Source organism: Dermacentor andersoni, chromosome 9 (assembly GCF_023375885.2).
Source record: "Dermacentor andersoni chromosome 9, qqDerAnde1_hic_scaffold, whole genome shotgun sequence".
Lineage (NCBI taxonomy): Eukaryota > Metazoa > Arthropoda > Arachnida > Ixodida > Ixodidae > Dermacentor > Dermacentor andersoni.
In genome coordinates, this window is record NC_092822.1 from 45,899,024 (window position 1) to 45,971,112 (window position 72,089).

Below are 72,089 nucleotides of genomic sequence, written 5' to 3' on the forward strand. Positions count from 1 at the left end.
AGTTGGCCAATGGTTAATTGAAGAGCGGTACATGTCCAATGCATTCATGACGCAACTCGCTAGAGTGTTGGCGTGGAAGACGTTCACTGAAAAGCGGCACATATACTCATGTATTTGTGGAGCAGCCTGCGAACGCGTAAGGTTGCTTTCCTCGAGGAACACTTGCGACGTGGGCTCGAATCCGTCGATATGGGAGGAATTTAAACGATCTTTTTTCGTCATTGTAGAGTGGCACGTTGCCAATGGCACATACCTGGTTACTCCAAGCTGGCGTTCATTGAAGAGCGGCATACATTTACTGGCACATGCCCAGTGCTCCAAGTCGGCGTCAAAGAGTTTTTCGAACAGCTGTACCGGCCCACACAGTTCCGGAATCTACGGCGACCCATGTCGGTGTGAATGAGGTTGTTCGAAGAACGGCACGTAAGTACAGAATGCCACAATACTCAGTGACCCAATTTGGTCCGACGGTTAGTTTCGAATCCTGTTCCCTCAGCAAAGCAGCCCGATGCGCGGCCCATTTGACCAGGCACCAGGCAGTAACCAGCGACCCAGGTACAGGTACGCTGAAAAACGGTTAGATCCACACGTAGATGGATACATAGTTGGCCCCATGGAAAGCGCGTGAAGTACCGTAGGAACGCTGATGCATTAAAAAAAAAGTTGGCGCGCAACGTGCAGCACAGTCACCGCACCACCCAGAGAAGCACCCTCCCAGGAGCTCGTGGTACAGGCGATGAGGAGGCTCGTTAATATTAGAATATGAAGCGCATTGAGCATCTGGGCACATAATTATGTTAACACACCAAAAGATGCCCCATTCATAAAGCAATCAGGACTCGGCAAAAGACGAAGCAGGCGCGCGCGCTATCCAGTGCAAAGGAAGAAAATCTCTTTAGAGATTTAGAGAACCTCCAAACATGAACTCCGAGATCAGAATGAGCGCGCACGTGCCCGATCACGGAGGCCACGAAGGGCAGCAGCGCGGAATTCTGACAAAGACGAAGAGATGCACAAGGCAGAAAACACCGCAAAGCGACCTCAAATAATTTCCTATCTAAATCGTTAAATGCATTGGAACGAGGAGATCGTCTCGCTTACTTCACCTGAATTGATTGTGCAGATTTCGTTGGAGGGTTGTTACACTTAAAATAGAGTTTAGATTTCCGGTGAGCAAGGAGTAGGTGTTTGATTAAGGCCATCAGTTTATTTACTAAATTTGTAGCAATGCGAAATGTTTAGGAAAACTGCAGCATCAACTCTCTCAGAAGTAAAAAAGAAAGTTGGAACTCCCTAAGCTACAATTGATTTGTTATACACAGTGGCGTAGCAACAGGGTGTAGCAACAGGGCGTAGCCCGGGGGGCCGTGGGCCCCGGGTGCAAGGGACCAGTGGGGGGGGGGGGGGGGCATATACGTCTGAAGACACCCCTCTTTCCGCCGGCTACACCCGGGGGGGGGGGGGGGGCTGACAGAAGACCTATGGGCCCCGGGTGCCAGACCACCTAGCTACGCCACTGGTTATACACTACTCTGATGCATAACTATAATTAGTGAATAACACTTTTGGAGAAACCCCGGGAAATTTCGACAACTTCACGTAAGACGTGGATTTATATTAGCTATTTCACCGCTGGAGATGCTCTATATGTTGCAGTTTACAAGGCCTCAGTATCTGTTTTTACTGCATTCTTAATCATTGCGGGACAATATTTTTATGTTAGCAATCTTCGCTAGTTCTTCCAGACACACGTGTCCCTGAATCAAAACTGTGCGACCTGCATTCCACACAACTGATCATTTCCTTTCATAATGTGCCAAATTTTAACATTATCGCTTGAGCAACTATGTAATGCCTAATGTGAGCATCTCTGCATCCATCATTTGTTTTATATCCCGAGCACTTATGCTTCCAGTTCTTGTAAATTTCTGCGTACGATTGTGTATACAATTTTTAGTAGTAATTAATGGCTTTACGTGTGTTCCCCTTTATGTTGCACGTAATTTTGTTGCATTCCCCCCTCCCCTCACTCCAAGCTCCGAGGGGAGCCTTTCATGTGTAAATGAACAAATACACAAATAAAAAAATTAATAAATTCGAGATTGGTACCGACCTCGAACCCCGACTTATATGCAACTGCATCGCCGGTGTGGCGATTAAGGAGGGCAGGTGCTGCGTTCTTTCGTAGGATGCATTGAAAATAAATAAATAAAAAACACGGAAATGGATCGCGATCGTAAAGAACAATAGAACGTGTACTAGGTCACTATAAGGCACCGCCGTGTACCCATCTTTGAATTGGAGAGAAGGATATTCTGCATTGGTCCATTGCCGATGAAGATGCTACTTCATCATATTAACTTCAGTTTGGGTATTCCACAAACAAACACTTTCTCCCATGTATGGAGTCGCTGTTGGAACTATTGTATATTTAACTGTGGGTGCCAAATTTCGTGCTGGCATTGAAGAAAACAAAACACAAGCAGAAACATTATAGCTTTTGAGCTCCGTACGTGTTGGCTGCTGTGACGCGAAAGCAACGAGAAAATGGTTTAACCGTTCGGTTAGGGCAATCTTCCATATGAATCTGTAAAATAAACATAAAAACAGGGGTTTCGGATGTGTTATCTAAATTTGTATAATTTTCTGTCACCACCTTCGCTGTTTTCAGGTTCGTTCATATTATGACGATTTGAAAAAAAGAAAAAGAATGTAGGTTGAGGCGCGCTACTGTTACATTATTTAATGAGCTCAACTATAGCGTATTTCTTCGTACTCTTAAACAAATGTACACCCTTGGGGTCGTATCTTGCCACACAACAATAATCGTCATCTGTCTTGCCTGCGTTTCCTTTCTTGAGAACGCTCCACTCGTTACTTTCTTGTCGAGAATGCTCTATCACGCTGATAACGCGCATGCCGTTCGTGACTTGGAAGTAGCGGGCTCGCATCGTTGACGGAAATGTGGACAAGACCGATGACGATTATTGTTTTGTGGGAAATATACATCCCAAAGGGCGCAACTGTTTTACAGCCAAGCTGTATACCCCTACCCTCCAAGGAAATTTTCGTGTCTCTGTTAGCATGGTAAACAAAAAACTCCCCATACGTGGGCAGATCCCGGAGATAGTGCAGTGCCGGGCCTACCCGCGGCGGTGGTGAAGCAGGCGTTAAGCACTCCCCACACGTGGGTCGAACCCGAAGAGGGTGCAATGCCGGGCCCACCCATGGCGGAGGTGAAGCAGGCGTTAAGCACTCCTCACACGTGGATCAATCCCGAAGAGGGTGCAATACCGGGCCTACCCGCGGCGGTGGTGAAGCAGGCGTTAAGCATTCCCCACACGTAGGCCGATACCAAAGAGGGTGCAATGCCGGGCCCACCCGTGGCGGAGGTGAAGCAGGCGTTAAGCACTCCTCACACGTGGGTCGATCCCGAAGAGGGTGCAATGCCGGGCCCACCCGCGGCGGAGGTGAAGCAGGCGTTAAGCACTCCCCGCACGTAGGCCGATCCCGAAGAGGGTGCAATGCCGGGCCCACCCGTGGCGGAGGTGAAGTAGGCGTTAAGAACTCCGCACACGTGGGCCGATCCCGAAGAGGGTGCAATGCCGGGCCCACCCGTGGCGGAGGTGAAGCAGGCGTTAAGCGCTCCCCATACAAAGGCCGATTCTAAAGCTAGTGCAATGCCGGGCCTGCCCGCGGCGGTGGTGAAGCAGGTGTTAAGCACCTCCTACACGTGGGCCGATCCCGAAGATAGTGCAATGCCAGGCCGACCCGCGGCGGAGGTGAAGCAGGCGTTAAGCACTCCTCATACGTAGGCCGATCCCGACGATAGTGCAATGCCGGGCTAATATGTGGGCCGATACCAAATATAGTGCAATGCCGGGCCGACCCACGGCGGATGTGAAGCAGCCGTTAAAGGGACACTAAAGGTTACTATAAGGTCAAGTTAAAGTGATAAGGCAATGCTCGAGAATGTCTAAGGTGTCAATATAATCCCGAACAGGGCTTTAGTAACCGAGAAATTGAGGTAAAATGCATGACACGATTTGAGACCCCCCAGCGACATTCCGGTACATTCCGACAGTCGAGCTCAGCATCGCGAGCCAAAGTGTCGTTGTCAGGCTCATCCATTGCAACGAGCGTCAAAGTTGGCGTCATAAGATAAAGAACCAGCTTATCGTCGCGTGCTTTCCCTTCCGCTAGCCACCATCGTTCCGCTTTCGCGCTGCTGTCGGCTCTGTCTGCTCTGTTTGTGGTCGCGCGTTTGCGTTTTGCGCAGAAAAGCCGTAGCGCCGTCTACGGGCACCGTTTTACTCACCGACGGCGCAACGTCACTATGAGACCATGACGTCAGCACTCCTCGATCGGAGGGCCGGCGATTTGAGCTGCGCTAGAGGTACGCGGACGCTTCAGAACGCATTTTCTCTTAGAGTAATTCTCTTCTTCGCATGAAACAAGCGTTTCGGCGTTTCTGGGATGGTATTTCAACAGTCCACGTTGACTTAATATTAACCTTTAGTGTTCCTTTAAGACTCCCCATAAGTGGGCCGATGCCGAAGATAGTGTAATGAGGACCAATCCGCGGCGGAAGTGCAGTTCGCCATTAAGGGGCCTAGATACACAGCTTCGCTGATCATCCTTCTTCACAGAGTGGAAGGACACTGAGTTTTCATATTCTAATACTGAAGCTCAGACAAGAAGCCTATCTTGCATAACGTTTTCCCTGATTATTAAGCCCCGAAACCCGGCATTAGCCTATAAAAATACCACTGTAAGAAGTGTCAGAAAAAAGCAACAAGTCCCACATTCTAGAAAACCCCTCTGCAAAACGGGGATGGTGCACCGTTGTGCTTATGTTGGAGCAGACAGGTTTAGCCTTGTACTTGGAGCCGGCAATGGCTCCTCCTGTAGTACCTATCTGAGGGCTGTTACGTTTCGCCTACAACGCGCGGTAATGCCGGCGCGGATGCAACGCACGCCGGGGCTTTGTTCAAAGCGGCGGACATTTTGGCCCGTTCGACGCCGCCGCAACGCCTACCCGCCAAGCGTGTCCAGGCGTGTTTCAGTGCCACGTGTCTTCGTGTGTGCGTGTGTGTGTGTGTGCCCTCGCTTGTCAAAGCGCGGCAGCCGGGGAGCGGAGTTCCCCGAATGAGGAGCCTGGAGGTCTCTCGGCTCAACCGTGCGCGCCGTCGTGTGGGCGGGTTGGCGATGCGTCACTGCACTCGGTTCAGCAGGTCTCTCGGCTCGACCGTGCGCGCCGTCGTGGGCTCATGCTCCGCCGTCCCGTGACCTTCATCCCGTGACCTTCATCCCGTGACCTTCCCTTTTGGACCGCGACGCCGAGAGTATAAGAGCAGCTGCCCCCGGACGCCAGGAGAGAGGCTCCGATTTGTACTGTTGAGTTACGTGCTCTCCCGTCTCTCCACTTCGGTCGAACTGACCGGCTGCTCTTTTGCTATGTTAGAATAAACAAGTTGTTCTGTTACCAGTCTTCTCTTGCTTTGCCGGGACCTTCGGATGCTTCCAGTGCCCCAGGCCGCCAGGCCAACGCTACCCTTGGGGCTTGCGACCCATTGGCAATAACGGGCGTCAGCACCGAGACCCCAACAACTCGTGCCAGCGGTGCGATTGTAACATCTGGTTGCCAGCGGTGAGATCGCGACAACGGAGGCCAGCAGCGAAGAGATGCGGTTGACTGTATGCTGAGCAGCACAACGACCATCCGGGAGCAGCGCAACGAGCCCTGTGTGATGACTGGTTGCCTGCAGCGGAACGACTGCGCTGAAGTCTTGGCTGCGAGGTTTGGTGAGTGCGGGACTTTCTTCTTCTGAGTTTTGCCAGGCTTTTGTTAGTGTCAGAAACAGAGCTGGTAATTGTGGTTGTCGTTGCTGCCGGGTTAGTTTGCGGCAAGACAATAGTAGGCAGTAGAGAAAGCAGCATTCAGAGCAGCCATGGATTTGAAGTCGTTGCGCAAACCGAAATTGCTGGAGCTTGCAAGAGAGTTGGGTCTGGATGTCTCAGACAAACTCAGAAAACCAGAACTGCTAAGGGCTATTCTTGAGTTAGAAGCTGAGGATGACGAGCTGTCGGAATGCCTTGAGACCATTGAGGAGAGGGAGCTTGAACTTAAAGAACAGAAAGAGAAAGATGAGCGTGAACGAAAAGAACAGAAAGAAAAAGAAGAGCGCGAACACGCTTTGGAAATGAAGCGTCTCGAGGTAGAGATGGAACGCGCTCGTAATGGAAGTCAGGCACACGGTGCAGGAGAACGAGTATTGTTCAAAATGACTGACCTGATGCGGCCGTTTAAGCTTGGAGAGGACATTGGTTTGTTCCTGGTTAACTTTGAGCGAACGTGCGAGAAGCAGGGGTTCTCTCGGGAAACGTGGCCACAGCGCTTGCTCACTTTGTTACCCGGCGAGGCGGCCGACGTAGTCGCTCGCTTGGAGAGAGAGGAGGCAGAGGATTTCGACAAAGTGAAATCGAGTCTGCTAAAAAAGTACCGACTGTCAGCGGAGGCGTTCCGTCGGAAGTTTCGGGAAAATGAGAAAGGCAAGAGTGAGTCATATACAGAGTTTGCGTACAGGCTTATGTCAAACATGCAGGAGTGGCTCAAAGAAGAGAAAGCGTTTGGTGACCACGAGAAAGTTCTGCAGTGTTTCGGGCTAGAACAGTTTTATAGTCGGTTACCTGAGAACGTGCGGTACTGGGTCTTGGATAGGCCAGACGTTAGTACGGTGGCTAGAGCCGCTGAGTTAGCCGAGGAGTTTGTGACGCGTCGGGCTCGTGGAGCTAAGGACGGTCAAAAGGGTGAATTTGGCTCCAAGTTTGAGAGGCCGAAGTTCACACCCATGAGAGCAAAGGGGGATACACGTAGTGCGGATGCGAGTGAAAGCAGTCCGACCGAACGTAAGGAGACGGCGGCAACCGAAGCCGAACGCAGAAAGCGGTTCGAGACGAGGCAAGCGCGCGTTTGTTATACGTGCCAGAAGCCGGGTCACTTTTCGGCGCAGTGTCCAGAAACAAAAACACAAGTCGTGTTTTTGTCTATATGCAGCACTGACGAGAACATGAAGCTTCTCGAGCCTTACATGCGAGACCTCCTCGTGAACGGGAAAGAGTGCCGAGTGCTTCGCGATTCCGCAGCTACAATGGATGTAGTTCACCCCTCTTACGTAGAACCCGATATGTTCACGGGCGAGTGCGCATGGATCAAGCAAGCAGTGGAAGCTCATAGCGTGTGTCTGCCGGTAGCAAAAGTGCTTATTGAAGGACCTTTCGGAGCACTTGAGACGGAGGCCGCAGTGTCATCTATGCTGCCCCCCCAGTACCCGTACCTATTTTCGAACAGGTCCGATCACCTCCTGCGCGAGAAGGGGCTTTTGTTTGGTGAGGCTAGCGTTCAGGCCTTAACCAGATCGAAGGTTCGGGAGCTCGCTGCAAAGGCGGTAGTTGCGGGGCCGACGTTGTTGAATGATGAGAAAGGGTCAGAGGCGCAGCAAGCTGGTATTCAGAGCACGCCCGAACGGGATAAAATTGAGCCTGTAGCGTTAAAGGCACCAGATACTGGAGAGGAAAATCCCGACACGGGAAAGTTAGAAGAGCTGTCTCCAGATTTGCTCATCGCGCCTACGTCAGACGGACTTAACAGGTTGCTAAAAGTCAGCCGGTCGGCTTTGATAGCCGAGCAAAAGAAGGATGGCAGCCTAGAAAACATACGCTGCATTATCAAGGAAGGTATCGCCAAGAAAAATGCTCGCTTTGTGGAAAGAGGTGGGGTCCTGTACCGGAAGTATCTAGACCGCAGGGGAGTGGAGTTCGATCAGCTGATCGTGCCTCAATGCTATCGTCAGGATCTGTTGCGCTTGTCGCATGGGGGTTCGTGGTCCGGACACCTAGGAGTTAAGAAAACTAAGGACCGTCTCTTGCAGGAGTACTATTGGCCAGGGTGTTTTCGGGACGCAGACCACTTTGTGAAGACATGCGACACCTGTCAGCGGGTGGGCAAGCCAGGGGACAAATCGAGGGCGCCGTTGAAGTTGGTACCTATCATTACGGAGCCTTTTAGACGGCTCGTTATTGATACAGTGGGACCTCTGCCGGTAACAGCCACGGGGTACCGACACATTTTGACTGTGATCTGCCCAGCGACAAAGTTCCCTGAAGCAGTGCCGCTTAAAGAACTCAGCTCAGTTGAGATAGTCAATGCACTACTGTCCATATTTGCGCGAGTTGGTTTCCCTGCAGAAATCCAGTCAGATCAGGGCACAGTGTTTACTAGCGCTTTGACGACAGCCTTTCTCGAAAGGTGCGGGGTAAGGCTATTACACAGCTCAGTGCACCACCCCCAGTCGAATTCCGTTGAGAAGCTCCACTCCGTCATGAAGCGCGTGTTGAGAGCATTGTGTTTTGAACATCAAACTGACTGGGAGCTGTGTCTGCCGGGAGTGATGTTTGCATTAAGGACCGCGCCGCATGCGGCTACGGGGTTCTCGCCAGCTGAGCTGGTGTACGGTCGCTCGCTGCGATCTCCGCTTCGCATGCTTCGAGAATCATGGGAAGGCAGGGGCGACGACCCAGTCGTGGTAGAGTACGTGCTTAAGCTCCTCGAACGCTTAAGAAGGGCACAGGAGTTGTCAGGTGAAGCAATGGCAGAGGCCCAGCAGAGGGCCAAGGTTTATTATGATCGGACAGCCAGGGCCCGTCGTTTTGAGGTGGGCGATGAGGTCATGATATTGCGCACATCGCTAAAGAACAAACTCGACGTGCAGTGGGAGGGCCCAGCACGGATTGTTCAAAAACTGTCGGACGTTAACTACGTGGTGAGTCTGCCAGGAAAGCGGAAAGCACAGCAAGTTTACCACTGTAATCTGCTCAAACCCTATAAGCAACGGGAAGCAGTGGTGTGCATGATGGTAAACGTTCCCGAAGAGCTTCCGGTCGAGCTTCCGGGACTAGGCTCAGTGACGAACAGGAAAGACACCGATCAAGTCATTAGTGACTTAATAAGTAAAGCATCGCTGTCGCCTGAGCAGAAAACCGAACTACACCAGCTCTTACAAGAGTTTCAAGGTCTGTTCTCTGAGAGGCCTGGTAGGACTTCTGTCCTTACTCATGACATAGAACTTACCTCCCCAGAGCCAGTACGATCCAAGGTGTACCGGGTGTCACCCCGCCAGAGCGATATTATGGAGGCTGAGGTAAAGAAAATGCTACAGCTCGGTGTTATTGAAGCGGGTGAGAGTGATTATACCTCCCCTTTGATTTTAGTTGAGGTACCGGGCAAGGAACCTCGTCCTTGCGTCGACTACCGCAGGCTTAATTCCATCACTAAGGATCAAATTTATCCGATCCCTAACATCGAGGAGCGCCTTGAGAGAGTGAGTAGCGCTCAGTTTATTTCCACCCTAGATCTTGTCAGGGGTTATTGGCAGGTTCCACTTACAGAAGAGGCTAGTAGGTATGCGGCGTTCATTTCACCAATGGGGACATTCCGTCCTAAAGTTTTGAGTTTTGGTTTGAAGAACGCGCCATACTGCTTTTCAAGCCTCATGGATAAAGTGTTGCGGGGACAGCAAGAATTCGCTTTACCGTATCTAGACGACGTAGCGATATTCTCCGCATCCTGGCCTGAGCATATGGCGCACTTGCGGGCAGTGCTAACCCGCCTGCGCGATGCGGGCTTGACAGTCAAGGCTCCCAAGTGCCAGTTAGCACAGGCCGAGGTTGTCTACCTCGGACACGTGATTGGTCGGGGTCGTCGCCGCCCCTCTGAAATAAAGGTGGCCGCTGTGCGAGACTTCCCGCAACCGCGCACGAAGACCGATATTCGGTCGTTCTTAGGTGTCGCCGGCTACTATCAGAGGTACATCCCCAGGTACTCTGATATCGCGGCTCCCTTGACGGATGCTCTAAGAAAGACAGAGCCGCAAACAGTCGTCTGGGATGAGACGAAGGAAAGAGCTTTTAGCGCCCTAAAGAGCGCCCTAACAAGCCAGCCTGTGCTACGATCGCCCGACTACACAAAAGGGTTCGTTGTTCAGTGTGATGCTAGTGAGCGAGGCATGGGCGTTGTACTGTGCCAACGGGAAAATGGAGAAGTAGAACACCCCGTCCTGTATGCTAGTCGTAAGCTGACCAGTCGTGAGCAGGCGTATAGCGCCACCGAGAAAGAGTGTGCGTGTATCGTGTGGGCCGTTCAGAAATTGTCATGTTACCTAGCCGGCTCGAGGTTTATCATTGAAACGGATCACTGCCCTCTCCAATGGCTGCAGACCATCTCTCCCAAAAATGGCCGCCTCCTGCGCTGGAGCCTCGCTTTGCAACAATATTCCTTTGAGGTGCGTTACAAAAAGGGGAGTCTCAACGGTAACGCCGATGGCTTAAGTCGAAGCCCCTAACGTGGGAATCAGCCTCAAAATTGCTTGTTACTGATGTTTTTCTTCCTGAGGCAGGATTTTTAACCTATTGCTTTTGTGTAGTGTTTCAAAGTGATGATGTGCTTTTTAGTGCAATTTTTCCGATTTGTGGACGCGTTCTGAGTGCTGCTAAACTACTGTAAGGAACTAGGCAGCAGTATAAAAGGGGAAAGAGCCTGGCAGGGCTTAGTGAGGGTTGTGCCGTGCTTGCTGACTGAGCGGTTGACTTTCGGCGTAGTTCTAACGCTTGCCGGAAACGAGAACAAAAATGTCAACTCTCCCGAAGTCACTTTGCAGTGTCCTGTGTGCACCTGAACGTGAGAACGAGGCCTTCTCTGTGCACTGCGCTCAAGAAACGCCAAAGGACGCCCGACTTCAGTTATGAGCATCATCGAGCGACATCCCTCCGGACAGCGGATGCAGTCCCCTGACCATCGGGATCTCCTTCCCCCGGCGGGGCGGTCTGTTACGTTTCGCCTACAACGCGCGGTAATGCCGGCGCGGATGCAACGGACGCCGGGGCTTTGTTCAAAGCGGCGGACATTTTGGCCCGTTCGACGCCGCCGCAACGCCTACCCGCCAAGCGTGTCCAGGCGTGTTTCAGTGCCACGTGTCTTCGTGTGTGCGTGTGTGTGTGTGTGCCCTCGCTTGTCAAAGCGCGGCAGCCGGGGAGCGGAGTTCCCCGAATGAGGAGCCTGGAGGTCTCTCGGCTCAACCGTGCGCGCCGTCGTGTGGGCGGGTTGGCGATGCGTCACTGCACTCGGTTCAGCAGGTCTCTCGGCTCGACCGTGCGCGCCGTCGTGGGCTCATGCTCCGCCGTCCCGTGACCTTCATCCCGTGACCTTCCCTTTTGGACCGCGACGCCGAGAGTATAAGAGCAGCTGCCCCCGGACGCCAGGAGAGAGGCTCCGATTTGTACTGTTGAGTTACGTGCTCTCCCGTCTCTCCACTTCGGTCGAACTGACCGGCCGCTCTTTTGCTATGTTAGAATAAACAAGTTGTTCTGTTACCAGTCTTCTCTTGCTTTGCCGGGACCTTCGGATGCTTCCAGTGCCCCAGGCCGCCAGGCCAACGCTACCCTTGGGGCTTGCGACCCATTGGCAATAACGGGCGTCAGCACCGAGACCCCAACAACTCGTGCCAGCGGTGCGATTGTAACAGGGCGCACAATTTGTTACCACACATGTTATGCAAGAAAAGATCGTGTGCTAACGCCGACATGTGACATTTCTTTGTTCCGTCTTGTTCTTTTTTATCATTTGTTCAGCGCTCTTGTTGGTAATACAAAGACCAATCATGTTCTTACAATCAATCAAGCTTCAATCATGTTATCGTCCACACTAAAAAGCCGTAGGTACGACGTCGTCGAAGACCACACTTTTGAAGAATGGTTTGCTGGTACTCTCAAGACTATACGCGGCAAGTCCAACTCCAGCTCCTAGTGCACACACAGACACACGCACACACACACAGCACAGTGTCACAACTATCATGTGCACAGATTTAAAGATATATGCAAATGCAACGTACCGGAACAGAACCAAGGTAAAGTTGCTTGCCTCTTGAGTTACTCAGATTATTATTCGTATTCAGCGTAATTAGGTAATTATTCTTAATGAGTTAATTAAGTCATAACATATTACAATTAGATGAAAAGTGTAAATGAAAAAATAAGGAGCCCCATGGACAACTCCCAATACAGCTGAGTATTGGTGGATACGTGCTACATAAAAGTGTTTTTTCAGAGCGTGAAAGAAACTCGCAAAGTGGCTCTAGAGGCCAGTCGCGCGGCAATTTGGCTGTACTCGCGGGCTGACCGACAGGTACTATATTTCGCCCATTGCCTGTCTGTATAAAAGGCGAACAAGATTCTTGTACAACCCACACTTTCTGTGTGAACGACCTGACGCTGCACGGCCTGGTTAAGAAAAAAAAAATATCGAACAAAATTATCTGCTGCCACTGACTCACGCCAACGCAACCACCGCAGGTCTTCGACGCACGTATACGTGCCCCACTGAACAGACGTATGCACACTATTTACTCGCGCACACATGTGTCACAGGCAATGGATACACGTTTCCAGTTTCAAACAAGCGAACGACAGCTGCATCTCCTCTCTCAAGCTAAGTACCTCCCTCCCTTCTGCTTCCTGCTCTCGACCGACCAATCAGCGTCGAGCGTCGCGACCGCTGCGCCCCGCGCTTTGACGTCACGCCCCACTCTCCCGCGGCATCTCTGGTTGGCGACCCGGGTCGACCACGCCGTTGTCACGCCGTCTGGCCCCGTTCTCTCGGCGGTTCTCGCGGGGCGCTCATCAAGGGCGCTAGGGACTCGGGAAACCCGGCTAAGGTGTCACGCGAACAGCGCATCTAGAAAGCCATCGGCGAGCATGAAGTTTCACAGTTACTTTGTAGGAAATTGCGAAAACGATTTCACCGCTGTTTGTTCGTCGCGCGCTTTTGCGTTCGGAAGCCATCTTTCTTTTTTTTAATTCCCGCTGCGCGCGCAGCGCCAGCCATGCGGCGGCATCTGTTTGTGGCGAACGCAGTGCTGCAGCGTGAATGTGCTCGCGCATATGACACGTGTCGTGCAGCTGTGAGTTGTAGAACAATAAGACATCGAGGCCCCGTAGCCCTGAAAGCCGCTGGGCAGCAGGTGTCGACTTCCTTGGACGCCTCCTGCCCTTATTGGCAAGAATTTTTGATATTTGCTACATACGACGCAGTAGCGCCGATTGCCGCGTGAAATTATTCAGTGTTCGTTCTCGCGAGCTCTGTGTGTGTGCCCCTGCGAAGCTCGCCAGTTGGGAGTTCGCGGCGAGCGGGCTGTGCGTGTGGGTTTTTAGAGCGAGAACGAAAGACGACGACTCCGCATTCTATGTGCGCGCGGCAGCGTGTGATTGTGTTTCTGGTGATACGCCGTAGGTCCTCAAAGCTTACGAGGAGCTCATGTGTGGCATTTACCGCTATCTGAACTAGCCGCTGGAGCGATAAGGAAAAGGAGACGCCAGCGTTCTGGTTTTGTTTTCTGATTATGATGTCGGGTTCCGGAAGCCGCATCGACTGATTCTACGGGAAGGTGCCCCAGGACCAACGTCAAGGTACGAAGTGCATGTTGCGGTTACGTTGGAATTGGAAGTGCTTGGAGTAAAGGTGGTGTTACACAATGAAGACAGGTAGACCGAGAACGATGTGGTAGCATTCTTATTTCGAAGTACAACGTGTATTCCTTTGTTGACACGATGTCCACGAAACTATCTGTGCTGAGTAGACGGAACTAACGCTAGGGTGGAGTTGTTTTTCGCTTTCGTTGATTGTGCAGAGGATACACATCAGTTTATGTATACGCTTCGAACTCGCATTGGTATACGGTGTGCTGCAGACAGAGTTCGAGTTTGAAATGCAAGCTTGCGCAGTGGACTATTGACTAAATGTGCCTGTATAGAAACGTCATTTGCAGAACCTATGCCGGGCGCTAGTTAGATGCAGTGTTTAGAATTCGTTTATTATAGGTTTTCGTGAGAATTGAAACCGGCCAGTTTAGCCCATCGCCCCTTCGGGAGAAATAATCCCTAGAAGTTAGGGAATGCGTTGAGAAGCACCACGTCTTGCCTCAGCCATTACACGGTAAGGTTAACCAATAGCTTTACTCCACACAGCTGCCCGGCTGTCAACAACACCCTACTGGACTGAGAATCGATTTCAGCCCCACGGGAATTCTCTAATTAGCACCTCGAAGAGATTAGGTTCCGACTACTGCAGAAAGAACAGTGGGGTTCGTCGCTGTACGCACGAGCGTTATAGAAGTGAGCTAAGCGAACTCTAAAAGTAGACAACACGGCACATGACACGTTGCAAAGATCGAGCCAGCCATTGCTGACCTTTGTCTGAAGATATGCGTTCCTGGTTGGTGACAGAAAGCGCTTGAAATGCCAACACTCCGGCCTCGACTCCGAAGCGTGGCCGGGGCGTTAACCCGGTTCTTCTTAGACATTTTGTGCGTTTTTGTAACTATAGTTCTTTACAGTCACGGCTGCGTCGACCACGTGACGAGACGGTCGTGCGCCTTTCAGCTGATCTTTGAAACCAGGACAGCCCGCAGAGTCAGCGCCACCTCGTGTCCTATCCTTGTATTTATCTGCTGCGATGACTTCATTTAGGACCGACTACCGAAATGAGCACATTTTTCTACAACGCGATTCACACATTTCGTCAATTCTTGTAAATTGGACCAAATCTTGTATTGGGACCAAATCGAGGTCTCGGCACCGAATGTAGACCGACTCATCAGAAGCAAGCACAGTCAACCGGTAGAGAAAAGCTGGCATAATATAAACTTTGAGCGGTAAAGCAGCATAGCATTTGGTGTGCTACATTACGCTGGAGAAGCGACGATGAATACAAAAGCCAGATAAAAACAAAGAGGATTAAAGTAAATGGAGCCAGCATTAACAAAAAGGAAACCTTTATTCTGAAACTGTTCGTCGGAGCTGATGCCAGTTATTCCTGATGTTGGACATATTGTTAGCAAAAGTGACTGGCCTCCTTGACTAAAGGTGTGTCCAAGATCGCCACAGTATAAAATATGCGCTTATACACGATTATAATAGCGTTATAATTTCTCTCGTAATAATAATTAAAAAAAAAAATACGATTCGCATACGCTCATGGCGGCCGTGGCCTTACTCGAATATGTCAAATACGGCACTCAAGGGCTTTGCCATTTGCAGTGCTCTTGAAGCTGGGGTCGAAATGTACCTCGAAGAGCATTGAACGCTAATGCATTCAGGCCCTGCACCCTCAAAGGTCGGATGGCGATCTGAACGCAGGAGCATTTAGAGCACAGGAGAACTCATAAGCGGGAACGTTTGGATTGATCCAGCTGGTCAATCATTATGGCACAGATCAACTTCTCAAGACCGCATGTACACGTATGTGAGGGGTTCGGTTGTGTGTGTTAGTTCGAACAGAAAAGAATGACTGGCCGCTGCTGCGTCGCTCCGGGTGTCGGATCGAGGAGAAAAGGGATGCTGCTATGCCAAGAAGCTGTATTGACGTGGATAACAATCGCGTGTGTGGATAACAGTCGTAATGAAAGTGTTGTTGTGCCGCTAAACAAATGGCACTAAGATTTTTGTTCTTTCGCGACGTTTGATTCCATATTGTCTTGAGAACTGAGTTTTTTCTTTTGGTGATCAGAATTGCATCCAACGTTAGAACCACCATTACGAACCGAAGAACAAACTAAATATTGTGCCTATGAGCCGGTTACTCAAAGTGCCAAATACACAAGTTGTGCTGCTGATATCGTGCCCGAGAACCCCTCAAAACGCATATTGCGGAGTCAACCTCAGTCACGCGACACAATGTCAGCCAAAATAAATTGAACACAGCGCGATAAGAGGTCGCAAAAATGAGGTTGTGGCCAGCAGAGACGGGTTCACTCTTGTGTACAATGTTCGAGCGGCCCGCTTCGCAAAATGGGAGGCGCTGATCAGGCATCACCGAAGTAGGGGCATACATAATGAGCTGGGCCAGTTGGTTTTCGTTGAAATGGGTGGTTTCCTAGCTCAACAAGTTTAGACGCGAGTTACCAGCTTCTGTAATTTACGTTTTTAACTTATGTCTGAAGCTTGCTGTGATAGGGAACATGCACTTGAAACATCACCGCTCGTGAACAGCAACGTGCGCAGCATTACACGTCCGTGTTGCCCCGGGGCACGCAGCTTCGGGCCCGATATCGACCGGTAACCACCGACAGACACCACCGGTTACGGGGAGGCTGGCTGTTCCTGCGCTTTGCAAAGGGGTAAAAAGAAGCCGAATTCACTAGTTTTCTCATTCTTAAGTGTCTTTTGCCAGGTGCGGGGCACCTTCGCTATTGATACGTCAGGCATCGAGATTTGCCTCGTGTTATTCTTACGAACAATCCTAGTACAATAGCTTTTTCGTGAATACGGGCCTAGGCCTGCTTTTGCTGTGAGAAGGCGCTTTTTTGTTTTCTGCGCTTACCTTTGCCCTGTTTGACCTGTACAAAAAATTCCGCGTGTACAGAATCTCGCAATAAGACAACGCCTAAAGCGTTTGCAGCGGAGCTTGCTAGCACTCCAGCTGTCTTGCCTGCGTTGACCGACATGGCTCAACAGGGCCTAATGGCTCCCGTAGAAAGGGAAAATTGCCCACTCAAACTTTATGCGATGGTCACAAAATGGTGAAGTTGCCTTACAGCCATCTGCAGTAGCCCGACTCGGGCTTATACTTGAAAGCGTGAACATTAAATTAAAAAAAAAAAAAAAAACGTGGAATGAAAGCGCAAACGAAAATCACAGCTGCTGAACCTCGTTTCGACGACAGCTTGGTGATAATGTCCTGCCGGGAGAGCGGAAAACAGCCACTCAGAAGGTCGACAGAATGAGTCATGGACACATTACAATTAAACAGAAAAGGTCGTATGACTCTGTTACCAGTGTCGTAGCGTTCCAAGTTCACCTCTCGGGAAACGACGGAATAGAGCACTCCATAACAGCTGGTCCAGCTAAGGCTGCTTCTCTACATCGCGTTGGCCGTCACGCGTTTAAAGTTGCGAAAAAATTGCAGAAGGTCACCAAAAGGGCATGTTTTCCACGGCGGCATCGATAGCCGGCCAGAACGAAACAAAGAGCCTTCGAGCGCGTTTACGGGCGAAAATGCCCGTATGCAGTGCATTTGGTGCCCGTTGAAGAACCCCCGAAGCTCAAGATTATTCCGGAGCCCCTTACTACGGTGTGCCCTATAACCAGAACGTGATTTTCACACGTAAACCCCCCGAATTTAATTGATTTTAGCATAAATATCCCATGATACCAAAACCTGACTGGGAGCTTACTACTGCCTTTGAAAACAAAAGCGTACAATCGTTGCATTCTACTCGTGAATATAGGTGAGAGAAACTTAGAGTGCAATAAAGAACCTCGATAACACGTTAAGGACTGCACAAAGAGCGATGGAAAAAAAATGTTAGGTGCAACGTTAAGACACACGAAGAGAACGGCGTTGATCAGAGAGCAAACGCAAATAGCCGATATTCTAGTTGACATTACCAGAAAAGAGATGCAGATGCTCAGGCAATGTGATGCGTAGGTCAGATAAGCTACGGACCATTAAAGTTACAGACTGGGTGCCAAGGAAAGGCAAGCACAGTCATGGACGGCAGAAAGCAAGGTGGTACGTGATGAAATTAGGGAACTTGCAAGTGCAACTTGGAGTCAGCTAATGCAAGACAGAGGTAATGGGAGCTCGCAAGTAGAGGCCTTTGTCTTGCAGTGTGCATAAAAATATTGCTGATGATGATCACAATGATGATACTATGATAAACTGAAGAAGGTAAAACTAGAATCTTACTACAGTAATCAGGCTGGGGACGTGCGTATACGCGATTCCTCCTGTCAAAAAGATTAATCGTCAGCGAATTAATGATTAGCTGTAAGGGTGGAAAGAAATTGTGACCACGTGCTCGCTTGCTAAGCCGCAGTTGCTGTTTCGATAAAACCACTATTGGGAGCAGCACCCAACGACCTGTGTGTTACCATGTTTCCGTGAGTCGTCCTTATCGCGTTAAATTACGCGGAAGTCGCCTAATGCCTTGAAACGCACGAACCTGAGGACTCAATCGCAAACGCACGGAGAAATGGGCTCAAAAAATTCAGTGCCCTTCCACTCTGTGAAGAAGGATGACCAGTGAAGCTGTGAATGGGGACCCCTTGCTGGCGAATTGCACCTGCACCGAGGGTCACAATCTTCGGGATCGGCCAGCGTATATGGGTAATGCTTAACGCCTGCTTCACCTCCGCGGCGGGTCGGCCCGGCATTGCACTATTTTCGGGATTGGCCCACGTATGAAAAATAGTTTGTCTATGTCCACGGGGACCAGGTCCACCAGAACCTAGCCATAAACAGCTTCGCTGTAACAAAGCAGCAACGCCGACTCTGGAGAAGGAACAGCGCCGTGGAAGCTACCGGCCGTCTCATAACGCAGGCATGATGAGCGCCATTCAGCGGCGTTGCATGGCATCGCACTTCTGTGGTGCGCAAGATGGGACCGACGGGCAACTCTCAGCGTCAGTCAGCGCCGAGATAAATAAAACGCGAGCTTTACGTTACGCTAGTACGGTTCAGACCACAGCCCAAACACGCAGAAGATCAACGGGAACGCTATAGTCTGGTGATAGTGCGCGTGCGCTTAACGCTGATGCCAGCAGCCGAGAGCACAACGCTGTCCTCGTTCGGCGACCGAGGAGGCTGAGCCAACGCCACCTATAGACAGAACAATGCCTGTGCACTCTGCTTTGTGACGTTATGTTACTCGGTCCGAAATTTCTATTGCAAGGCCCGTCGCGTTGAAAGCGATGACGTCAAAATCATGGCGGCTTACTCGGCACTATAGCGTTTCTACTAGGTCCTATCGCAGGCAGACCACGTAACATAACGTGATGGACGAGAGTGCGTTGTCTTTGCGCTGTCTCGCCGGCGTTGGCTGAGCGCATGGAGGGAGAAAAGATAGGTGGGAGCGTCGCGTCTGGTTACAGGAGTGAAGTCAAATGAGTCGGCCCAACACGCGATCGTCAGGTCAGAGCGCATGACAGTTCTTATTCCTCCCGTTCTGCATGCAGAGCTACGGCAGTAGAGGCGAATCGGTGCGCATAGATAAAAAAAAAAACTAACGACCACCTGTCTCGGCCAATACGATTAGCTTCTTTCTCGTATATGCCCGAGCGTCGTGCGCAAGCATGAGTTGCGAAAGGGACATTTGGGGACTTTTGATGGAGGCTTTCGCGAGAGCAGCGGACATTTTGCCGGGGACCCTTGCATCCAATGTGCGTTTGCCTACGCACTACTTGGGACGGCGCGCTTTGTTCCCGTGTAAGCTCCGCTTATTAAACATTCGTCCAAATGGAATCATAGCGGCTGATATAGTCTATAATGGCTAAGCGGCAGTTGTTTGTCGTCAGCGGTTGATCGGTGTCACTGCGGCGCAGCATTACACGTCCGTGTTGCCCCGGGGCACGCAGCTTGGGGCTCTATATCGACCGGCAACCACCGACGGACACCACCGGTTACAGGGAGGCTGGCTGTTCCTGCGCTTTGCAAAGGGGTAAAAAGAAGCCGAATTCACAAGTACTCTCATTCTTAAGTGTCTTTTGCCAGGTGCGGGGCACCTTCGCTATATATTGATACGTCAGGCATCGAGATTTGCCTGGTGTTAACGCACGTATCATAAGGTTTGCCGATTCGCAGCGCGTCTTCGGCGTTCTGCCAGTGCCACGGTGGTCGGCGACGGGAGGAGTTTACGTGTCACATGTGCACGCTCCTCATGCGCCGTCCAGCTATGAAAAAAATATATGTCACGTGCAAATTAACATCTCACAATAAAAGGAATTCGCAGTAAGAAGAAGTCGTTGTTCAGAGGTCTGCGGCTGCTAATGCGGTATTTGTACTTAAGCCCTTCCCGACGTCCCCCTCTCAAGCGCTTCGCGCTGGATCACTTCTCTCCCCTTGGCTGGAACACTCCATGTTAGGCCTGGTGGTGAAGAATTGGAAAATAATTACTGCAACAGTCAAAAGCTGCAATTGTATAATAACGCAGATTCTAAAACAAATTGTCATATGTGATTTAAACCATGAACCTCTCACTCATCAGCTTAACGCTCTCCCGCGGCGCCAAGAAACCCAAAGGGACAGACGAGCTTATTCCGGAGAATTTATCCGTTGTCGCCTACTGCAGCTCGGCTAGAGACAAACTGAGCAAAGTGCTCCCTTTTCGGTGGCACTGTAGTACCTAGGGACAGGCAGATTCAGAGAGGCAAAAGTCCCCAGATGTCTCCCTCGCAACTCACGCATGCACGCGCGTAACTCGCCGGCAAATACGACAAAGAAGGTCGCCAGGTCAACACTGTGCATGGGTCACGTGTCTACAACACAGTTTAATGTTACAGCGTGTAGTACAATACAGCGACACGGGTCTCACAGGTCACGTGTTGGGCCGACCCTGCGAGGGGGGAAAAAGCGAAGGAAATGGCTTCAGGGAGCGTTCGCTCGCCAACGGTGGCTGCATGACGTGATGCTCGCTCCTATAGTTTACTTCCGCTCCCGGTGGCTAGTCTCTCGAAGTACGTCGACGCGACAACTGGCGGGTTCTTTATTGACGTAACACAACAAAGAACGACGAGTTGCGGCGCTTGTCTTAGTCGTTTTTTCCCCGTGTGGTGTCTCTTTCGTTTTGAGCTAATTTTCTCGCCAGCAATGCAACACCAGCCAGCCCAACAATTAATTTTTCCAGAGCGAGTACAACGAGCGATCAGGTCGCCCGAACGCCCGTTGAGAGGCTCGTACCAGCCGCACGCTAAATCGCTGGCGTTTGAGCTTCACGGTTCTTTGAGAATTTACCACGTGATGTCGGGCGAAAGCTTATGGCCCGTCTGAACGTGTACTAGCTGTGGCGGCGGTGTTGCGGCAGCCGCCGAAAATATTGTAGTAGGTATTGTCCGAAGAGAAGATGAATAGCATAATTCGGCAGACGCATTTATTTCGTTTTATCACGCATCTTAGAGGGACTGCCGCGTTCTAAAGCTGATAAAGTAATTTTCGCGCGTGGTGTTTTCCCTTAATCAATTCTATTCATTATTTGTTCCCACAAATGAAATTTACAGAGTTGCGTGAGCTGCTATAGAACCGCTAGCCAGATGCTTTAGTTCTGAGAACAACGTTACGTTACATTCAAATGTCACCAAGAGTATAAGCACGCACCGACCTCGTATATGCCTAGTTATGTGCCTTCATTTCATTTAAATTATAATTTCTTATTCTTCAGAACATTCCGGCACGTATCGCGTAGCAAGCAGATCAGGGGTTTAAAATTTATGCACACGCACGCGTATCGTAATTACGAAATTTCGCCGCTTGCTAGTACCGCCGGCGCGGCGTGACGTTGTGTCCTAGTACGGGCCCGCCTCTCACGCTTCGATATTTGAGGAGCCGTCAACCGTTGACAAGTTGGCATTATGAAATTCACGTTTTGAACTTGGCTGAGATGAGGAATGGAAGTATTATTTGTACGTTCTTTCACTGTTACCCCTTGCGTGCTGGTAACAATTCATGTAGCGGCGGGTTCACTGAGATGCTTCACAAGAACATGAACATTGGTTCGAACGCATGTCACATCAGCTGATTGGGTTATAGAGCGCGCCCACGGCGGAATACCACATTTTTTTTTTATAGCAATGTTCCTCAAAGTAATAAATAGAGCGTTTTGCGCAAGGCATGGCGAACGATGCGATCTTAGAGACACAGGTGCGTTCTGAGTTCTAAAATTTGGCTGTTCATTAACGCGCAAGTACATTTTACTACGAGAAGATACGCTCTCTATATGTTTAATAAGTAACTTTCCTTTTTCTTCTGTAATTTTCAACGTTAGGTGTAACGATAACTGGACGTTTCCATATCCCGCTGTCTGTGGAAGCATACCATCGAAAAGCTTCTTGGGCATAACGCCATGCTCTTCTTGGATTTACTCATCATCTGCAACCTCAACGTCAGCGCCCCTTCTTCGAAGCAATGGACTGTGAACATTAAAGTCGACGCAGGCGGACCAAGCACTGCGTCCATTTCACGTAGTACACTGGTCAGAATTTGCATAATCTGACCACAGGTCACTGTGTATGCGCGTGATGGGCTTTTAAGTGTTCGCTCGGGAATTTAGAATTGATGGACATCACTGAATGAAAATATCAGAAACGGAGAAAGAGTAGTGGAGCCTGAATTTTTTTTTAAAATACAGGTGAGGAATCGGAAGATTTCGAATCTTGATCGCTGAATTACTAAAAGTTCGAAAGAAGAAATCAATAGCTCTTGCCAAACTTTACGACTCGAATTCTCGGCGAAGACACCCCTCTTTTTCTCCCACGGCCCTCTCCATCTGTGGCGGAGGCGGAAGAGGGCTCACTAGCTGTGGGAGGAAAATGGCAGTCGCAATTATTTTCTTACTTCCCGCATGACGTGTTTTTTTTTCTTGTGTGTGTGTGTGTTCACGTAGTTCATTTGGTTTGCACACATTCAAAACAATCACGAGGTCGCGAGATCTAATCCCGGCCACGGCGGCCGCATTTCGATGGGGGCGAAATGCGAAAACAGCCGTCTACTTAGATTTAGGTGCACGTTAAAGAACCCCAGGTGGTCTAAATTTTCGGAGCCCTCCACTACGGCGTGCCGCATAATCAGAAAGTGGTTTTGGCACGTAAAACCCCATAATTTAATTTAAAAAAAAACAATCACAGCGAAGAGGGAGAGAGCTGATGACAACTGCTACTGGGAGGGGCACTACGCCTGCCTGCTTTAGAAGAGGAAAGGCCCATAGAAAAAAAAATAGTGAATCGAAAATAGGAGATATATTAAAACGGAGAGGAACTAAGAAGGAATTGTGGAGGAAGGGAATGAACAACAATACAAGAATAAAACATGCAAGCCTATAATATAACGTCTACGATGAACCACATCAGTAGGCAGTCGACGCTCTTAAGCATCACGTGGTGCTTAGTTCTATTCACTGCGTTAGTGTCTATTGTGCGGAATATTTTAACAGTTTGCCAGTCATTTGTACGTCACTGTGGAAATTTGAATACATTTGCTAAGAATGTTTTTTTTTCAGTCATTCCCAGGTCATTGAAATTATTCGGAAATGACACCATATATGTTTGATATTTCTAATAACGGATATTCGAACGTCACTGCATAACTTCTCGAGATTATTTCTTGATTGCTACGCGAAATGTCACGTAACATTTCACGGAATGTAACATTTCATTCTTTTTTGTCATGGACAACAATTTAGACATTCTGTCTAAATTAATTTCACGAAATATTTGGGAACGGGCCGGATAATGAAATACTGACGATAAGTGACTTCGTCTGTAGCGCATGTATCTTAGTCACAGCTAATCAGACTTAAAGGGGCCCTGAAACACTTTTCAAACATAGTATAGAAAAACTCTGATGATCTGTCAATGAGGCGCCTGGGAACGCGTGAGCCAAATAATGTTGTACTACATGGAGCAGGAAATTTACAATCTCCTGTCAAATAAGAAAACAGAAAAGCAGTGAAAGACTGCTTGCTCTCTCCTTCGCAAAGTGGTCATGTAGAGTCATCGCAAGTAGCTGGACCCACCAACGAGTATCTATCCGACGACTTCCTGGTCGCGAGAACGTTCTCAGTAATGCAATTGCTGCACGTCCGAGTTATATAGATGAAGAAAAAAATACGTACATGCCTCCGATCTTAAAACAACAAGAAAACTATTTTTTCTTTTGCACTGCCTGTCTACACGCGACAGTTGCGCATTGCTGCATATGCTGCACGCGCGTGACCTCCGAGATGAAAGGCGTAGTGCAGATACCGCGGCCGCCACGGGGTGCCGCCACGAGCGCTCTCGGCGCCGAGACTTTCAACTGGTGGGCAGGGCCAGGAGGGCATTACTTCGTAAAGTAGCGACACTTTCCTCCTCCGCCTTCACTCCTCCTTGTTTCTCATCTCTTTCACGCTCCCTCCTCGACCGTGGCGCCGCCTACATTGCTCTAGCGTAGCAACGGCGCCAACATGAGCTCCTCGCCACTCCGTAGACGCTTCCCGAGCAAAAATGGCGCTGATGCACGGCGCGAGGGCCCACGTGATGCCATTAGGCCAATAGCGACGCGGCGTCGGCCTCGGCCAGATCGCGCAAGGAGGAGGCGGCATTCTTCAAACCGTGGTACTACTTTACGAAGTTTAAGGGGCTTTAGGCATTAGTGTTCCTGTATATGCTCCCGCAGGGAGCAGAGTTGCGCATAGGTCCGGCATTACGTTTCAGCTGTGCAGTGAAGCCACTGCTCGCGCGCGTAGGAGGCAAATGTCGCGTTGTGTTCCATTTGCTTTTTTGTCTTCTGGTTGCGAGCTACATGCGGCATTGTTCGCAAGTGCTGAGCAAGATGCGACTTTTTAATACAAGCTACGCTCCAACCATTGGCGTAGCCGGAGGGCAGTTGTGTTCCAAACCCCCGACATTTTTAGTTTGTATGTACATATGTACACGCACGTACACAAACACACGCACGAACGGGCACATAGGGGGCAGCACCCCCCTCGATCCGCCGAAATAAAATCCTGATACGCCCGTTGCTCGAACAGACCAAAAGTTCGCGTGCAAACCCACAGTACCTTGCAACAAAAAACAATGCAATGTTTTTCAGCATGCATATGAAGTTTTCTCGCTGAGGCTGGAAGGCAAGAAATGTTTTAAACGATGTTTAAAGAAAACTTCACACACTTAAGGTGGAGAATTGTGTGGGCGCATTTTGGCTGCCGAAACCAGCCGATTAATCATCCTCGCTAAGTGAACTATCGTTACTGTAGTTATGTCAGTGACCGTTAACAGAGCGTCATTTATCACTAATGTCCCTGTCCGTCGTTCACAGCAGCTGCGCCTTTTCGATATATGCGGTGCACACACGTAGACTTAAACGTATTTCAAATATTCGTATGGGCACATTTCATGCATAGTCGTTATACGATTCATTCACACCGCAGGCTTAAGAGCTGCTTCGTAGTAGCCAATGTGCAAGTGGAAAAAGATTCAAATTGCAGGAGTTCCTAGATCAAATTCATTTCGTACAACGGAATGGATGACCAATGGCTGCTGGCAACTGTGCAAGAGTGCTGGTTCTTGAAGCCTTGGGAGGCAGAATTCAAAGCAACTGGAAAGGCAACAAGGTACTGAGAGTAAAAACAGCTTATTTTTATTGCACTAATCACACCAATAAGATGGCATACATACAAAGTAATTATTCACAAATTGCAGACTGCAATATGAGGATACATTTCTTTATCTCTTCATATTACTCAGGTGAATTTACTGTAACACAGCGCTTATTAAACATGCAGGCACAATTTTACATTCCTCATGTCGACTAAGGCCGATCTAACAAGCAAGATATTGCGGGCGGTAAGTGCCGAAGCTATCACAGCTGTCTAATAAGCGAGCGCATGCGAGGTTTTCGCTGACTACTCAAAAATGAACACTATCACAGCGATCAACATTACATAAAAATTACAACGCCTACAAAAAGTAATATAAAAAAACAGAAAAGAGAAAAAACCAGGGTGCAGCGGGCAAATTGTACCGGCTAGTATTTACTCCGTTTCGAACACACTGTTCAATATCCACGTAGTCAGAACAATCGTACAAGCAACGCAGCGAGTTGGGCGAGTTGGCAAGCTAACATTCTTGGCCTACATGTGGAGCGCGGCACGGACATATCGGTCATTCTTTGCCCCGCGTCTGTGTCGCGCTGCACACGCACGCCAAAAATCGTTCAAAAAAGGGAGCAACTTCTCAAGCCCGGCGTACGCATCTCGGCATTAGAAGCGGCGTTACTCTGGATGAATGTTGATTTAGTGTAAACAAGGCGAGCGCGCCTTGCATGCCCTGGTCCCTTTCGGAGCCGGTTGGTCTCGGCCGGTGCGCAGCAGCCATACCAGTCGCCGACGCACGTCTGTCAGTTCGCACGGCACCGCGTAAAAAAAAAAAAAAAAAAAAAAAAACTTTGCCACCTTCCGTGCTGTTTGTGCAGTTTGGTGCGCTGCACCCCGTCGTACTGGAACACATGCGTCACTGTGGTGTGTTTCGTACCACTTCACCAGGGTCCTTGAGCTAATATCGCCGAATACCGTACCTGAGACCCGTAGCCGATGAATGCGACGCGTACTCGACGGTCCGCTGATTGCAATGTCGACGGCACTGACGGAAACGACGAGTCGGCGTCGCGCGCGTAAGGTTGGCTTCGCAGCGGCGCAGTTGAACATTTGACGTCATCTTGCGCCACGTGATAGCGCTCGGCGAATAGCGGTGCGAGCGGCGCCGGAAAAGTTATGCGCAACTCTGCTCCCTGCGGAAGCATATAGTAAGTGAAGTAAGTAAGTAAGTAAGTAAGTAAGTAAGTAAGTAAGTTTGTAAGTACGTGCTTTTATTTCCCCAAAACAACATACATTTGAATATGAACAGGTGTTGAGGAAAAAAGCTGCGTCAGCAGCTTGACTCAGTCCTAAAACCCATTTTATGGCAGCAGCAGGGGGAACAAGAGTGCATGAGGGAATGATAACAATAAAGCAGAATAAGACGGATGAAATAACGCAAAAGAAACAAACACGAAAATTCATCAACTAAAGCAAGTTACTTATCTTACATATTAAGAAATCAGCAGTATGGAGAGAAAAAAAAAACGACGCACATATCAGTCACGCGTACTAATAACAGATAATGTAGCAAAACTAATATTGGGATCTACAAGTACAATGTATTAAGCATAAAACCAGCGCTAGCAGCAATAATAATTATACAGACTAGCTAACGAAGACTGTAAAAGATCGATATCTTCTGCGATCAGTGTGTTGAGCAAGACAGGCGGCGTATAAGCAGTCATTTGCTTTCCGTAAATAGTGCGCGGGTGCATTACGTACCAATACTCTGGAGATCGTGTTTGATAATGGAGCATGTTCTGTTTAAGGTTAGCTGTGGAACGGATTAACAATTATTCGATTTACACTCCCTAACGTATACACCAGAACACCGTGAATTCAAAGCGCGCCGCCATATTGATGAGCGCCGGTCGCGCCATCTATCCCAAGCGCCGCGAAGTAGCAGGCCTGGGCTGCCACGCCGGGAGATGCGACCCGGCGCGAAAGCGAAACTTGGGCTTTTTAGCTGGGCGGAAGGCGTGTTTCGCGTTTTTTCTAGCCTGTCATTTTCGCTGTCTCGATTCAATCAAACTTCAAGACCTCATGCAAGTCCGCAATGGCCACACTGAGTGATGTGCAGACTGCAGAAGCGAATACATCGGGTAACCACGTAAGCACGTAACCTGTGAAGGATTTTACAGCACTGTGTTGGGGCCACATTTTATTAAAGCACGCAGAACATTGTCCTCTGCACTTTCAGTTTGGTCTTGTTTGTCATGGTCACTACTGGGTTGGCCGCGTTTGGCAACCAACTGGCGAGGTCGTTTGACTGCCTGATTAGCAGACGCCTGCCCTTCACCACCTGCACATTGAAAACAATATATATGTTATAGTAAGAAGGGCTGTAGTTCTTTCCCATGCCATCACTGTTGCGAAGACATAAAGTCCTCTCAAAATGAAATAGAAAATGCACCAGGCCAATTGTATCGTGCAACCCCTTAAGAGTACAACATTAAGAACACAAGCCTACAGTACTCGAACAAGCAGCATGTGATGCTAAACCTGCACTCATTGGAAAATGAGGAACTACAGTAGTTGTAATGTTCAACTACATGTGCAGTCAAAGCCCATATAACAAGGCGAGCATGACGGATGCAGGTTTTGTACAGTTGCACAAACCATGACAGGGCACATAAAATTATCATCCCTACTTAAAGCTGCATCATCAGGGAAGCCTTTGGTACAAGACAACAACCGCACCTGCATTCCAAGAAATTAGCCCCAACAACTGCAGCTACCTGGTATCAGACCTGTTTCGCTTGTGCGAGGCCATATCGGATTGTTAGCGCTCCCTTAGAAAACAGTAAAAGAAACTGGTGAGAACGAGCAAAATTTTGTTACAAAATACAACTATAATTAAGCACCTTATTTTCCTCGCCTTATGAACGGAAAAATTTTGCGCTTTGCCCTGCATAACAGCCCGCACGCAGTTTAGAGCTTAGGATGCTCAAATGAATTCGTTACGAATGACACCTGCAACACCAGCTCGTAAGGACAGGCGCGCTGCAAGAACGCCTTCGGCGACGAGCAGTCGTTGTTTACGTTTTTGTCGACGCATGCTACGTGATGAGCAGACTTCGTTTTACTTTCATTAGCAATAACGCTCACCAGCAGGGCAACATACTATCGTTTACAACTTGTCGTTCACGCTTAATGGTCATGCCGTGCAGCAGCTGCAAGTATCGCTAACCGCAAACTCAACTGTTCCGCTTAACCGTCGGGAGCTCTGCCTGAATGAAAACACGAAAAGGCTTGCCTTCTTGTTATAGCCAAGGCGAAGCACCGGCGCGGGATTCTGCTCTGTGGGCTTGTCCAGAAAGTGCTCGGAGCAAACCTGCGTGTTACACATATTACGTTCGTAGGGCGCAAAGTTGAACGTGGCACCAAAAGATACACAGATCGAATACTCACTCGTGCATTTTCACTGGGTTGGTAGTTCTTCCTATTCACTGCAGCTATCCACCGGTGGCGCAGCTTGTCATTCTTCGTTGCGGATGGAAACCCGTGCAGGCTGAAAACACCGCACCGACACGATTCCCTACATGTATCGTGCTCTTCGCAAACAGCGCTAAGCAACCTGCTCCTTTTCCGCTGGTTATTTTGGCATCCAAACACGACGCAACGATGCCCAGATGACTTCTTATACTTTGGGTTCGCGTGAACGGGCACATTTCCGCACTTTGGAGTCCTAGAGCTAGCGCTAGCCATGTCTGCTGGTCGCCGGCGAACACGCTTTGGCAGCCCAGAACAAAATGGCGCTGGTCGACCGGGCAATCCGGGTGCGAGAGTATGCGTTCGACTAGCCTGGGTGCGAGGCTAGCGTGTTCTGGTCTATACAGGAACACTAAAGGACATTACATCCGTGCGCCCCCTTGTGGTCTCCCCTTTGTAGCTTCCAGCGGGCGGAAATGAAAGAAGGAAAGCCGTTCATTGGTCAGGCAACTATTTCTCACTTCGCTTGTGCTTGAACGATTCGATTTTTCTCTTCTTTTTTTTTTTTTTTTTGCAGCTGGAGGTAAGTGAGGCGACGAAACCAAACAGTGATTCTATGATTAGTGAGAAAAGTGTTTCAGGAACCATTGTATATGTTCAAGCTACAAATAAATGTTAGCGCTTTGAAAATTACGAGTTTTATCCGAAACGCTAGGTACTGAAAGCGATAGGAACGTTTAGCACTACGCTCGAACTTCTTGCATAGCATTGTAATACACCAGTGTCAAAAGGGCATCTTCAGTGGCCATGGACCCATATTGAGATAGAAATTCTCAATCGCGTTTGCTTCTTTTTTCATTTTTTTATTGCGCAAGCTTCTGAAGGCAGCCCACTACATTCTAGAATTTTTCGATCCCGAAAGGTCTGTAGATCACGATTGCCCGTGTGACCTGCATGCAACGACGTGCGGATGCCACACGTCACGACGCAGCACGGAAATCACCTTCTCCTGGACAGCAGGAACAGCACCCCGACAGCTAGCAGGCGTCTCACAACGGCTGGCGAGATGAGAAACGCCGTCTGCGGCGTCGCAGAGCATCGCACGCGTATAGCGCACGAAATGAGACGGACGGCAAAATAAATCGATGTTTGTCACTGTCGAGTGAAAAAATTAGAGAAGTTTTAGCCTGGGGTTTACTGTCCTTTACTTTAGCTTATGGGGTTTTACGTGCCAAAATCACTTTTTGATTATGAGGCACGCCGTAGTGGAGGACTCCGGAATAATGTGGACCACCTGTGGTTCTTTACCGTGCACCTAAATCTAAGTACACGGGTGTTTTCGCATTTCGCCCCCATCGAAATGCGGCCGCCGTGGCCGGGATTCGATCCCGCGACCTCGTGCTGTCCTTTACTTTCTGACGAGGGTGTGCATGCACACAGCTGGTCAGCCTGAACGCTACTGCGCGCTCGCGCAACTCTCGTGCCAACCCTCGGCAGCAGCTGTCGCGGTTCATTTTCTTTCTGCTTTAGCCATTTTTAAGCTTTCCCCTCCGCCCCCCACACTTTCTTTTTTTTTTTCATGCGTGCAAGCTCTGTATCATAGTCGGATACAACTCAAGTCTAAAGTGAAGCCCCGCCCACACCCTCATAACCGCCAGTCACTGTTCCTCCGCGAGGCTGCAAATAGTTCGTACGTCAATCTTTCCCTCTTACCTAAATAAGGCGGTACGCCCACAAATATCCGCGTTTCCTTCTCCCTCCGTCAAACTGACCCGCTACTTGACAAAGAAGTTTGGCAGCGGCTCCTATCAGTCGACTCGCTCGATCTGGACACAACAGTGACATTGACCTTTCGAGGCGCTTTCCTGCCTCTCGTCTCTTTTTTTTTTTTTTCAATTATGCTTCCAAGCTGAGCAGGTGTGCAGCGTATCTTGCCCAGGACAGTGGGCCAACTTTCTATGAGGTTTGTAAGATACTACAATTCTAGCGCCCTGAAACGCTTCAGTAAGGTACTTTTATGAGAACTATTTAACTGACCTACATAGTTTAAGCCTCTATCGTGCATCACCCACAACATAGTGATTACTTCATTCAATAATATAAACGAGGTGCCTTCTTTCGTTCACTGGGCAGACCAGAAAAACAAAATACACGATTTGTTTAACTCGTGAAAATGGGAACGAATTGTGTAACCAGTGATAATTTTGAGAAGTGGTATTTTACTTCGAAATGTTTCCCTTAACATTGGCCTAATTGTTTTTAAACATAAAGCCACCGGTCCCTTTGATTCTCCCCAATCAATGGGGAAAATTTATCAACGTTTCTTGCAACGTCTCTAAACTGACAGAAAGCAAGAATTCGTCAAGCATTCATTACCTTCTAAATAACCACGCATATTAAAGTGTGTCTGTGTCAATCAGGAGCCAGAAAAGAAAGGAGCCCGTACAATTTCATAGTACCTCCAAAATGCCCTTCCATTTCTTCTCTATTATAAATGAAGAAAATGGTTTTGTTCTCCCATGAAGCCGTGGAAAGGCGCAACTTGTTCGGGCGAGTTTGTTAACCTTACCCAAAAGCGCTCGAACAGTGCCAAGGACAAATGAGCAAGTAAAGGCACACGGAGCCCGTCTTCTCCTATGTTGTCCTTTCTGTGCTTGTCCTTTGTTCTGTCCTTTACTGACAGTCCTGGGCGCTATGCGCGCGGAAAACGTTTTAACGCTTTTAGTACGCGCATAACGTTTTCACGCAATTCCACAGTCGTACTAACAGCTTCTCCGTAAGACAGCGTTCCTTCCACTGAATAAACGTTCTTGGCATCAATGCTGTGGCTTAGCAAGAGGGGCACCCTAAAAACAACCAATAAGGAGCCATGCGGTAGACGTATCTGTCTATACTCCATCTCAAAAGTCATTTCCAGCACTGTGGAAGTTGCCGGACTTTTTAGCCAATGGGAAGGCCTATTGCCCCTCGGCATGGTTTCATCCGCGCCACGTCGTCTGCTTAGTGGCTGCTGAATTCACGATACAAGACGCGCATGCGCAAAGGTCCTAACATGTCACGTATCCCTGCAACGTGACATGTTGACATGCCAAAGCAAAAACGGAACTCTATAATTCCGCCGTTATTCAGGCCATTATACCCGTAACTACATTACGCTGCGCAAGGATAGCACATGTTTAAGCGTGGTACCTTCTGAAGCTCTGCAAACGATTTTTAAGATGAAGTGTTAGGATCCGTATCTGTGGTTTTGTTTATAATACCTCACCTGCCTTCACGGACGTGCCCAGGCTGGAGCACTGAGACGTCCACCTTTCATCAAGAATAGACGCGGTAAAAGTGCTTCTACTCTCGCATACCATCTCGATGAATCACTGGAATACTACGCGTAACTCTAACGGTCGATTATCCTCGACCCATCACTAAAACTGCAGTTACCAAGAACGCTTTCACGACGTGGCGCAACGCTGCTGTTTCAGCTGTGGGTAGGAGCAGCCATCACTAACCCACACAGCTATCGCATTGGAATGTCTGACTCGTCCATGTGCGCTAAGTGCAGGCATGAAGAGACCACCGATCGTCTCCTGTGCCACTGATCTCGCTTCTAAGAATAACGCCAGACTACGCATCGTGCCTTAAACAAATTCGATGATCGATAATTTCCAGAAGCAAATGCCTTGGGAGCCTGGCCTCAGCTCATCTGCCCAGAAAGCCACTCGCGCGATTCTACAGTTGCTGAAGGCGACAGACTTGAGTGCCCGACTTCAGATACGCTGTACCTGGCTTAGTTCATGTAAAACTGCCATGAAGACTTGGGCATTGTCTTTCTTTCACACTCCCCTCCCCATGTGTAGGGTAGTAAACTGGTAGCAAAGTGCAATTGACCTTCCTTTCATTCTTTCCTCCATTCTCCCTCACTCTTTTTCGATGTAGTCATGTTGCTTCCAAATGCGCTAACCATTTCCACTCACTGCACACGCACATAATCATTCCGAATTGTTCCATGTATAAGACCATATTGCGTTGGATGGCATCAATTTGCAAAGACGTCAAGTCGTTTAAAGCCAGAAGCACGAAGTTTAGGCATATCATCGTGCTAACCTTCACCGCAACGCTGGCCGAACCGCAATACTTGCAGCTCACGGAGACACTAGCGCCGCATTTCCCCGGCGCAATTTGTGTCAGAAACTCTATACGCTGGGAACATAGCCTCTGGGATCGGGCAGCTCAGCGCGCGATCGTCAATCTCGCATGCCATGCTTGGAAAACGGTAGTTTATTCCATTCTGCGCCTACTTGTGCCATCTCCGAAGGCGGCGTTCATTTCCACTACGTAAATACTGGGAACTATACCAACTCTGTAGCGTTACGCCCTCAACCTTGTAAGTCTACCGATGCGGTGTTGTTGGCAGCCTGCAGAGAAAAAAAAAATCTAACAAAATACATAATTAGTTCGTACTGGTATGGCGGTACTGAGCAGAAAGGAAAGAACCGATGACCACGCACCGCACGGGCTGTTGACCGCATATTTAATGGGAGAATGGAGAACAGAAGCGTGAAATAAATTTCAGGCTGTAGCCATAAAACGCGGCAAAAATTCAAAAAAGAAGAACTTTCACTGTTTACTTTCCTCAGATACATTGTCGTTGTGTTCTACTTTTGTCTTTGTCTTTATGTGGCTGCGCTGCTGTCAGCACAGCTTAATCTGGCAACATTGAAACAAAAGGCTGCAGCGTGGCAAGGTGCCTTCAAACGCGATCAACGCGTATGAGGACAATACGGCTCTGTAAACCCGCAGCAGTGGATGTCGACCTATGCGGCATCTTTTTGGGTCATAAGACGGACGAACACGAAAGCGATCAGAGCACTTGTCTTCTTACTTTCGTTAAATAAAGAGATTGAGAAGCCGGTTTTTCTAACATAGAAATAAAAAGAAAGAAACGAATAAAAACGTCCACACAGAAATCTCAAGTGTTGCGGGCAGCTGCCTGTAGAAACAGTGGCTGACGCACCGCCTCGCACAAGGTTTTGCAGACGCTTCAGTAGCGCTTATTGTATCAATATTTATAACCTCTGCGAGCGCTTGTCTCATTTGCTATTGTGTTATTGTTCTCATCAGCAATATCAACTAGCGCTCTGATGCCAGGAATCCGTGAGCCTGGACGTTGTTGCTCAAGGCCGAAAAATAAAGAAGACAGAAAAAAATCTTTCAGTTGGCTTTGTGTGACAGTTTTAAAGCCCACACACAACACACACAACACACACACAACACACATACGACATACACACACACACAAAAAAAAGAAACATTAGACCGAGGCTCACGGAATAAAAAGACTTCATGGCCCGCTTGCCTCTCAGTGCACGATAGACAAGCGGTAGTTTCTAGCCGCCTGGAGCTTTGAGGAGAGTGTGGAAATAGGGCCTTACTGAGAGCCATATCCCAGGAAGAAGGAACTAAATTTGACGAAAGCATTACGTCACGCCAGCCAGCCCTCTCCATGAAGCCAGTCCCTTCAACTTCCCCTCTCCCTCTCACTCGCTCTCTCTCTAAAATATGAAAAAGAAAGCAAGCTGGCTTCACACGTGACCCTGAGACGCTCACTTGTTCGGATGCATTGCGTAAGCGCTCTGTGCGCACTTTCTCCGGGTGTGCTCTTGTAACTTTTGTCGTTTATTGCAACGTAGAACTACATTTATCGTCTTCGTTGCGAATCTTGAGTGCTGCCCCCGGACATAGCTGCCGCACCCTTTGTGCTTTCGGAAGAGCGCGCGTTGAACGGCGCTGGAAGACCGTAAAACTTACCGTGGCGTGACCACGGTATGCGCCAACATTTTTTGGGGGGCTTCGCTGTTGCTACGCAACGCTCCCACATTGCAGCCTTTCTTCCTCCATGTTAGCGGAGGGTGGGCGTGACGTGAGCTACCACGAACCTTAGTCACATTCGTGAGGGATACCGGCAACCATGTGCATATAGTATTTACACGAAGCATAACACCAAGAGTCAAGGGTCAACACGCCGATAAGGTCCCACAAGAAAGAAAAAAAACGAAGGAAGATAGACTACTGGATTCCGAGGAGTTCGGCGTTCCGAAATAGGCTGTTTGACGTCTTGCTTCCTCCCTCCTCCCCCCTCGATTTTTTTCTTCCTCTTTTTCTTTTGACTGCGCACCGCGTTTCTTCGCTTTCGCAAGCATTTCGACGACCATCTGCACCCACGTAGGAAGCGCAGTCTATTGTTGTAATCTTCAGCCCGCAAGCCTAATAAAACACAGGTGTGCATTCGGCCGCTTAAGTTGACTGTAAAAGTTATTCAGTCCGAAGCTTACAGCTGATTAACATGTTTAGAAAAGAAGAAATGTGGTTTTGTATGTCTTTCGTTTTTTTTTCGAAGCAGCAGATATCGCTCGAGCGTTTTTAGCCACCCATTGTTCGCAGTCTCAGCGCCGTTCGCAATGTTTATTCTCCTGTCGTAGGAAACTGTGGGAGCTGCAATTCATTCCCGATAGAAGGGTTTCGTGCCGGAGCGATCGAATGGCCGAAAATGTCCTTTCAAGTGGGCAATATCGAAACGGCGCATTGAAATCGTAAACGGACCAATCCTAAAATGTAAGACGTTGCTTTGTTAATCCGTAAGTAGAGAATGTTCAAACACCCTACGAGTGTATGGCACTTCGGTGAAAGGAATCCTCAGAGCTTGCTCTAGATCATTCAATGTCAGAGTGGGCTCGCACGTATACCTTAAGCGCGCAGAACGGCATTGAACGGTGTCGCTGCGCCGATTTCACCGAGTTATTCTCCTCGTGTGTGAACTTTGCCGCAGTTTTCGACAAGTTTACGCGTCACGCGGCCTTCGAACAGCCGACGACTAAGGGGGAAGGCGTAGATATTCGTTCGGCCCGTAATACTATGATTCGTTGAGTTGATAATGTCGTATCTGCCAGCTCTCCCCAATTTGTAGAGTTTAACACTTTGGGGGCTCGTGGTACGGTTTCACCAATGTTATTTCAAGTTTTACAACAAAAATATGAAATGGCTAAACGTTCGGTTCGCGAAAGCATTTTAAAGATGTTTAAGGATGGGGCGAGCAAGATTGTCAAAAAGAAAGATGCATACAAGCAAAAAAGAGTTCAATTGTATGTGCGTCCGGCCTTTTGTGGAAATGAAACGCACTAAATAGCTTCGATCAAGTTCATTCCGACTACTTCCACAAGCAGCATAAATTGGCAAAAGGAGTCTCTAAAGAAGTCCCGGTAAACGAAAAAAAAGGACGTTGTATTGCTTGTAATTTTTCGCTGTGCCTAGCTTGCTGCTTCTTATTTGCTGCGTATGAAATGTGCGTGTAATCGTAAATAAAGTGGTGTATGCATCCCACAAATGGTGTGCGCTCATGTCCGACATAACCAAAAATGCGTGCTGCATCCTTCTCCCCACCCTCCGACCTCTTCCTTTGTCATCTAGTTGACTGCTTTTGCGATTTCTTTAAAGTTCGCATGTCGGCGGGTAGGAAATAGGTGGTGTGTGAGTCCACGCCCCGTAGGGTAGCGCCCTCTGTATTCAAAACGCGGGCACGGAACGCGACGCTATAGAAGAATTAACGCTTTGCTGTCCTTTGCGAAAGAGGCAGGCGTCCTTCCTTTCATCTGATCCCTTACCCCTATCTTAGGCCACGGGCAGCCCCTTCTATATAAAAGTTTCAATCAATCAATCAATCAATCAATCAATCAATCAATCAATCAATCAATCAATCAATCAATCAATCAATCAATCAATCAATCAATCAATCAATCAATCAATACCGGTTGGATGCGACGAAGGCGATTTCGAGAGCCGGAAGTACGTCATATAGACGTCGGGTTTTGGACACCACCTTTCCGCATCGGTCTTCAGGACAGCCGGCGGAAAATATTCCGAGATGCAAATATGTTCCTTCTCTGACCGAAGTATTTTAATGCGATTCATGCTTGCAGGCGTTGATGCGACATGAAACTCAGTGACAAAAGAATTCACTACAAGCTCCACTCAAAAACATGCAACGCATTTGTAATCGTCATATAGTGACAGAGGAAGGTGAAGCCAGCGCTTGCACATCCCCTCCCCCTACTTTAACCTCTAAGGAAGCCGCGCCAGCTAGAATCCGATCACAACTGAAGCGCTTTGGCTCTGGTTATGTAAACGGTAGGTTTAGTGCAAAATAAAAAAGCATTGCCGCTAGCTAAAAGAGTAGCTGCCGCCCAACATTGATGTCAGGTTATTTTACGAAATTGGTCAAGACGTTCCTGTTCCCACCCGTAACCGGACAGAAAGGTGGATCTGCACGGGCAAACCTGTTGTCCTAAGCGCGTGTTAACGGAATGCGCGTTACCATTTCTGCGGTAGTATGTTCCTTAACGCAATATAGTTCTGGCTTGGGTCGTGCCTACAATGCCATGTAAAAGACCCAAAGCAAACGAAGCACTTCGTACCTCAAGGTTTCGCACTTGAAATGAAAACCTGAAGAAAAAAAAATAAAGAAGATTTACAGCCCGAGCTGCGCCTCGAGAGGTGTGTAACGTGTGCTTCTAGAAGGCGCTGATAAAGTTGACGTCGACTAGAATAACCTAACGCAACGTAAAGTAGACGCGCCACTTTCCAGCAAAATGAATAAAAGAGAACTCCAACGAAGGAACAAAAAAATCAGTCACTAATTATTGGTGCACTGTTGTATACTGAATCACGGGACATGCCTCTGCATATTCACAATCACATGAATTCAAATTCAGTGGACCATACAAATACTCGCATAACCCCTGCAATTAACTTACTTATTACCATACAAACTCATTAACGATACCAGATACTCGAACCACAACACATACAACACAACACGACACAACGCATGCATCACACATACTGTGTATGTGTGTATATGTGTTCAAAACAAATAATAATAATAATAATAATAATAATAATAATAATAATAATAATAATAATAATAATAATAATAATGCATCCAGTCGTTTCTGTTCAGTGAACCACGACACGTCTTAACTTCAATCTACTTACGTCATTCCTATTTAGCGTGCGCACATTTAACATGTGCCCATTAATACGTTTCTCTAAGACATTTTACCAAGTCAGAACACAACCAGCTGTACATAGCTCACATATACACACAAATTCTTTTGTTTAAGTACAATGGACCACGTACCACAACACCCGCATTCACTTCAGTCTAGTTAGACCATTCTTACTTAGTGTACGCATATTTACCATGCACGCAACAGTAAATGTCTCTAAGGTACCTTACTAAGTCAAAGAGGACAAAACATTCACTACAACACCCTCTATCAAGCTTGAGCCAACGAATCTTTGTGGCCGTTTCGCATTCTGAAGGTCCTGGGGTCTGTTTCCATCGCAACCCCAATTTTATTTTGAGCTCAATTACTTTCCTTTGGTTACAGGAACCTCCTTGAGAAATTAAGCGTCAATGCCAACATTCTTTAACCATTTAAGGAATTTTATTGATTCTTTACTTCTATCGCGGGTTTTCGCTCACGTCCAACGCACGTTCAACGCATGAACAACGCCGACGATGCCGGATTTTCTGCGTATAGCAGCGCCCCTAAAGCTTTCGCTTTAGAAACATTTAGCGAAAAACATTAAAAGGATGTTTCGGCTCTCGTAAGCCAGGCTTGTTCACGGGCTGCCGTGTGGGAGACCGCTTCCTAACCAGGCAGGATTTCGTCAAACGCTGGATTTCACTTTCCAGCGAAAGGCTCGAGGCCCCCTCGAGCGGCATGTATTATCGGCGTGTATTGCAATGTGTTATCGACGTACTTTAGTCGCATTTTTTTGATGTGCTCGAGGTGGGTTTCCAGCGCAGCGCCATTGCAGGCAACGGCGTGCCTATATTCAGCCGTGTCACGACAGCGCTGCATTGTCAGTCGCAGTTCACGTAGCAGTCGGTTACGCGCTGAATTGGGAAACCTGCGGTGGTCACGTCGTTATGTCTCGTCGCAAAAAGAAACAGCAATTAAATTCCAGGGCCCGTATTCGCGACCAAGCCTTACGCCAAAATTCTTCGTAAGAAAGCACTGCAACTAATCCGGACGCTGGACATATCTTTAGCGAAGGCGACCAGCCAAAAGCGAAGAGCCCCTTACGGGCTTTGCGAGTACAGCCACAGGTTCGCCCGAATGTGAAGCACCGAAATCGATAACAAGCTTAGAACGACAGAAAGCTGAGCTAGTTGGTAAGGATTCATTATGCAAAAAAGAAGTGAGGCGAGTAGTCCACTTCTCTACTCTTGCGTCCTGTCTGCACGCCTCACTTCTTTTTTGCATAATGAATCGATAACAAGGTTTAGTCGTGGCGTTCTAGCCCCCTCGCGCGGTGTGCTAAGCGATACGGGGAGGCGACATGGCGCAGCAATGCAACCCGCTGGAGAAAAGTGCTCGCATAAACGGCGCCCTGTGGCCGACACCGGGCGTTTCGCAAAGCTGGCGCATGATTATAGGAAAGCTGTCGGTGGTGTTACAGGCGTCTCCTCCTTCCACGTTTGCCAGCGCCTCCTCCTTGAAACAACCGGAGAGATTTACCCCCGTGTTCGTAAATGCATCTTAACTGGAAGCCCACGCTTGACTCGACTTAAGTGACGCCTGTCTTGAACCCACCAAAGGAAACGCAATGAGCGTCTTGGGCGCGTTCGAACCGGGCGTCGTTCATATCAAATGAAGCATGGGCTTCAATTTGAGATGCATTTACGTATACGGGGCTTAGTCTATGCGCGCACACATCTGGTAATATCTGGTCGGCAGGAGCGGTATCCTGCGGGCGTGTGTGACGCACACCCAAGCTGTGGTACAACCAGAACGCTTAACTGGGCCATGCAGCAGGAGTATACATAGCGGGACGATGTGGCTGCTGGTCGTCGTCATATTTTTGTAGCCAAACGCACTGCGTACCTCTGGAGACCTTCTGACGTTGACCCCACGCATGGCCGCGCACGCGCGGTCGACACCAGGGGGACAGCGCGACAGGACTGAACGGCGCATGTGCACCTCTGACGTCATTATAATTGGAAAAAGAAAATGAAAAGAAACAAATGACAAAATGATGTATGCCAATGCGAGCAACTCGGATGCCAAACACATGTAGCGAATGCCTGTAATGGAATCGTCTCAACCTTAGGAGTCCTTCTGCTGTAGAGCTCCCGTTAACAGCACGGTGTAAACCGATTTACACCCTTGAAGGTCCTAAGGGTGCAAACGGGTCTGTAACTCACACCCTTACACATGTAAGAGATTGTAAGGCTGCGATTTATAGACAGAAAGCAGTCTTGCGGGTGCGGATTGGTTGATAGTGCATCGCCGTAAAAGATAAAGTTATGCGCAGGATTCTCGCGGTGCTATTCCAAAAATAATGTCGGAAATACATCGCCCGCGACGTCTCCTGTAGAATTCAAAGTTACGGACTGATTTGACGCCCCCGCATCCGCTAGCGTATTAGCGTGGCTTTAAACGCGGCCTTCGCGCTCCCAGGTATTCAGCAATTAGGCTCATATTACCATAAGTTCCTTTGTGACCACCGCTGTTGCAACAGTTCCTACGTGTACTAATTACCACTTATGCAATTCTTACAACCAGAGGTTCACTTGCGAATTAGAATGAATTACTTCATTATAATCAGATGGCTTTACGCGTGCATTGGCAGCAGCGAACCTACGACTCCAAGAAACTCCCGGTTCCGTGCCTCCTAATTGCTAAAAAAAAATCGCTTCAAGCAGCCATTTGATCACATTCATCATGAATTCCTTACCAGCAAACTAGAAATATATGGCATTAGGGGTGCACCGCGTGAACTAATTATGTTTCAGCAGCGGGCAACAATCTGTATAAACACATTTGCTTGTTGAACTCTTCAAATATTAACCGCAGTTCCCCAAGGGAACATTCTTAGACTGCTACTATTCAACTTAGATGTTAACGACACTGTTGTCACTCGACCGGAAGTAAGATTTATAGTTTATACCGATGACGTCAGTGTATTCTTATCTTCGATCTATGTGTCACTCTACCCTAATCGATGCCGCAAATAAACTTTGCGCACCTTGCCTGCTTGGTCGCAAGGAAGCTTCTCGTAGATAATATTTTAAAAGAGAAGAACTGTTATTTTCCGTGCCAAATATACAGGTATCCAGTGGAATAATTAATTACACTTCAATGATATTCTTGTAGAAGTAAATGATATAAATGTTTTATGTGCACACGTTTGAAAGACTTTACGATGGGACTAACATATAAATTTTGCATTTCCGAAACTACGCCATATTACGGAAATGCTAAACAACAGAAAGATACGTTTTACCGACGAGGGATAAAAATACCAGTTTATCGTACTCTGCTGGTTTCGTACATCAGTTATGCGCAACTCGTTTGGAAAATCGCACCTCGACGAAAGTCGCACACTTTTTTTTTCTTGGAAAAATGATAGCAACCATCCCATATACACACCACACTGGGAATATTTTTACGCGTTATAGCCTACCGACAATGCTCTGTCGATACGACGAAATTCATCTACGAACACTGATCTGAAGCGTACGATACTAACAAAGCACATATGGATATATTTCTAGTAAGATGTTTAATGCATTTTACACAGTACCCGAAATTCATGTTTGTGGAATGTCCCCGTTGAGGACAAAATATGGTGTACAAACGATTCTGAACGCTCTAACCCGACTTCTAAACTCTTAAAATGCATCTGGTATTTGACATTGAACCCTTCACCACATCTCTGCTCACAGAACTTCACCGATATTTAATTTAGTGTTTCATTATATGTCGTACGTCTACTCTTATGTCTTTCAATCTACAGTATCCCGTCTCAGTCATGCTTTGGCATTATGTAAAATTTGTGTCCCACGTGACTCACCAGTGTTGTCATCTGAGGGCCGAGTGCAATTCAAGGGGAAATTATGCTGCTTTTATCTTTGCCTCCTCCGTTTGCATGGTTGGAAACAAATAAAGAACGAGGAAAAAAAGTAAAGCCAGTTCCACGCAGTGGAAGCTGTTAGAACAGCGAAGATGGTGGTCGTATCCTGAAGTTTGAACTCGTGTTCAGCCCAATTTTCATGAAAGCTTTTGTCTGGTTGTCGTCGTTTCGCCAGATTCGAGCTTCGGTTCCGGATCGCTCACACTCTTCAGTTGCGCGAGGTTGTGGTCAAACCACAGTCTATCACACGCCTTGCGGCTATGGCCGCACTCACGGTCGAGGAATTCTCTCTTGAACCGTCCATTGGCACGCTCCATAGAAGGAATGTCTCTGGGTCGACGGCTCTACTCGGCCCCCTGCTCTCGAAATTTGGAGCTAGCTTGCCTCTCTGCTGGCGCTTGGCTTGGGTTGGCTTCTTTTGAAAGTGGAGGTTGGCTTGCCTCCACCGGCGCTTTGCTTGCGCTTTTCGCTCTCAAAGCTCGGTATTTGCGCTACGTCAGCGCTGCCGCACTCATGCGAGCTCCCGCTGCCGCTCGCGCTGAGCGGAATTCAAAAGGGTGCGCGCGCCGGCGAAACAACTGCTCCTATACCCCTCTTGTTCCCCCTACCCCGACGCGCGCTCTGCCCTTTGATCCTCCCCCCCCCACCCTGCGTGATACCGGACACCGCACGGCGAAGGCTTGACTTAAAGAAGCTCTGTTGTTAAAATGGACTCCAAGTTACTGTGTAGGTGGTTGACCAGCGAAGTTGTGGTATCACCTCAATCCGATAGCCCAATGCAGCGTAGCTTTGAACTGGATCCTGCCGAGGCTGTGCAAGAAGCCGTTGTGCATGTTGAAGTTGCTGTTCCCGTCGCCCGTCATCGTGTTCGCGCTGCTCTTCGGAAGTCCTAACTGTGCGTGGCCTTACCGTAGCGCTATGAGAACGCAAATGAAATCAGTTGCTATGCGGGTTCTTTCACATATGAAATTGTAATTACGTCGCTCCCTGCTTCGTATGCTACGTATGCTCCCTGCTTCCCGGCAACTGCAGCTTATGCAACCGTAACCTTTTAGCGGGAAACGGTTGTGGCGCGCGTTATGCGCGAAGGAGAGCTTTCTGGTACTTTTTCTTTCGCCCGCACGGCCGACGCCGCCACTGCCGCGGATGCACGGAAGCGAGCGCCATCTGGTGGTATTGCAAGGAACCCAGCGGCGCACGCAGCGCGCGATTCTCGCTGTGATTGGTTGAGTTCCTGCCCACGGTCACGACAAATGCATTGGGGGAGGGGGGTAGAGGCACACAGCTTCACTGTAAAAAAAAGGCAGGCTATGAGAAGCGCCGTATACAAGTCATCTTGATGAACATTTCCCACACCGAATTCATTAAAAGTAAGTCAAAGAGGAACGCTAACGCAGTTTGGACTGATAAAGGGTGCTTTAAAAACCCGATAAAGGGTGCTTTATAGTTCTTTTATTCTCGGTGACAAGTTGATCACTAGAAAAAAAAAACGCAATTGAAGACTGAACGTCGCTTTTCTAAATCTATTCTAAAAGCTTTTCTAAAACCCCGGCTATTGTACGCCACGTTGACGTCAAGCGTGTCAGTGCTTTCTCGTATTTCGGCCGTCGTGGTTGGAATAGATGTTTACAAAACTAGTCTGAATTAGTGTGACTCGCTTAGAGAAGTATGCCATTCAGCTTCAGCGATGAAAAATAATGAATGCCGCCGTGGAGACTGCGTCAACATTCATGACGTCATGATATGACTAATAAGATATCGGGACCATCGGTTAACCCCCTCTCTTTTCGTTTATGACGTCATGAAGTAATTCATGCTGTAGAGATCGTATGCGAAGACGACAGGTGTCTCGCGGTCATAGCCTTCTTTTTAAAAAAAATCTGTGTTGTCTAAAAAAAACTGGCTGTGTGTGTGTTAGCCTAGCACTTCCAAGAAACAAATATTAAGATATCACGCTGCAAGGTAAGATTATGATTGCCATGCATTTTAAATAATTTTTTTCTTTGAACAGCTTGGCCAACTTTAGTGAGAAACATGGCATATTTGTGTTGTAGAAGGGGAAATCAGCAACGCCGCTCAACTTCCCTTTTTAGTTTCCCCTTAACATGCACACAAACCACTGTACGCGTACCCTTTTGGAGGAGGGAAGTTACGAGCTCGTGGGAATATGGCTCCGTGACTGGCAATCGAACCCCTGATCTGCTTCGCACACAACGGGCGAATGCTGTGTAGCCACTGGCCAACCGTGGTGGTTAGCGTCGCATGCGAGTCGCAAGTCATAGCCACTGTTCCCTTTGCCAACATGGCGGTAGAGATTTGCTGTGCTCGTTGCACCAAATTTTCTTCTGAATACCGTCACGTTGTCGCGACGGCGAAGACTAACCGCCGTATTTCTAGTATACGCTTCTCCACTCAACACTCCACGTCGTCTCGAAAACGTTTATAGCAACGCCACTCTTCTACAGAATCGCTCGTCGCACCTCACTGTCGTTCCACGGCCATTCCCGAAAAGCGTAGTGGCTTCTTCATCCGAGGGGAGGCACTGGCGCTCAACTCGGCGGAATGGAGGAAGAGCTTCGAGCAGAGAGGATCGCTTGAGAACACGGGTGGATGTTGCACACTGCCAGAGTTAAGCTTTCAATGAACGAAGTAACGCGCAGATGAAAAAAAAAAAATGCTGGCTCTGCCGTAATCGAGAGTAGATGTAAGCATGAAACGGCTACCGGAAAAGCAGATTGGTTGCAGATGATACTAGCCACAATCTTAAAATATCGGTGGTGCGCGTTCGCAACGGTACACGCCACCGCACCACACCGCACCACGCCATACTGTGCACTGGTCCATATGGACGTAATAGTTTCCTGTCACCGACAGAACCTCATTGCGCGTCTCGTCTCGGTCAAACAGCCATCCGCGGATCGCCGGACGCCACCATACTCCTTTCCATACATAGTAGTCAACGCTGTGGAGGCTAGAGAGACTTCTTGCAGTGGCCTCGCATGCACTTGGAGATAGTTCGATGCTTTTCGATCGCAAGTGCGCGCAACTGCTTTCTATATAGAATCAGTATCGAATGAAACAAGTTTTAACCCTTAGAAGCTTACACACGGTGGCACACGGCTGCTGATGTGTTGTTTTACATCATTTTCATTTTTGTTGTTCTTTTCGGGCATTTTATTTGCATCCCGCCGCGAGTAGCCTCACGTGCATTATGCTCGCGCGAGCGAACGCTGTTTGCGGCGCAGCGAAGCATGGACGGAACGCGCGGAGCCATATCTTTTCTTGACCGAACTTCTTGCGTAGCTTCCACAGCGTTGACTGCTATGTATGCAACGCGTGCTATGTATGCGTTGTTTGCATGTAGACTCCCTAGACGCTACCGGCTTGGACATTGCCGCTGCTCTCGACGCGCCGCGGACCTCGCACATGCACCGCCGGCGTTGAAAAGAGAGCAGACAATTGTGTCTCAGCACCAAAAGATGAGAATCAAGTGTACAGCGCCCTGTATCTTCTGCCTTTGGAACGTCGCCTATTGAATATGAGAAATAAAGCTTCGGCGTACTAGAAGTTACAGCTTGAGTGATATTGTGAAGAAACATTTGGAAGAACTCGGAAGCAGTATTCTTTGGTAACTTGTTTGGGAAGTAACTAGCGTATGTAATGCGATCTTGATTGCTTGCTCAGATGATCTCGTTTTGTTCTCGCAACTTACCTCGTTTGAGTGCCCGGATAACGGGTCTGGCTTATTGATAAGCTCAAGGTCAATTGAAGGTCGTCGACAGCGGGAGATCAAAGCACTTCATGCTTAAATTAAATACAGGTAACAGTCGGGGCATGATTCACACAGTCCTCAAACGCCCCGTCCTGTCACTAGTGTGACACCGACGTACGTCATGAAGGAGCTTTTCCTCGCCGGTTTTTTTCTTATAACTGGGACGACAGTGCTCATTAGGAGCATAGGTCCACCTCACCGGCGTCCCGTTCTTTTTGTTTCTTTTTAACGCGACAGCGTTAAGGAGCTCGTATGGCAGAAAAGCCGGTGCCGTCGGTGTCGGCGTCGGCGGCGTTGACCGTGAGCGATAAATACCGGGAGGCACTTCGTATTTTTTTTTTTTTATGGAGAAACTGGCGAGAAACAGCCGTGTCACGCCGGACGCCAGTGCCGTTACGGTGAGTTTGATGACTGTGTGGATCCGGCAATCAGAGCAAAACGACGGCGGCAAGCACGATTGTAGGTCGTCGAAATCTAATCTACGGGTGAAGCGCGTCGGCTATTCAGACTTAACTCGTCGTGCATTCCAGCGTATTCGCTGTTGCTTAGGTACGTTCTAAAAAACACACCACTATGCACATGAAGGCACAGAATTTGATTAGGAAAGATGTTTTCGCTGGAGAATAGGCGACGACATTCGAGAAAGTTCTGACACACAAAAAAGCGCGCCTGGCACCGACCGATAACTCTGTAACGTTGGTTAGCAGGTGAGAAACAATCACAGGAGAAAGTCTGCCCCACTTCTTAGGAAAACCATCGTCTCGATGCTGTGAACAGAACACGAAAAATGAAAGCTGCTTAAAAAAATGATACTAATAAAAAAGTCAGAATTGAAAGATTTCACAGTTCGTTATAGCGCGTAAAATGACTTTACACACACTATGCGGACGACTTCAGGTCGCACTTGGCGCCGATGCGACTGCGCGACAGCGTCGGGCACGAACTCGAATAGTTCAGTGCACCATGACGTCGGCTAATCTTGTACGTCCCGATTGCGCTGCGGCCTGCAGAGGCAGCGCAAACCGCAAGCATGCGCTGCATGAACTGCGCCAGGATGCGAGAAATGTTCGCAACTTCGAGCGCCAACCTACCAATGGCGACACCGTGGCCAACTGCGAAGTACGGGCGGACGTGTCAGCTGTAGAGCTAAACATTTCTTTTCAGATGACAAAAAAAAAAAAAAAAATTAAGTGAACTTGCTTGAGCGCATGATATGGGAGACCTCACGTGTTTAACAACAGCAATAATAAGAACTGACTGGCGTTGATTCCAGGATAAACTTTCATATGAAGTGGTTGTTTTTTAAGGTATCAGTACTTACGCTTTAATTAAGACATATTTATTTATTTATTTGAACATACTGCTAGCCTCAAATTTGAGGCTGTTGCAGGAAAGGGGCAGGATACATATTCAAGAGAACACAGTTCAAGTAGGCGCGGACATAGATAAGTTTGGGTCAACAAGGCAGTACATATGCACTCTATAATCATTATACAATTTCTATAACAGAAGCGGGGAAAAATGTTAGTAAACGCCATGTTGGAAGGTTTAGCACACAGAAGAACAAAGAAAGAAAATGTAAATATTTTGGATGTACAATGCGCAAGAGACAAAATTCAGCAGGTATTTATATTAGGGCAGAATACGAGACACTGAGAAGTGAATCAGAATTCCATTGTACGACGCAGCTCGCCTACGCGCAGATCGTAGCTACAGAGCATTATTTGATAACTTGCGATGAAAGTTTCGAGTGATGTGCAGGTGACAACGTCATCAGGCAACATGTTCCATTCACGGATTGCATGTGGAAAAAAGGAGTGCCTGAATAAGTCGTTGTGAAATCTGTATTCTGTTAAGTGCTTGGTGTGTTTTGTTCGAGAACTAAGTGTATCAGTCTGTAGCAAGTAGTCACCCACATTGATTTTCAAACTGCCATTACGAAGAAGGAAAAGAAGCTTAAGACAAAGTAGTCGAGCTCGATTTTGCATAGTGGGAAGTTCAGCTTGCCTTAATAGTTCTGGGGGGGAGTCAAGACGGCTATACTTATTAAAAATAAATCTAATCGCTTTCCTGTGTACGCTCTCCAATTTTGCTATGTACTGCTTACGGAAGGGACACCAACATACCATTCCATATTCCAGTATAGAGCGAACTAGTGACAGGTGTGCTAAGCATTTAGTATCTATTGATGCGGATCTAAGCGAGCGTCTTAATGAGTATAGAACTGCCAGTGATTTATTAACAATATATGTTACCTGCTTGTCCCCTTTAAGATCAGATGAAATTATGACGCCTAAATATTTATATATACGGGACTTCATCGGTACAACGAGCGTTAGGCAAAGTCCACTCCTTCGTTGCCGTTATAAGGCACTTGCCAAGTAGCAGAACCTGTATTATTTTAACCTACGCTTGTGGTGAGTAGATAACATTAAATTTCGCCTCGCAACTGCCATTTGGATTTTCGTTCTCGTGCCCCCTGTTCACCATGAGTTTATACTTTTTCATAGAGACAAGAAAGTAATCACAAAATTAATCTAACCAAAGGTTTAGGGTATGAAAACTGTAAAAATTTGAAATTTGCTTTAGTCGACCTTCGCAGATCATGTATCCTGACTAACCGTAGTATTATTCGCAGGCCAGCAGCGTAAGCCACCGAGAAAGATGAAGATCCTCCTGCGACCCACCATGAACCGATGAAAAAGAAAAGCATTGCGAAGGAATCAGCATCAACGTCAACAGTGGGACGAGAACGAGAACGGAGCTTTGCGCCGAGGTTCGCTGAAATCCTCATCGAGCGGCATCGCCAGACAGGGCAAGTGTTTCCTTCTTGTTGTGCCACTTCCCCACTGACTTACGTGAATCTCACCTGAACACTGGCAGTGAGACAAGCCCGGTACCGAACCCTGTGTTTGCCTTCGCGCTACGCCGCATCGACAGAGGCCGAAGACTTTTTTTTTTGTTATTAGCACGACATGTACGCTGAACGTGGAGTACCTTTGACGCGTCGTAACTTGTGTAATTAGCCACTGCGCCCGTAACCGACTCACTGCCTGTGTGGCCCGACTTTCTCGGCTTGTGCTGATTGACAAAAGCCATGAGTGACCGCAGACGCGACAGCCGAACCAAGCCTTCCTTCGAACCGCGTCCTACACGCCACCCGCCGTCCGGTATGCCGGGGTTCAAGCCTTCGCCGTCGCTGTTAGAATCTACTCCCCATCTGTCGAGAGCGCTGCTTGAACGTCAACGGCGAAGAGAGTTCGGAGATGACTGGCCCATGGAGCACAGAAGGCGACCCCCGGGGTTCGGAGATGAGGGGCCCATGGAGCACAGAAGGCGACCCCCGGGGTTCGGAGATGAGGGGCCCATGGAGCACAGAAGGCGACCCCCGGGGTTCGGAGATGAGGGGCCCATGGAACACAGAAGGCGAGCACCGGAACACGACGACGAACGATTTGCCGGTTCGGCTTCCGTACCTCCAATTCACTTCGACGGTCGTTTGCGGGACGACAGCAGGGACGACAGAGGGCACCGAGGAAGGCGCCTGCCCGAAGAGCACGACGAGCTGTCTCTGGCATCGTACGATTACCGCAGCCCCGGTAGTGGCGACCCGCGCGGGCCTCCCGGACCACCGGAGAGACTTCGTCGTCCCCAGAGTACCCCGCGGTACGGCGGGGATCGTGACCGGTACTTTGGATCTCCGGACCGCGGGAGACATTCCATCGGGTATCCAGGACGTCACGGCGGTGAGCGCGAGCGATTCGACGCTTTAGGGGACCGCGAGGAACGAGGCCCCGAACACTACCGCCTTCGTGGTGACTCGCAGCGCTTAGGCGATGAAAGGAACCTTGAACACCGATCTGGTCGCATGCAGGAGTGGCCCGATGACGGCCCTGAGTGGGCGCGCTCTGGTCCTCCCTACGGCGACGAACGAGCTCGTGCTGGAGGCGTGGGCCAGCGGCCTTTTGTTCCAGAGTACTCTAGCAGTTTTAATGACGAAAGACCACCTTTAATGCCTTGCCAGGAAAGCCGGCGAAGTGCCTCAGTGCCGACTCGGCGCCACGACTGGGGTCCAGAAGACTTTGACAGACCACCGCGTGACCACGGAGCGTTGGGCTGGGAAGAGGAATTCGGTTCCTTCCCTCACCGTTCAGGACCAGCTGAGTTCGGTGAGATGGAAAGGGGGCCCTTCTCATCCAGAGACCATCCCGGTGGCAATTTTGGGGATCCTGGTACATCCGGCTACAACGAAAGGCCTCCAAGGAGTTCCAGTCGAGACCGCGGGTACCCCTGCCCACGGGAATTCCAAGAGCGCGGTCGAGAAGTGCCGGGCTTCGCACCTTACGAGGAACATTTGCACAGTTCACCGGGTCGAGGACGTCGTCCTTTCAGTGATGGTCGCTCTGAAGGGCCGGGCCCGGTCAGATTTGCTTCCACCTATCAACAAGCAATGCCCGGTCCAATGGGCCGGAAAGAGTACTGTCCACCTGAAGGCGTTCGAGATGTCCGTTTGATGCACGATAACGCGGCTTCAGATAAACGACCAATGATGCCAGTAAAAGATGAAATGCGTCCCGCAGTACCGATCCATCCGAAAAATACTGTAATGGAGCAAGCTGCTAAAGCAGGCTACAAAGAAATGGCCGCTAACCCTGAAAACCCGTGGCCAAGTATTCCAGCCGCCAGTTACAGAGGCCAGATGCTTGGTTCCGGCTACAAAGGACCATCACTCAGCAAGGAAGGACCACTTGGGGAGCCAGCAAAAGCTCTGGGTGGTGTTCCAGACCGTTTAGACGCTCCTGTTCCCCCACCGCAGCTGCCTAGGCCAGCGATTCCTGGGCGACCCATGTCTAGCGTAGATATCTCGCAGCAGAATCAGCGGGGGCCACTGGCTTCACAGTGCCAGACGGCACCAGGTGCCAGAGGGCCAGAACAGCGCTCGTTGCTTGCTGACAAACTTCGAAGTGAAAGTGCGCCTCCTCTTCCTGCTACAGCCGACCGACAGCGCCAGAGTGCTCCGCTTGCTCCTCCTGTAAGCAGCGTCTCACAGACACCACAAAGTGTACGCCTTCCACCTGCTACAGGCGAACAGCGTCAGCTCCCTCTGGTGGCGCCATCTGTTACCAGCGTTTCACAAACACCACAAAGTGCGCACATTCCGTCCGCTACAACCGACCAACAGCGTCAGCGCCCTCCAGTCGCTCCAGGTGCAACCACCCTCTCGCAGAAACCACAGAGTGCGCACCTTCCACCTCCTACAGCCGAACAGCGCCAACACCCTCCGGTGGCTTCATGTGCAATGACCGTCTCGCAGACACCACAAAGTGCGCGCCTTGCACCTCCTACAGCCGATCAGCGTCAGCGCCCTCCGCTTGCTCCGTGTGCAACTAGCGTCCCAGAAACTCTCCAAGCTGCACGCCTTCCAACTGTTACATCCGAACAGCGTCAGCACCCTCCGGTTGCTTCAATTGTAAGGAGCGTCTCACAAATGCCACCATGTGAGCAGCCCTCACCTGCTACAGCCGATCAACAGCAGCAGCGACCTCCGGTTGCGCTATGTGTAAACAGCGTCCCACCAACGCCACTTGAATCTGCGGTTCAAAAGCCTCCTTCGACTGTTGAAAGCAAGGATGATCCGCCTGTTGCATCGATGCCATTGCGTAGTCCTGTAGAGGAGCGACCAGGCAGTATGGAAGACCGCAAACTACAGCGCCCTATCAGCTTTCCGCTTCCGAAGGGCAAGTTGGAACAATTGGCCTCCCAGGTACTGCGTCCCAATTCTTTAGACAAAGGAACGCGTGCTCCGACCATAGGCCAACCTCATGGCCAGGTCAATGTCCAAAGCGGTAACGAGAAACACTTTTTTACTTCAGACGTACAACAGCGTCCAGTACTTTCGCAAGGGTCTTGCGGGACCACTCAATATAAGGCACCCGGTACTTCGCTCGCACCTCTCCAGCCTGCGTGCACGTTGCCTGTGGTTTCAGTTCAGCAAGCACTTCCGCCGCCTCCTCGGCCTCCGTCGTTCACTTGCCAATCGTTCCGCCCAACTCGCCAGGTAGCACCGTCTTCCACTAGCAACCCAACACAGTGCAACGTAAGCGTGCCCAATACTCCCGAACTACGGCCTCCGATGACTACTGCGTACCCGCAGCAGGTTTGTCCACTCACTGGCATGCCGATTCATTTCGGGGAAGAACGCTACATGACACCTCCTCAACAAGCGGGATCCGTCCCCGGGACTGCCAGCCTTTATGACTTTCAACAAAAGCAGGCTACTACTGCAGATCCGAAGCCGGAGCTTCCAGTGCCTTCGCCGTTTTTCAACACAGCAGGAGGCCAACTCTCGGCGGGTGGAGCATTAACAAGGCCGCCTCTTCCAACTCCAAGCTACTTCACTGGACGTCAATGTCCAAGTGGTGCAACAAATGTTCAACCACCAACAGCTAGCCCACTGTCTCTCCACAACCAACAACTTCCCACTTCTTCAGCAAGTCAGAAGCCGACCCGTGCTCCTACTTTCAGTCAAGAAAAAATAGCAGAGGAAAGAGTGCCTCCTAAGATAGAAGGGCAATCGGACGCGAAATGTGGACAAATGCTGGCGCCGGGCCTAAAGCAAAAAGAACCTGAAGGAAGTGGTGTGCACAACACAAAAGTGGCAGTATACAAATCAGCTCCTAAATTATCCGCAGCGGACGGCGAGCATCCCAACTCTGATGTTGAAATGATAGAAGCTTACGTAGACGATACCAGGATCTGTGCAAAAGACGAAGCAAGAGCCACGGTTGGAGGCGCAGCGCAGCCGGTTCACACACTTAGAGTTGGCCGAGGCGTTACGAAAAGTGACACAGCTGACGGAGCTCGACTTAGTGACCCCGCCATTCAGAGTAAGAACCAGGATGCTGACACAGAAAAGCAGCAACCAGAACCACAAAATCAACAAAGTACATCGAGGGCTGATGAAACTAGGGATCCTAAAGGCGGGCAAAGCAACTCTGAGGAGGTGCCAGAAAAGCAGGTATCATTGTTGAAGCTTGTAGAATCTCCCACCGATAACCAAAGCTTGGCTGTGAAGAAACAAGAAACTTCAGTGAAAGACCGGGATGCTGAAGTGAAAGACTCTGGAAATCATTTACAAAATCGGGAGCCCTTGGCAAAACAACAGAACGCAAACGTCTTGAACGAAGATTTGGTCATGGCGGAAAGCGAGGTTCTTTATGGGCCACGGCCACCGACTACCATAGAGAGCGATAAATGTAAGAATACATTGATTACTGACAACATCAGCAATCCAAGCGACATGAAATCAAGTTCAGGCAAACGACCTGCCTTAAACGATCACGAGGTGTCGTCCTCTACTCCCGAATGCGCAGTTGCAAGCTCTTCTACACAAAGTAAGGATCAAGAGACAGGTCAAAGTGGAGCTCCAAACGCCAGTGCTGGGCAGAAAACGGAGGTTCAACACACGCGTCAAGACAACTCGAAGCCCACCGAAAAGACGGAGACTGCTCCCGTCAGCAAAAAGAACGAGGAAAGTTCGGACTGCGAAAAGTCGGGACACTCTTCCGAGAGGAGTTCTAGGGCAACTGAAGACTCGCACAGACCGCGTTCCTCGAAAAGACGCCGCCGCACCTACAGCAGCTCCGACGATAAGTACGACGAGGACGAATCCGACGTCGAGAACACCAACGACGGCGTTTGCCTGTCTGGGCGTGGCAACGAGGGTCAGGTCTTCGGCATTCCGGTAGTATTCAAGGCCATCAGCACGACCCGCACCTTCTGGAACATTCGCGGAGGGCAGGTAGCCCGCGAGCTTGAAGAGGTCATCGGCGACAACGTCGTCAATCAGAAGATCAACCGCGCGGGATTCCTCTGCGTCAACGTGGCCACCGCCGCGGACGCCGTCAAGCTGCTAAACCTGAAGAAGCTTGGCGGAGCCGACGTGGAGTCAGTCATACCCAGCATGTACCTGCGGCACGAGGCCAAGATCCGTGGCGTCCCTTACCACTACACCAACGAGAAGCTCGCCGAGGTCTTTGCGAACGTGGGCGTCTTGAGCGCAAGGCGCCAGCTCACGGTCAAGCGGCTGCACGACGGCACTTACGAGGAATTCCCGCGCAGCAGCGTCGTGCTGACTTTCAAACCAGACGCCACGCTTCCCAAGACGCTCGAGCTGGAGAACGAGAAGTTCATCGTAGAGGAGTACATAGAAGCCCCGCTGCAGTGTTTCAAGTGTCTGCGGTTTGGCCACACTTCGCGTGCTTGCGTGTCCGTGGGCCGCTGCAAGAACTGTGGCGCTCGGTACTGCGATGAGGAATGCGAGCGAAGGACGCCGATGTGTGCCAACTGCTTCGGCCCCCACCAGGCGACGTACGTAGGCTGCCCTCGGAGAAGGGAGGTTGCGTTCGCCAGCTTGTGGAAGAGGACCTTCGACTTGAACGCCCTCTGAACTGTTTGATGTACAGATCTGAGATGACCTGACACAAGCTGCACTGTCCACCGTGAAAGGCTCAATCTTTTTGCAAATCGCGATGTGGTCACGGAAGTATTCCAGCTCGGACAACACCTGGAATGGTTGAAAGCGTGCGTGTGCCCGTTAGTCAACATCAGACCGCGGTTTTCTTCAAGAACTTTGGTTATGCGCTTCGTCGACACAGAATGAAACAGTTATGAGAAAGGGCCTTAGGCCCACACGATCGTCTAACATTTTTTGCCCTGTGAAACACCGTGAATCCTGTTCTTAAAGTGAGATTTCTTGAACTACGTACGCCGTGACGCTTGTAACAGTACTGTCAGTGGCCACGAAGTGTTTTCTATTTTGTTTTCATAGCTCCATATCTTCAAGTTTTTTTTTCACCCTCTATTTTACTTCCGGTTAAGCTTTCCGAGAAATAAAAGCATATTTTCTTTTATTTGAACTCGGGTTTCATCTTTTTGTCACAGCCATAGTTTGGACCTGAATCACGGGACAGTGGGCTCTGTCTCAAAGTATGAATGGTACAAACATAACGTTCATATAAGAACCTTCTGCACGGCGAGCAAGAGCATCGTTTGATTAAATATGAAACGTGCATAAGCGTACATACCCTATAGACATAGGAAGTACTGATCGAGCTTATACTTACCAAGGAAATATAAAATTCGCTGGACCGCGGAACGGAAAACAAGGTGAGTGCATATCTTCCACGACGTAAACAAGAAATGAGAACGATGCCTGCTAAACTTTCGTTGACATATGAAGCTAAAGAAATGGGTCGAAGTGCACCGCATAACATTCGTATTTCTGTTTCCGATTTCACCAATACCATTTACTGCCTCGATGGTGTTCTGGGGCCACTTTCTGAGAAATTCATAAGCTTACTTTAAAGCTACCATAAAGATACTTTCTTATCGACACTGAATTAATGGCCTACGCCCGCAATGAGTATACGTCAGAGTGCGGTCATCATCTTCAAATGGCTCGTGCATGATAATCAAGAAGAATCGGCACGTGCTGGACTTCTTAGATATTAACCATTTGTGCGTATGTGCCAATTACTGGAAACACAATCATCCATGGGGGTGATCGGCCATGCAATTAAACGGTTGCAGCTGTTTAAATCGCTCATGACGAAAACTTCCAGCAAACCCAACTCTGTTAAATGAGCAGCGTTGCATCGAAGTCGCCTCACTCATCGGAATGCGAGCCGGAAACATGGCATCTCGGATGGTTATAACTTGCTGCAAACTTGTTGGTTAGCTGCGCGAGGCATCAGAGAGCTTCGGTGTCTGTTTTTCTCGCTTTGTTTATATTTGTTTTGGATATTAGATGTGAATCACCGGCACGTCATAACCATCCGAGTCGTTCACCAACACATAAAAATATGTTTGTACTGCTACAAACTATTATGAAACGCCAAAAAATTGTTTGAAGCAGTTAAATGGTACGATCCACCGTAGGACACGTTATAGGCCCTTCACATATGCACGTTTCACGATTTAAGGCTGCACCGCTAGTGTCGCATGCTAATCAAAAAATGTTCTCCTGGTGCCGGTGCAGTAGCTTCAGCGAACCCTTACTTAAGGAAATAGAAAATTTCTAAAAGGAAGACCGTGGTAAAGCAGGATCTTAATTGAGGCGTGTTGGGTATAAACACTGTATTTTGCTAACATTACGCCAGCGTGCTTGAACAATAAAGAAAACTCTTGAGATAGTAAGCAAGACGGTTTTCTGCCGAACTTCAGACACCTGAATATGTTGCGCAGTGTGATGCAACAGTCGCATCCACACGCAAACCCAAAATGCGCGGAAGAAATGTCAATATATAGCGCTTTTCTATCTTATCTTTACACTACGTTGAGTGACCGGAGACCAGACACGGTCGTTTTTAGGATGTCTAAACGCGCGAGCCTAGCCTAGTAGCAAAGGCCGGCACCCACCTGTATGGTGTCACATGAAGAGTCCATCACCTTGCGCGAAGCGTTCGATGACGTCGAGCCGCGGAACAGGGACCAACGTTCGTAGTTAAAGTTCGCAATAAGAACATGTGGCCGTCCACCACGAATCTGTACAAGACTCCGGGTTACAGATTCACATGTAATGGCTGCAATTTGAAAGTTTGGCAGGTCTGGCCAGTCCACCGTCGCATAAGTAGACGAACAAAATGCGCTAGATTTCTTTCGAAATACCTTAAGACCTTCTGGAAGCACTAGACTACACACACGATCGTCCTGTAATCCTCTCCTTTTCAGGCCGTTAAACAACACAATTCGCGCGGCAGTGTCTACTGTCACATCGGCCAGCTCATATAAAGCTAGACGTGTGTGCCACCACATTGTGCATTCTGTCCATCTACGTTGTCTGCTCTCGCAGACTGGACTGCGAAGTATGAACGGAATTGCAGAGGTTGATGTTGTTTCTGCAATCTTCGATATGAAGAGATGTTCTGCCAAAGTTACCGTTATATGTACGAACTCTAAGGGCATAATTGGTCGGTTATCCCACGATCTACTTTCAAGTGAGTTTTTTCGGGACCCGCTATATCTATTGCAAGGCCTCTAGGGAAAAAAAAACTAAAATATATCCATCATTCAGCACTTGAGGACTCCTTAAGAGCCTTCAACAAAAGCAGATGGGAGCAGATTAGGACATTCAGAATATCAATGACCTGCGCCCTTAGCGGCTAAGGGCTGCATACGAGCACAGTTTGAATGAGAAAGCAGAGTTTTCCGCGAACGTTCAACCATCACCTGCCCGAGGTACTAGATTTTACATGCCGTACAGCATGTTAAATAGCAGCGTGGGCCGTTTTCTTTATTCCCTTTCACTTTCGCCGAATGAAGGTGCTAGCAATGATTGTGATTTGAAGATTCCACGAAAATGCCAAGACTCGCAGGCATATTAGAGCAGAAGACAACGATTTCCCAAGGAACTAAAGGACGAATCATCACATCCGTGCGGCTTATTACGGCGCAATGACTTAGCAACGGCGCGGTGAAAGAACAATTAAAAGCTGCCACAAAATTGCAGACATCGGGGCAATTCCTTGCAAAGCAGTGCATGAACCTGCTCGTGAGACATAACGTGCTTGTAAGTCATAAACGCTATACATCTTTACACCTGCACAAAGAGTGTCACGCATGTGTACGATCCAGGCTACTCGCACGTGTCATGGAATTTCATTTTATTTATTTCTGGGCGTGCGTGCACTTGCCTGCCTGCCTGCGTGGGGGGTGGGGGGGGGGGGGCGCCATGCGTGCATGCTTGCCAACTTGGTCTAGCTTCCTCCTCCTGAGACACGTACATGAACATCCTTACGTTGCAGCTGCCGCGTAGCGCTTGGACAGAGAGGCGTTTGATATTGACGGTGTCAAATAAAACGGCGATACCATATCAACGTGCTGTTTAAACAGCGCCGATAACTTGTTTCTTTTTAATGCGTAGCATCATATGGTCTCTTCATCGAAATATTCCATGTGAAGCCAGAAAACCCCTATCCCAACACAGGGCGAGAATGCGCAGTTTGAGCCCATTGTCCGCGCGGGTGATAGATGTCATACGTAGTACAGTGACAATGAATGTGTGTTGTTTAGTGGCGCAAGGGCCAGGGATGGCCAAAGAGCGCCAAGACAGTTTGATTACGTGGTGGAATGATCAGTTCTGTGAACTTGATGTGACGTGGCTGTAAAGAGGCCTAAAAGTAGTCCCTGTAAAGTGCGTAAAATCTACTTGCAATAAGATTATGGCGATGACTAATTATGAGTACTATGAGCCTTACACTGCATTGCAGAAGAATGATATGATATACAAAACAGGTAAGATGCAAAAATTAGCTACAGCACAACTGCTTCACCAGAGCCCTTGAAATAAAGGGCCCGGAGGCATAGGTGCTCTACAGTAAGACTATCCCAGCGGCATCCTCTAAAGAGGGGAAGCGCTACGAATGTATGGGACTAATAACTTGTAAAACCACATCTCTTAGGAAACCTAGGACTGTGTCTGTATTAAAAAGTGGTTCTGGACCGAGAAACATTGCAGGATGAAGAGGAATGTGCTGCCGGTATGCTACTACGGAGTACAGTGACAAACGCGCCACTTTAACCGATAACAGGCGCGCCGACGCAAAATCTCAACGACCCCGTGCGCTCTAGCCGTTACCCATACGCCATGCTTTGAAAGGAGCCATTAAACGTACGCGAGAAATGCCTAAGCCTATACTAAATGTGGGATAACAAGCAGAATGGGACTACCCGGTAAACACTCGACCATTTATGACGAAAAGTGACTAAAGGGGCGCTAAAACTAGAGCATGAGACACTCGTGCATTAATTACGCATACAGACGCCTCCGTCTCCCCTCCGCTGCCTACGTGAGCATTAACGCGTTGGCTGTACGGCGTTGGGCGTCGCGTAAACAAATTTGGCGGAGCCTCTCTGAAGAGGAACTGTCGAAGCTATTGCGGTAGGTGTGGTGCGGAATATATATGTTCGGCAGTGCAAACATATATGTACATCTATCTGCTTGTACTCCTCGCGCATATGTTAAACTAACGCATATAGTTCATTAGCGTAACCCCTACACACATCATTACCACACATAGCACATTCCGCGCCACGTCGACCGCCATATAATGCTACGCATAGCTTGGGCTGTCCCCTTCATGGAGGCTTCGCTTTTTATTATGCAGGAATTAGAGCAGCTGGACGTTATCATATCATAAATGTCTTTCCTTCAAAGCAGCGACAGCGTGAGCGTAATTACCGAGATGCAAATTTTGTCGCCCCCAAAATATGTATAAATTCCATGCTCTGATAATTCACCGTGAGCCTCTGGACACACGGTTTGTCGCTTCCATGATTTTCAGTGCTCACATGTTGTAGGCGCTCTGTGGCTCGTTCTAGATGCGCACCTGCTTCAAGTGCGCAAGGTGGGAATCAGTAAAAATAACGTTATGTTAGGTTATCCTCAGGTGGAAATATTGGCGGCGCAACATAGTGTAGCGGTTATGGAACAGTGCATTTAAGAGTGAAATGAAGGAATCGAGAGGGTGTCTTTCTGAGGACACCATGCCTGCGCCCTGAAAGATAGGCAGCTACAGTACACATTCCGTTGCGTAAGAACCCATCACCACTAGATATTTCAAATTGGTCTCTGCCCCTGAAAAGAGAATCCCGACGTTATTTTTGTGTCTTCGGTGGTGTGGAAAAAACGGCGCATTCGGCGTGGCGTGTACGATGGTCACACTACAGCGCACCTGAAGCGAATAACTGTCATTGGCACTTTTTTCCGCTCGCAAGTTGTCCATGGAAAATCCTTGGATACATCCTGTTTTGCCTTACTGCATCGTATTGTAAATTGCAGGGCAGAAGGTGTGCCAAGGAAGCGTTACCTAAAGGGTCCCTCAGCCATGTCATTGCGGTGTTTTAATTTATGCAGTATCGTTAACGTACTCGCTCGTCATTTGATAACATGATTGTTTTGTACATCCTGTGAAATGAGTCGCATTCCGCTACTGATGTGGAACGTTATGAGACACGAAGAGGACGATGTCAGGTTCACTGGAAGGCCGTCGGCGTATCGCGTCCAGTTCATCAAGAACAATACTGTTTTTTGTCTGACAAGTGTGGAAAATTAGGCTTTACGTAGTTGTAGACACGTCGCCCTGCCGTCCAACATTTCGCGCGGCACTTCAAAGGCACTTTCAAAGGCACATTGTTGTCACCACTGGCACGTCCGTGTACACGCCTTTCAGAACACCGCGTGATCCTCAAGAAGCTCTTAGAGTTAGCGGACGAGAACTTAAAATGGGTATACACATATAAATGTGCAGATCCTGCTCACACATTGGAATCTGTGCAAAGCGAAGCTTTCACGAAGCGCTTAATTATGTGCTGTAAAAAATAAACGCGCTGCAAACAAGTCTCTTTATTGTCATCCTATGTGACGCGAAACCGTATTTAATGTTTACGTTTACACACCGCACAGGTCACAACGTTATTATCGTGCTGTGTTCATGTTTATGGACTATTATACAGCGTCCAAAAGCTACGCCCAAACGCAAGCTACACTTCATGCGAATGTACACAGTGAGGACGTCGACGCAGCAACGCCACAAAGAACGAAAGGCAGCGTCCCAAGGTTTGTCGAGGCAAGAGTGGTGAGAAGAAGTGTTTTTTTTGCAGAGAGAAATGCGGCGCCAAATAAAGTTGTGCGATTCATCGATTTCGTTCTTGTGTCCGTCGCCTGATAGAGACCAGTGCATGCACGTTTTTCCAGTGATGTGCTGCGGAGCAACAGCAGCAGCCGCAGCAGCCATGGTGAGCAAAGACGAAGAAGGCTCGCAAAGAAATTGTCGCTTTTTAAAGGTTTAGCGTCGCTGCGTGAACACCTACATAGCATATAAATTAATGCCAGTATTGAATGCCAGCGGGCCCTTAAAGGCTGGCAAAGGCTTTCCAAGTGAATAGCCTTTAGCTCATGCTGTAGCCATCACGTACATCCCGCAGATGCGTGAAAGTTTACGTGAAGGCGGTTAGAAACTTTTAACCAGACTCACCGGCGGCTTTCCACGGCGCCGTCCCGCTTCATCATGGTTTACTGCGACATTTTTAAAAAGTCACAGAATTTAAAGGTTTCCTACGCGCTTTTCAGTGACGTTACTACTGTGTATACTGTGCGCCAATAAAGAAACACGAAAAACTAATACTTATTCAAACAGCGGTTCAGGGAATCATTGAAGTCAGAACATCAGCATCAGAACATCAGTCACTGTTAATTACTATGTATGTCATGTGTTGAAGAATCGTGCTGTTTGAACTTTTTCAGTGACAACGTGAGGAAAATTACTGGCTTTAAACACAACTTTGATGTTCTCTCTCTCTTTTTTTTTCGATGGCGCACACTGAACACGAAATCTTACTGATTGCTGCAAAGCTTCACCTGAACACGTCTTGTTGGCTGCCGCTGGCTTTCGCTTGGAGCCGGCTCCATGAATGTGGTCACGTTTCAACAGCTGACGCTACTCCATTAGATATGTTTCCGACACACTCGAAGCCCAGACCAGAGAGGGCAGAAAGCGTTTTCGTTGAAAGGTTTCTTAACAACCTAAATCGTAAAAAAAGAATTATCTGCATTGACGCTTCGAGTTGCTATGATCAATTTTATCACGAAGAGACTGTGACGTTTCTAAAATGATAGCACTTCGGATTAGCATCAAACTTAGACTACACTAATCAAGAAGCTACCAAAATAAAGAGCGCGAGAGAGGGTGAGGGAGAGATATTTTCCCTCCAACTTTTCATACCCCTGCGTTTCCCGAAGCTACAAGGGTATTTGAGCTCTCTCCACAATCAATCCCTAAATTCGGCACCGAACCTTCTGCTGGCTGCGTCAATGTGGCATTTCAATGTATTCCCTCATTTCTGATCAGTTTTTGCGCAGGAAAATTGCACTGTGCTTGCTAGACTGTGCCATTCGTTCCTTTGTGGTGCAAGGCAGGCCTCAATGCCGGGACCATAAATAACTACATGGACCCCCAGGAGGGGCTCACAATATTTGTGAGAATTAGGTGAGCTGGGGTCAACTCACGGTGTCGTTGTCCCATTTCTATCTGTCTTGATCTTCTTTGAATGACTTATCAGGCCTGTTCCCATAATGAGAGTGGCCGTTTCGCAGTTGCATAATTGTAATTTAGTAATGCTAACATGTTTTAGTTGCCAGCGAACGCAGTGGCCACGCAGTATTGCCAAGCTTAATTTTTTTTTTGTAATTACACACAGTTTTTCTTTGCAGAACCTCGCACTATACACAGGATGCGCATATGAGCTCTGCCCCTACTGCCTCACTCACTTTTTTTGCCGCAGCAGCCATCATCTCCGCCCAAAGCAGCGCTCCGCGAGAACCAGCCTGCAGCTACACAGAATCGCTTCGTTTACGCGCGGATACGTGCACCTCATGCGACGCACTGAGTCTCCAGACTGTGAGTTTACAATGTGAATGAGACTATAAGTCATGTTCGTTGTGACTGCCCCAAGTACGTGGAAGAGCGTCAGAAATTGGACCATGACCTTACGCGTCTCGACAGCCCACCGTTGTCGGAGGACGTTATTTTAGGCCCTTGGCCAGGCGCTCAATCGAGTTTCAAGGCCATCCAGGCGTGTTACTGAACTTTTTAAAAAGTACGGGCCTGGACTGTAGGCTTTGAGCATGCCAAATTGCTTGCCATATGTTTTACATCCTCCTTCTCTCGTCATGGTCACCCATCATGCGCCTCTTTCTTCCCTCTTTCTTTCCCTCTTCCCCTTCCTCCAACGCCGAGTAGCTGGCTAGAGGAACATACCTCAGGCCGACCTCTCGGCATTTCGTATCATTAAACTAATCTCTCTCTCTCTGTCTCGGAGAAACAAGATATGCACAGAATGAATCGCCAAAGCCTGGCTATGAACAAGTCGAACGTTTAGATTTTCGCATTTGCAAGGATGTGAGCAAAATTCTGCTGCCGCAGGAATATCGCGATAGGGGTACCTCTCGCTACAGCTTCCAGCGAACGCATTCGCGTTGAGTCATTCTACGGAGAGCTTCCACACAACACAGGTAACACCATTTTCATTATTCCTCCTCGTACGCCCGCTGGTGATGTACTGCTCTAAATCAACGTCGGAGTGACGACAGGCTACTACAAATTGGAAGAAGTTGTTGGACCGGTGATAGGAAAAGACAGCAAAGGAAGTGAGAGTGATTTTGATTTCTGACACCCAAGTAGGGTACGAGAGAAACGGTTTCTGCTCCAACACTGACATAGCGAGGAGAAAACAAAAATTGTGCAACATGGATCGGCAAGGCTGATAGATAACATAACATTGACAGACAGTGCACGTTCAGGCAGGCAGACGTGCATGCAAATTTGAAGAACTTCACTTCGAAACTTCCAAAAACAAGTTTATTTTAGACGTTTCATACGTCGAAATTCAGCTTGTGTTTTTCAACGTGGATTTCTTAAGATAGAAAGAGACAGACAGACACGTTAATTATCCTAGAACAGAGGAAGAGTGGAACTTAAATAAGAGAAAGATGCCGAGCTAGGCCTTAGTAGCATGCCTTTAGCCTAGTGATTGTGACGCTGTTGACTGTTTATGCCGACAGGCAGAACCACAGTTGTGTCAATTACTGTTGTGTGTGCTCTAGTTAACGTCGCAGTTGCATGATGGCACGACCGTGTCACAGGTGCGCACATCCATGACACCCGTGTTCCCGTATTCGGGAAACTATGATGAGTTTCCGGACAATCAAGAACTGCGCACTTTTTCTCGAACATTTAGCGCTTCTGAGTGAACGTGACGTGCGCTTCGCATACCTAAAACAACGATCGCGTAACTTAATTTGACCTACTGTCTACTTCTACGGTCCTCGCCTGAAAGGAGACGCTCGGGCGGAACAATTGCCGGCATGCCTTGCAAGGCTGTATCGGCCTGTGGCAATCAACAACCTCATCTTGCTCCTCTTATAATGTCCTTCTAAAATGTCTGCGCAGCGAAATCGCGACAAGCGACTATAATGGGCTAATAAAGGGTCACTGAACTCGTAAGTGGAGCTCATCTTATAGCAACCTTGCCGCAATGAACGGCCTCCCAAACTCCAGTACGAACTTTCTGTACCCGGCGGTATCGCAACCTGTGTGGGCAAGTGCAGTAGCTCTTGCAGCATCTTCTGTGCAAGATTCGGACATTCCGTGGGCAGTGCCCGAGGATGCATAACAGGACCTTTCGAACAACGTGTTCCGCACACTCATGCAATGCACACTCTTCGCGCTGGCTTGCATGAGCTTGAGCAGCTACGGCTCCGACGCGCCCCGTGTTAACCTGCTCTTGCGCTTCAAGCTGCTAGACACACAGGGACTGCTGCTGGAGCGTTTGGCTTGTCGATGCATCGGAGATCGAGGCGTCTAAACTTTTGTGCGAGCCCATGGCAATTGCGAAGTCGGAGGATCGCGTATCTCTCCCTGTACACGGTCATCGGCTGCACTACGACGGGGTCCAACGATGACGTCAGAGAAGCGTGCGAAGAAGCCGAGTCCCTTCGCAATCCTTTCTACCGCATTTCAGCTACGACCGCGAATCACGTGACTTACAGGTAAGGTAAATCGTCCGGGTCGCTCAGTAGTAACTCGCTTTACGTGAACGAAAGAAGGGACAGTGCGATAAATAAAATGCACGGCCCCGTCAATTCGTGCGCTGCTACTGCTCTATCTTATGATGCGCCGTGTGCAATCATGAATTGGACCATGGTGCTAAAGTGTGGTAGCGAAGCTTTCATGGAAGCCCATACGTTGAGAACACGGCGCTTCATGAGCGGTTTATGGGATTTAGTGGCATCTGTGTGAGGAAGGGTATCTTCCGGCGCAAAAAGAAAAGAAAGATAAAGTGCATACGACGCCATATGCATTAACACGTTATTTTGCTTTTGTTACAGACGCGAATTTCTGCTTTTTTTTAGGCTTGCCATTAGGGCGCCCTTTTTTAAACATCCTGAAATTTGCCTAGTCCATCCTGAAATTTGCCATGCCTAGTCCGCTGTGGACTAGGCATGCAAAAATCCACAATTTACTCAATGGGCGCTTTAAGTCGTTGCGGGCTTTTTAGATCTAAAGCCTTATCGAACGCGGGCCCATGTCTAGTGGCAACTCAATGAAATTTAGGCGTATATACTGCCGTTCCGCCTTGGTTTGGTTGCGACAATTAGTACACCACGTGTGAGTGACCATGGCATTAACTTGGCTTTTGACTCACATTTCTTTCACAGTCGGCTAAGCCCACCCGGCCACGCACCACATGTGCTTGCATTATTTCATTATTTCTCAGGTATGTAGGTGACCCTAAGGTGCAAAGTGATGCTCTACAGTTCTAGTGATCGAGTTCCCATTGAAACAAAAGTGTTCCTATTTATGCCTTAAATTCTGATAATAATTGTTATATCTTGGATCAAAAGCATAAAACAAGACATACTTTGTGGCATACAGTCAGCACCAACTCAGGCAGCGAATAAACTACGTACATCAGCACTGCGGGGCCCTTAAAACCTTGCGCATAACAATCACAATGAGCGATCGACATATCGATGCACAACTGCCTCAATACTAGACACGTTCAAGTACTTCGGACTTCCGCCCCTTCATATAACTGTCGAGGTTCACCGCGGTACACCTGCGGGTCGCAAATGGCGACGTTTAAAAAATATCTATATTTTAGAAAGCCGCCCGAATCCCAACGAAATTCAGTTCGCAGCGTTGATAGGGCACACCCTTTAATTACCACGCGTATTTGAAACACTTAGTCGGGACGTCTTTGCTGCGTTATAGCATGATAATTGCTCAGGATTAAAACACTACTGTTATAAGGCAGCAGGAAAGTTACGAATAAGTGCCGAATATACCCGTGTTCAAGAGCACAATCCTGCAGTTTCGAAGAACTTATGACACTTGACATCCCGCCGTCTTTCAGGATCGCAGGAATGACGCACGCGCGTGAGCCTTGCTGTGGACATAACTTTAGTGACTCATCTGGCGTTATGCACATCGGGGAACCTGCAGTGCGCTCGAAAACTTCGTAGCGCAACGTGAAAAAATGGCTGTGACGAATCAATCAATCAATCAATCAATCAATCGTATGGAAGCAGTCGTAATGAACACGAAAAATGCGGGGCATACGAGAAAAGAGCAAACTTTTCACAAGTGAATCTTACTTGTGGGACAGCTGGTTGCCTGGACGTACCACACTTTGCTTGCACCGCTCCTCAGGCACGAGCCAGCCTGTTCACACGGTGGCCACGCAAAGACCGCCGAAGTCGACACTTGTCCGATGTTCATCAACCACTTCTGGTGAAAACTTTTCAATCTACACGTCGACTCAATGTGCAATACACCTCGGAAACACCGCGCTCAGCAAGCGTAAAACGTTTGCGTCCACCCGAATTCGGAAAACGCACGGCGGAGCAAACCACCACCACATTTGACGGGGGCGTATCGTAGTACACGAAGTTTACGAGGGCATTTTTTTTTCGCAGCAAAGTCAGCGCGCCCTCCGCCTCTCCCCCCCCATTTATTTTTCAGTGACGCTAGCGAAAGGATACATTTCAATAATGATAAAATAAAAGGCAGTCGTCTTTTCTTTAGCATTCCCCTTTGTACAAATATAGTTTTTTTTTCTTTGCGCAATACATATCTATTTAAATCTAACTAAAAATTAGCATTTTATTTGAATAAAATGAAGCTTGCCGTGTGTTTCTTTTCATGCCAGCAGATATTTATTTCTTTTTTTAAAAAATACTCTTTGTCCCCTCCTCACCTAGTGGCGCTTCAATCGGAACTCCCTACGATGATCTCGCTCACAATTGGTCTGGATCACTTTTCGTCCAAACCTTCGCGAGCATGTCGATTAACCTTGCTGGTTCGCTGACGCTGAAGAAAGTGCATTGGTGGACGCCGACTGCGTAAACGACGATGGCGTCAACGCACGCTATGCCATATATGGCCACCAGATTGACGCCGGCTATGGCTTCCCCTTACTATTCGCAAAGGAACGACCGTCGCACATCGTGGTACCGATAAGCGGCCCCTCGAAGCGAAAGAATTCATGCAAAGTGTATGAACAATACGGGGGGCGTGGTATTGCCGGACGTTTGCGTGCACGGGTCACGTGCTCATCGTATTTTTCTTAAAGGAAGTTGTAGCTTCTCACGAAGTTGCGAAGATGTCGCGTTTTGAGCATTTGCACAAAATAAAGTTGGGAGAAATTGAAGTGCACTCTTTAAAGGGTTGCCTGCGTATGACTCATCTGTTTGAAACGTCGCCCGCTTTTTAACGTTTTCGGCAACGCGTTTCACAAGTTGTGTAGCAAAAAAAAAAAAAGACAAAAAAAACAAGCTGCACGTTACCAGCACTCATTTTACTAGCACATCAAAAATAAGCCACTCAGTTTCGTCAAATTTGATCTCAGTGGCTTTTACAGTTGTTCTAGTACAGCTAGTTGAATTGTGTCACCTTAATCAAACACGTTTGTAACTCTGTAGAGTGCTCGAGTAAGTAACTTGCTGCCAAGGCCGTGGTTTACCGGCTAATATTGAAGTAACAAATTGCCACTTCTTTGTTAATTGAGGACAACGAGGAAACTGACCACGTACCTCGCGTCGAACATTAGAAATGGGGAGAAAGCGAGGTTTTCGTAGGTATTTACAGTGCGTATAAATCAGCAAGAAGTGGTAAAGTCTTGCTGTACGTTGAACTTCACATGCTACCCATCTTTCACCTAATGTAAACTAGGTTTGACGTAGAATTCCTTCGGAACGCTGGGTAGCAATGCTGATAATGGCGGTACAACGCTGTCAAGCAATAAGTGAGCGAATGTATTTAGATAAGCTGCAATTTAACTACACGCCTTTAACTTAGCCTTCGCTTTAACCTTGATCTCATACCCAGTTTCACCAACTCATATCTCAGTGGCTGCCATAGTTTGTCAGGACAGAAAACTAAACGTAAAGCTAACGTTACATTATTGCGGTAGCAATCATATGGACACTCCAAGCGAATTTCTGCCGTCGCCGTCGCCGTGAGGTTCCTCATGAGTAAAACCGTGTGAGGGTGAGCCTGCGAACGCGGTTCTACCGCGCGGGTGAGAGCGAGCAGCGCGGCCCGGATGTGTGCCCTCTCCTGTGGTGTGCGAGGCCAGGGGGGGAGGTGAGGGAGGAGGGGCGTTAACCTCCAACGGCGGCTAAGGTGTCTCGATGTCCTCCTCGCCCGCCGCTCCATACGGAGTGGAGACAACCGCGGCGTCTACTACGGCGTTGGCCACGCGAATCGCGGATGCCGTAGTAGACGCCTTTGGCGGACGCCGCAGGGACGCGTTGCCGGCGCTCGTGTGTCTTGAAAGCGGTCTTCGACGTGGCTAAAGTGTGCGCCCGCGCGGGCCTCATCTTCAAAGAGATCTGCGACGTTTGCAGAGTGCGCGGAGTGCCGGTGGCTTCCTATACGCTGTGCTTTCGACGTTTCGTACGCGTTGAAGCGAGACATGCATGAAGGTCAATTCGCTTGCTGCTTCCGCTCGCTCCAGAACTTTCAGAGCGAGTTTCCGCGCTCATCGAGCAAGATGTGTTCATGTTTCCCTGTGTGCGCGTGACACGGTGCTGGTTAACTTAGTTAAGACATATTGACGGGCTAGTTGGTTTGAATCCATGATATAATGTGTAAGTCGACTGAAAGACGTAGAAAAAAGCAGAAACACAAAGACAGCCGTAGAAAGAAACGGACACACAGAGACAGCGCTGTCTCTGTGTGTCTGTTTCTTTCTGTGTCCTCGTTGAATCACGCTTACACAATATATCATTGTTAATTTGATTACTAAGCGAATGTTTACAACATTACACGGTCGATAAAACTACTACCCTTACTTCGTACAGCTATATACTAATTTGCTATCATAATAGGTGCATCGCCTTTCGGGCGGAAGTGCGAAATTTTTTTGCTTGCTTACGGGGTATTAGCCATTGCTCACGGGGGCTGATATCAGCCATTGATGATGACAGTTTTCGACATGCTGTTCCGTATGTTGTATGCGTGATTAGAAAGAATTTAAGCACTGTTCGAGTCACTTTGCTGAGTGCTTGTAGCTCGTTCCTTAGGGGGCTATGAACGATTTAATTTTTTGCTTGGTTACGGGAGTATGATTGCTTACGGGGGTATGAGCCACTGACAGTGAGAGTTTTTGTTTACATAGAACAAAAATGCACGGACGCCTAGCTATATACAGCCTCGCTATAATAAAAGAAAAACAACGGTTTTCTGTTGCCATTTGTGCACCAACAGTAAAGGTAATGAAGCGAAGGAAGAGCACGTGACCTGATGCGTTAGAGTGTCGCTTTTGTTGAAGTGGGATGGGACACCATCGAACACTCTCTCCAAGAGATGCAAACATGGCAATACAGGCTAAATTATGACGGCGTTGCCTAAGCCTGGACAACAAATTTACATGTTAACAATTTGCCTAAATACAAGACTTCCTCATTTTGTGACTGTGGTATAACGGTTATAAAAAGGGATAACGTGCTCCAGAAAGGCTGGCAGCCTTTCTGAGTGAGGCGCGTTATCTCTGTTTATAACCCTTATACCACAGTGTGCTACTCCATCTGTGAGCCCCATTTCTTATTGCGAAAGAAATACTGCTCGCAGTTTCGACCCATCGGTGGTCGTGGCGCCTCCTTACACAGCTGCGCGTCACGTGACCGTGTGACGTCACGCCAGACCGAGAGACGGGGCCCCAGCTCGCGGCATCGATTGTGGAGGCGAAGCCTTGCGCGCCGCTGCTGCGGCGCTACCGGGAGAGGGCGCTCGCTGGTGTGACGTCACGCCAGGCTGAGAGACGGGGCCCCAGCTCGCGGCATCGATAGTGGAGGCGAAGCCTTGCGCGCCGCTGCTGCGGCGCTAACGAGAGAGGGTGCTCGCTGGTGTGACGTCACGCTAGGACGATAAATGGGGCTACAGCTCTGCTCTTCGCAGGGGTAGGCGCGCTGCCTTGCGCTATGTCGGATGATGTATAGCCATAAGTTTAACAAAGGGCAACCATGTCCACACCATCAGCCGAACCAAGGCGCAGCCAAGGGTATTGTTCGCAATCTTCCAGGCTTAACCAAGCTAAGCCTTCAGCCAATTTTTTAGATAGTGAATGGAAATTCTTGAGCAGTATAGCTGTGTGCCCCGCACTTTCACTGAGGAGATGGTGCCACTGCGCAACATATTTTCTGAAGCAGAGTCATTCGGAACAGTACTTCCATTTGTCTCGCGCTAGAGACTACAATAACGTTATTATGCCTTACATTAGAACAGGAACGTATGTTTGAAAAGTTCATAGAGGGAATTCTCGAATCGCATACCAATCGAGTAGCAAACGCTATATACGATTCACATGCTGGATTTGGAATATTTCGCACGTCCTCTACCTTTTGTTTGGAGCTTGCTCCGGGCTAGCCGAGACGTTCGTTTGTGTACAAGCCTGAGGTATATCAGGCTTGCGCAAAGTAGGTGGACAGAAGCGACATGGGTGGGCGTCATGTATGTTGCGACTCGCGAAGCTACGGTGTCGGTTCCACGGAAACCAGTGGACTCGTTTGGTTGCATTTTTATTTCACGCATAATCATATTTCAACATGGGAGACACAGAGATGTAAAAAAAAGGAAGATGCGGTCAGCTTATCAACAGTTAGACAGAATTTAAGCCTCTCAGAAGAATAGCAAGCAATAGGGATAAATTGAGCGCCTAACACAATAAATGTAAAATCGGCCCTCACAGTGTTTTTTCTTTAATATAAACAGCTTGGTCGGCGTCGTGAAACAGGCATTTCATTTTTATTTGATATAAAGCTTATACTCTATCGACGGTTCCCTGTAATAGGGTGTAGTAGCCGGCGTAGTTTGTTGTTCTAATTAGATTATTTTATCTTATTTTTTATGCTCAACACAATGCTTATGTTCTTATTGTAGTTCACACATAGCGATTAGGTCGCCGGCTTGAAGGCGTAGCATAGCAACCAATCTCGGGAAGATAAGGAGTACGCGCGCCACAGCGGCATGCTTCGTTGACGTTGCATCGCAGCACTGTTGGGAAATACGTTGATGTCTATCGCAATAAGGTAGATGATTCCATAAGTGGAAGCTTGTCATAATGACACGCCGGTAAAAAAAAAATTGTTTAGCAAGTTTTAGCCAGTACTCGGTTTTGATTCACCTGCGCTAGTGTAACTTTGTAAAGACAATTAAAACACCGTCAATATTGCTACCACTGCGCTCTGCAGTGAACCGTTACATTCCGAAACGTAACGGAATGAATAACAACAGTAAGGAAGATAAATTATGTCCTGCAGGATTCGTAGAAAAGTGGCAAGGGGAAACCTGGCTAGGCTATACCCCAGCCTGGGCTGTAGCGGCACGAGATTTAAGATCTCGCATTGTTCACCATTGTGCCGGAAACCGCTCCTCTCAAATCAAGCAACCGTGCGTCATATATCAGGCGTCAGACTTGGCGCCGCCATTGTTCAGTATGCGCCAGAGAAGTGCACGTTCTGCGCAGCATCCTGCCTTCTTTGTCATTTAACTACATCGAGTCGCCTGGTTCGAGTGATATTCTACAAGCTCGGGACATTTGGTGCAATTTCAATTAAGACGGTGGGCTCTGCTAAAGGCCGTAAGTTCCACACAGCGATAAACAACGATCAATTCCTGATGAGCCATCCACCTTATGCCGTAATGTCTGATGAGGCAGATTCGGCGCAGCCAGCAGCAGATGATGATTTCTGGACGATGAATGAAATGGAGGAAGAGCTGCGCAGTGAGAACGCTGAGGACAGTGGAGACGGGTCAGCACCTTCGGTAGTAGATGCGGATGCACAGAGCCTAATCGCGTCACCATATTCATATCCAAGTGCGAGTGAGGAGTGCGCGAGACAGTCGCCAATCGCGTTGGAAGTTTCTACTGGAGCCGGTGGCGAGCTTCCTGCGCACACAGTCTCAGTGCCAACTCAAAAGATGTTAGTGAATCCAAGTGAGCTCACGGAAAGAGCTGAACACGCATCCGAACGTATTGAAGCTTCAGCAGGAGCTTATGCTGAGCTGACTTCGTCTGGCATACCTGAATTAGCTGAAAAGCTACCGGTGAATTCAGCTTACCTCATGGAAACTTCATCTAAGACGTCGAAACCACGAGCAGGCTTCGAGGTGACCCTCGCCACTATTCCGGAACTGGATAATGAACTGCCGGAGACTTTGGCGGACCTCACGGAAACATTGGACGAGACTCTCAACCACGCCACCCTCTTCAAAGAGCCATTTAGTCCGGGTGTTCTGGCTTCTAAGCACCAGGGCTCGGATTCAATTTCTCTAGATGATATGGAGAGTGACGGTGATGTGCCTTCGGAAACCACATGCCTCGAAGAGAAGGACCCTTCCACTTCGGACGCTCAGCAACCGCAAGACGAACACTCCCAGTTCAAACGCAAAGTGCCAACTAGCTCAACAGAGGGGCGTCCCGCGAAAAAAAGTCGATGGGACCAGTGCGAGCCGGTAGCTGCAGACGCCACTGGCCAGCCAACGACGAGTCAGCAGGAGGCCGACCTCAAGCGAAAGACCAAGGAGCTGAGGACGGTGCTTTTGAACGGCAACATACTCAAGGTCACCAAA

The 72,089-nt window shown here is 48.6% G+C and overlaps 1 protein-coding gene and 1 long non-coding RNA gene across 2 annotated transcripts; both read left to right on the forward strand.

The window, feature by feature from the left end:
- The first annotated feature begins 12,933 nt into the window (after positions 1-12,933).
- Positions 12,934-54,314, forward strand: LOC126527955 (uncharacterized). The gene is made up of 2 exons (XM_050175792.3): positions 12,934-13,521; positions 48,035-54,314. Exon 2 carries the CDS (start codon positions 48,494-48,496, stop codon positions 53,843-53,845), a length of 5,352 nt encoding a protein of 1,783 aa, XP_050031749.2. The 5' UTR covers positions 12,934-13,521; positions 48,035-48,493; the 3' UTR covers positions 53,846-54,314.
- LOC140213372 (uncharacterized) lies at positions 35,078-60,097 on the forward strand. The gene is made up of 3 exons (XR_011890312.1): positions 35,078-35,255; positions 54,340-54,564; positions 59,861-60,097. It is a non-coding gene; the product is annotated as an uncharacterized lncRNA (long non-coding RNA).
- The last annotated feature ends 11,992 nt before the right edge of the window (positions 60,098-72,089 follow it).

What these genes read in the sequence shown, in the direction of transcription:
- LOC126527955 (XM_050175792.3), top strand. Translation starts at nt 48,494, where the DNA reads ATGAGTGACCGCAGACGCGACAGCCGAACCAAGCCTTCCTTCGAACCG.